Source organism: Zalophus californianus, chromosome 4 (genome assembly GCF_009762305.2).
Source record: "Zalophus californianus isolate mZalCal1 chromosome 4, mZalCal1.pri.v2, whole genome shotgun sequence".
In the NCBI taxonomy this organism is placed as follows: Eukaryota; Metazoa; Chordata; class Mammalia; order Carnivora; family Otariidae; genus Zalophus; species Zalophus californianus.
The window spans coordinates 8092467-8161394 of NC_045598.1; the positions used below are offsets into that span (position 1 = coordinate 8092467).

Below are 68928 nucleotides of genomic sequence, written 5' to 3' on the forward strand. Positions count from 1 at the left end.
CCAAGGAGTTCCAGGCAGAGATTTGAGGAGGGCATCCCCCAGCAGAGGGAACAGTAGGGGTAAAAATTGTGGAGCAGGGAACGAGTTTGGTGTGTTTAAGGAACTGAAAGCTCAGAGGGACTGGCGCCAGTGACAAGGGGCCGAGTGGTTGGGCACGAGGTGGAAGGGCAGGAAGGGACCAGAGCCAGAGTGCAGACTGAGATTTTATCTTCAGAATGAAGGGAAACCCTAGAGAATTCTGAGCAAGGCAGGAACAGGCTCTCCCTTACGTTTTAAATGAATCTTTTTTGGCCTCTAAGAAAGTAGCTATTGAAAAATGACTGTAGGCAAGAGCCTGCACTTCTCAGGAAGAAGTTTTCTTTTGGGGAGTTCAGGAAAAAATCTGGAGACAGAAGCTGGAAAGAAAGACTGATAACAGCAGGAGAAATAGGAAGATAGGAGCAGTGAGAAAGCTCCTTCCTCCTGGTGGGAATGACATGGGTTTCAACCACTTTGGGAACCTGGTCGAATCTACTCACACACACACGTCCATCCTCTGACCTGCAGCAATCCATTCCACTCCAACAGAAATGCAAGCACATGGGCACCCAATCCATGCACAAGGGTGTTCACCACAGCATTTTATGTCCCGAAACTGGGAACTGTTCAAATGCTCATCAGCAGCCAAGCGGAGTGGTCTCTTCACCCAGTAGGGCTCCTGTAAGGTGATGGAGATGTGGGGGTACACCACGGATGAACCTCAGAAACACTTTGCTAAGTGAAAGAAACCCAAAACAGAAGGATACACGCTCATTGGTTACATGTAGCAGAAGTTCCAAAATAAACAAAACTAGCCCTTGGGTTTGGAAATCTGGACAGGTGGTGACCTTCAGGGAGGAAAGCAAGAGTATTGAACGGTTGGGAAGAACCCAAGAAGGGCTTCCAAGGAGCGATGTTCTATTCCTTGTCCTGGGGCGGTGGTCCTAAGAGGGTTCTCCTTGAAACAATGAATCGAGCCGCACCACAGAGCTGAAGAGAAAAAACTGTGAAATCCTTAGAAGTGGATCCCCCAAAGCATGCAAGGTTTTCTTCAGCAGAAAACTGGGTGTTGTCTAGTGCCCCCTTCAGGATTATTTTATTCTATGCACTCTTCATCATCTGAGCTGTTTTTATTACAACGCTCTGAGTTGTTTTAAAAAAAAAAAAAAAGACAACTCTTCACGTTGTTGACCTTTGGGAATTATGCAGATGATTCTTGTCCCCGAAAAATACAGCACGGTGTCCAGAGGAGTTGCAGTTGGCTACGACCTATGGATGTTGACCAATGGTTTATCTACAAAGCTGATCCATTCCGGCATTCTTGGCTGCCTTCAACGCCCTGGTAACATGGTACTGGCTCCTTAACCCTGAATGAATTAGATAAAATCCTTGACACACGTTCATTTCATATGTGTAGGAAAGTCATGCTGATACCCTTTTAAAAACTTTTCTCCTTTCACAAAATCTGTGTTTTCCTGTGTGAGTGTTAGACTTCCATTAAAAAAAAAAAAAAAGGTCAGGGGCACCTAGGTGGCTCAGTCGTAAGCGTCTGCCTTCAGCTCAGGTCATGATCCCAGGGTCCCTGGGAATCAAGTCCCGCATCGGGCTCCTTGCTCAGTGGGGAGCCTGCTTCTCCCTCTGCCTGCCCCCCCAAATAAATTAATAAAATCTTTAAAAAAAGTTAAATTCAAAAGAGCAGGAAAGGCCACCCTGGTTCTGCGTGAGGCTGCTATCCTCAGGCCCTTCAGTACCTGGGTGGGACAGAGCCAGGCCAACTGCCGAGAGTGGGTTGGCAAAGAATGACTGGAGGATGTCCCCAGCCTGGAATCTGAGCCAAAGCCTGCAGCCTGAGCGCCTGAGAATCCGAGGCTGGGGCTGCTTGCAGCCTAATTTCATTCACGGAACTCAAAAGTAAGTGCGAAGGTCCCTCTCCTGGAAGGTGGGCTGGCCCCCTCGGCTCCTCCTCTGGCTGCTCGGCTGGCTGGAGGATGCTGAGCCTGCTGGGGCCTCCCTCGGGTTTTCCCAGCAGTGGGAAGCGCTATTATTATTTGATTAATTCACAAAACAAAGACCTGGCTGGGGCAATCGGGCTTGAAGTAAGGTTTCTCCGAGGGCGAGTAAATCTGAAACAGACAAATCTGGAGCAGAGAAATAAACCAGGGAAGGAGAAGTGGCTGTCCCTGACATTAGCACCCTCCTCGCTGGGGGAAATTCACATGCCCTGAATTTGAATTTCACATTCAAATTCGGGGAATGTGAAAGCCTTCACATTCAGGAAAGCTGCGCAAAATCCACCTTGCGAGAGGCCAGGGGCTCTGGAGAAGTGGCAGACGCGACCCCTCCTTCCGTAGCTTTTCCGGTGCTCCTCCTGGAGCTTCTGACCCCGGTGAAGATTAACACGTGGTTGGGAGAAAGATGTGGGTTTGGGGTTTTGCCCCCTCATTTCTGCGACCCGGCTGAGGTGGCCCCGTGAACTTGCCCCGTCCCAGCCTTGGTGTGGGATGACACTCCATCCCAAAGCTGAGCCCCCTTGTTGGGCATGCTTGAGGAGTGGGTGGGACCCAGGAACTGCGGGAAGAGGAGAGGGGGACCGGACCCAGGCTACCTCTGAGCTGGAGAAGATAGGCAACAATTCTGTTACAAAGAAAAATGAGATTTTCTCTGTACCCTCACAATTCAGTAGCTTGTGACACAACCCCATCATTTGAAAACTCCTTGAAATCAAGCATCTCTTGGTCAGCTTGCACCCTCATTTTGTGTTAAGAACCCCTCCAAGAAACACAAAGAGTGTTCAGTTTCCTCCGTGTTCTGGAGAACTCGAGATCCGGGAGGCAGGTGCACCCGACAAAGCCCTCCCCTCCCCGAGGCAACCCCAGACCCAGTCCAGCCTCACACGTTTAGGCCCCTCTTTCCACTATGAAAAAGGAGGCCACAGACCCCAAATGGAATCATTTGTGTGAGGCCTCGTGGCAAGCAAAGCCAGACTCAATGCCTCACCTGATTCCAGGCGCAACCTTCCTCAGAAGTGCGACCTTCAACTAGCCAGCCCAGAATTTCCTGGCCAGCCCTCGGAAATGACCCACAGACCCTCCATTCCCCTCAGGACCTGGGCCTTGCCTAAGTGTGTTCCCTGCTGATGATTTCCTCTTTTCTGTCCCTTCTCGGCCTTAAAAGCCTTTCTGTTCCTTCCGTTCTACGGAGCTCCCTTCCATTTGCTAGATTGGTGCTGCAGATTCATGAATCTCTGCATGAAGCCAATTTGATCTTCAGATTTACGCGGATGAATTTTATTGTATTTTTTTAAAGATTGTATTTATTTATTTGACAGAGAGAGACAGCGAGAGAGGGAACATGAGCAGGGGGAGTGGGAGAGGGGAGAAGCAGGCTCCCCACTGAGCAGGGAGCCCGATGTGGGGTTCGATCCCAGGACCCTGGGATCATGACCCGAGCCGAAGGCAGACACTAACGACTGAGGCCACCCAGGCGCCAGGATTTTGGTTTTTTAATGTCACTTAGATGTGAGGTTTCAGGCTTCCAATGGAAAATACTTGGCCTCTGCTCCAAGGCGTGTGGGGGAGGTTTAGCGTTCCCCTGGCTTTTCCCGACTGCCACAGTGACCAGGTAAGGCCTTTCTGGATGGCTTAAGTAAGGGACCCTTAGCAGACAACTGCTGGGTCCCCCACAACCTGGGGCTCGGCCGCTCTTTCCTGCCCTGGACGAATGTATCCAGAAGCAGAACCAAGAGCACAAATGAAAAGGTCAGCCTCTTTCCTTCCCCTTCAGCGCAGGTCTCAAGGGGCACTGTGGTGCCAGAAAGCACAGGTGGATGCCACCATCTCTCAACCCACCCCCCACGGCCCCTTTCTCTGGTGAGATTAGCTGCTGTAGCCCTGGAGCTCCAAGTAAGAACGGATGCTCAGGAGGATGACAAGAGACCAATGCCCTGGAAAAGCAAGGCCCCCACCTCAGCTTGAAGGAAAAGGTTCTGTAGGGAGGAGAAAAAAATTTCCTCCACTTCTTAGGGTCTCTGGCGACACTAGGGTCTGCAAATCAACCCGACAAAGACAGATTATAGGAGAAAAACACACACATTAATTTAACATGAGTTTTATAAGATGTGGGAGCCTTCATAAGGAAATGAAGACCCGAAGAAATGGTTAAACCTGAGTGTTTTCGTGCTAGTTTGATGCTCAGGGTAGCAAACTGGGGGAGATCTAGCAAGGCCCGTGCACTTGGATCCCTCCCAGGGTCCCTCTGTCTTGGGATAAGGATGCTTCTTTCCTCCATGTCTAGGGAAGGTCTCCCACGAAGGTCCTGTGACTTGCTTCAGGGGAAGGTGGGGAAGGCCACCTGCACCTGCCGGGTTCTCAAACTCCTTCAGCTTACAATATTCAATATACCAAAGTGCCACATTTTTAGGGGAGTGTGTCCTGAGCTCTGTCAGCTGCCTCCAGGCCAGATGAAGAAGCTCAGAAGCCATGTTTTAACTTGAGAAACAGTCATGTGCTCTTGACCCAACTTCCCAGAAACCTCCCCGGGGCCCCTCCCGGTGGAGTCCAGGGGGTTGCTGAGAGCAGGCCACACCAGCGGGGTGAGGCCTGGAGGGTTTCTGAGAGAATGAATGGAGAACTTCTGAATGAAGCAGCCGAGGAGAGAGACATCACGAACAGAGGAGGGAAATGAACTGACTTGAGTTTTTAAAGGGTCACTGTGGCTGCTGGGTTGAGAATGGCTGGGAAGGGGGTGAGGGAAGAGGTGAGGAGACCAGCTGAGAGCCTGCTACCACCATCCATCCAGGAGACAGGTGTCTCCTGCACACATGTGGCCCTTCCTGCCTTCTAGTCGTGCCTTGTGCAGTCTGCATTCTGCTCTCCCACCCACCCCTCCTCGCACGTGGCAAGACTCAGCAGAGTGAGCATCCTTGGAGCTTTCCTGGACTAACAATTCATGCCTGGATCTTCTTGTGGGATAGTTTTGAGCATGTGGTGCTTTAGTTCCACGAAGCAAGGCTGCCAACAAGACTGGAAAGAAGAACCAGACCAGAAGTTGGGAGACACATCCTGGCCCCAGTTCTGCTGCTGCTGAGCTTGGGCAAATCGCCTCATGTGTCTACGCTTATCTTTCCACACCTGTTGTTACGGGCTGAGCTGCAGCCTTCCAAAATGCATAGGTTGGGGTCTTGATCCTCAGTACCTCAGAATGTGACCTTATTTGGAGGTAGGGTCTTTATGGAGGTAATTGGGCCCTAAGCTAGTCTGACTGGTGTCCTTATAAGAGGAGTTAGGACCTAAATATATGCAAAGGGAAGACCACATGAAGACAGAGAAGACAACCACCCACAAACCCAGGAGAGGGGCCTCAGAAGACACCAACCCTGCGGACACCTTGATCTTGGACTTCCAACCTCCAGACCGTGAGACCATAAATTTCTGTTGTTTAAGCCACCTGGTCTGTGGTTCTCTGTTACAGTCCTTTGAACTCACAACCCTGAGATCAAGAGTCATATGCTCTACAGACTGAGCCAGCCAGACGCCGTGGATCTCTTTTTTAAAACGAGCCAGAACATTTTCCCAGCTACATCAAAACTAGGAGGTCGTGGGATAATATCCTTTTTTTTAAATTGGGTCTCTCTCCTTACCCAGAGTTTCATTATGATAATTTTTAAATATACAGAAAAATCAGATGTGTGTAATGAACCGTCATATGTATCCTTGCTCCCTAGATTCTAGATTCCTGTTTTGTATGTACCTATGCCTTCTCTCCCTGCCCCCAAAGTCTTGCCATCATTGAAAAGTCAAGGAATGTCCAACCCCAGCAGGGTCCTGGGCACACTGTAGCTTTCAATAAACACTTCCTGAATTAATACAATAACGGCAGGGCAGAAATAGTAGGGAGTAGCACAGTATAGTGGACGTTTATTTGACAAATGTTCGCTGAACACCTATTATGTGCCAGGCCCTGTTCTGGGTGCTGGGGTCACAGCCGTGAACAGGAACTGTCTTCTCGGCCCTCACGGAGGTGACATTCTAGAGTGGAAGGAGAGGGGAACAATCCATAGACACATGACGTAAGTAAATTATGTAATATTGCTAGTCGGTCAATCCCAGCTACTTATTGAGCAGCAATTTTGTGCCAGGAGCTGCCCCAGAGGGGAGCAAGGCCATCCTCCTCTGTTTCGGTGACAGTCCAAGTCAGCCGCTCTGTTAGTCTTGGAGGATGCCACAACCTCGGTGACTTAAAACAAGATCTATTCTCACCGTTCTGGAAGTCAAGAGTCCAAACTGAAGCCTTCTCTGAAGGCCCTGAGGAAGGATTCTTCCTTGCTTCTAGCTTGTAGGGGCTGCCAACACCCCTTGGTGTTCCTCGGCCTGTAGCTGCGTCTCTGCCTTTGTCTTCACACACTGTTCTCCCCATGCGTCTCTGGTCCAAATTTCCCTCTTGTAAAAACACCAGTTATCAAAACGATCAGAACCCACCGTAATCCAGGATGACCTCATTTTGCCTTGACGACATCTGCCAACATCTATTTCCAAATACGGTCCCGTTCACAAGTACCAGGGGTCTGAACGTACCTTTTTGAGAGACACAAGTCAACCCACAATAGCCACCGTCTTGCTTTGTTTGCTTAGTGCGCAAGATTATGGCAGAATTTAAAGGTCAGGACTATGTCAACTATATTTCAATTAAAAACAAAGTCAGGAATATATCTATTCTTGGAACTAACTAACCAACTAACATCATTTTTGGATCCATTTTTGGTTTTGGTTTTGTTTTTAAAGTAGGCTCCAACACCCAACCTGGGGTTTGAACGCACAACCCTGAGGTCGAGAGTCACATAGTCTACTGACTGAGCCAGCCAGACGCCCTGGATGTCCTTTTTTAAATGAGCCAGAAGAACATTATCCTAGCTACATCACAAATTGGGGGATCTTGGGATAATATCTTTTTTAAAAATTGGATCTCTCCCCTTACCCAGAATTTCCTTATGATAATTTTTAAACACACAGAAAAGTCAGATTTGTATAGTGAACCCTTATATGTATCCCTGCTCCCTAGATTCTACTTAGATTGTTGATCTATTGCTCCATCTGTGTTGGATTGTCTCTCCTTTTAACTCATCTCTCTGTTCATCAACATTCTTTAATCCTACGTTGCTGCAGATTTATAATGAGCCACCTGAGCAGACTCGGGGTTGGAAGTCAGGAACCAGCGTGCCGCGTGGAGCCTGGGCGTTGGCAGGGTCTGTCCACACGTAGGTGACGTTCAGCAGAAGCAAACAAAGGCAGAACCCACAGCTGCTTACACCTTCCCGGGGACTGGAAGGCCCAGAAGTCCGCACACAGGAATGCCAAGGCCAAGTACACAACTCCGCAGGAGACGCTACGGAGATGACCCTGAGTGCTTGTGGAAGCCTTAAAAAGAGCAGAGGAGACAGGAATTGAAAAGCAGATTTTCTTGCCTATTTTGACAACCTAAACCCCATTCCTCCCCCCCACACACACACACCCCTCCACACACAGTTGCACACTCCTACACACACCCCTCCACACACCCTGACACATAGGCCTTCACACGCACCCTTGACACACACAAACACACAGGAAGGGCTCCTGTCTTGGATATTCTTAGAGAACGCAGTTTCACTCAGATCTTTCCAGTTGGGCTCAAATTTCCTTTTTCCATTTGGGAAAAATCACACTTTCAAAACTGCTTTTGCTCAATAGATTAGAAGCACCAGGGACTGGCTGACTTGCAGTCCCTGCACGGTTTCACCACGGTTTTATTTATTAACACCCTCCCTCTCTTGCAAATGAGAAATTGTGAAATCCTTTTTAAACTGAGGGCTCTTCTACTTACTGAGCCGGTTTTTCAAAAAAGCAGAAACCACTGACCTACTGACGGTTTCTTTTGATATTTAGAGGTCAAAGATTAATAAAATATACTGAACTCCCATTGCCAAGCTTCCAAGGCATTTTAAATGTGCCCATCTCGGTGAGATCTGGCACCATCATTACCACTTTATAGATGTGGAAACCAACGTTTAACCAAACAACGATCAGACTGGCTGAAAAGCTCCCCGATGAATCAATTACAAAACACACACAGCCTGGGAACCAAGAAATGAATGGTCAACTAGTTGTGATATAGAAATACGACTTTCTTCTTTACTCTATGAGGAGTGATTTAATCCATTCTAGGCAACAGTTCCTTCTCTTCCTGGAACAGAAAGCAAATCTTTGACTCCCTTGCCTCCAAGAGAGGAGCCCTGCTCTAGCATGCCTCCAGAGCCAGACACGGTTCTAAGACCCAGAGCATCTCATTTGGGGATCCTTACCCAGGGTCCACCCCGAGGCCTGAATGGAATCTGGGGGTCCTTGAATTTGGATGGGGAAAACAATTACATCTTTATTTCCACTAACTTCTTTTTTTTTTTAAAGAAATTTATTTATTTATTCGACAGGGAGAGAGAGCGTACAAGCAGGGGAGTGGCAGGGAGAGGGAGAAGCCGACTCCCCACTGAGCACAGAGCCCAACGTGAGGTTCCATCCCAGGACCCTGGGATCATGACCTGAGCCGAAGGCAGACGCTAAACTGACTGAGCCACCCAGGCGCCCCTATTTCCATTAACTTCTAACTGGACAGAAATCCCAGATATTGTTGTACTACAGGACTATCGTCCGGGAGCTTTCCAGAAATCCTTTACATGCATCATTACTTTTGATTTAAAGTAGTGAATTGACCCACTGACATTTAATTCCTAAGAAAGCGGTGTTTATTACATCATGCAGCATACATTTGTTTGATAGTTTAATAAGTGAGTTTTGATATAATTCTTTTCTGTAAAGCACCTCTTTTTATTATTTTTACATGTGGTAAAAAACCACATAATATAAAATGGACTCTCCTAACCATTTTTAAGTGTCCAGTTCGATGGCATTAAACACGGTCTCACGGTTGGGCAACCACCACCACCAACCACCTCCAGAGCTCTTTCCATCTTGCAAAACTGAACCTCTGCCCCCGCTAAACACTAACTCCCCATTCTCCTCTCGCCCCAGCCCCTGGCAACCACTGTCCAACTTCCCTTCTCTATGAATTTGATTCTTCAAGGGACCTTTTAGGAGTGGAATCATACAGCATTTGTTGTTTTGCGGCTGGTTCACGTCACTTGGTATAAAGTCCTCAAGGTTCGTTCACGTTGTAGCAGGTGACAAAACTTCTTTTTTCAGGCTAATACTCCATTGTTGTGTACAGACAACATTCTGTTTATTCATGCACCTGCCGATGAACACTTGGATTGGATTGGATTCAGGATCATGATCTGAGCCAAAGGCAGACGCTTAACCGGACCGAACCACCCAAGCGTCCCGATGACATGCTTTCTAAAACGTTATTCAGAGAAGGGGTCCACAGGCTTCACCAACCACCAGAGGGATGCATGTGTAACACACAAAAGGTGAAGAAGCCGGGTGAGACAGACCTTAGAAAGATGGGCTCAGAGAATTTAAAACACTTGCCCGAGGTCACCCAGCTGGGCTTCAAGCCCAGCTCAGTCAGGCTCCAGAGCCCACCTGTATGGTACGACTTCCCTTTCACTGAGATGACTTAGACTCTGATTTTAATGGACATTCGGTGCCATTCCAGATAGGCCCTGAAAGGAACGAAGACATCTCATAACCCAGCAGCGACACCCAAATGTGAGTTTCTGTTAAAACTTTTTTTTCTGCCTTGTTTAGAAAATATGCTAGTTAGATTTCAAGAAGCAAATTAACAGTCAAGAGCCCAGATTCTAGAAATATTCAAATTCACTAGAGATCAGAGAAATGCAAATTATAACCACATTAGGAGAGAGCATTTTACACTCATCAGAATGGCAAAAATTAAGAAGGTGGAGATGAGAGGGTAGAGTGTTGACAACACTATGCAGACAGGAAGGAGATCGAGATGCTAAGAATCCAGGAGCCACAACTGGTCAGGGGTGGAGCTCACACCCTCCACCCCTGGCATTTCTGAGCTGGTCTTCTCTGGCAAAAGGAGATGGCATTACCTACTTCACAAGATTGTCATGAGGGTTCCAACCACTGTTAACACCAGGTGCTGGGAAGGACACCTGAGTCCAGGAAGGGCTCCATGAACACAGCACCGGCTACTGGAAGTTCCCAGCAGGCAAAGATTTTTCTCTGCTCCTTTGCTGTATCCCCAGTGCCCAGGATAATTGAGCCCTCTGTAAGTCAAGTGCTCGATTAATATTTGTTGAATAAATGATGCGTTTGTGAATGGTATGCAGAGAGGAACATCTCAGCACTGCTTGATGGAATGTTCAAATAGTGAAAAAATGGAAAAAGCTTGGAAATGGTGACAACACAGAAGGAAGAAAGGTTAAATGTGTGTCCACTGCCTGAGTCACGTGTCCCACTTAGACGTGGCTCAGAGAGGTTCTTCTTCTGGTTCACGACAGGTAAACCAGGAGCAAGCCAGACATTTGTAGGGGAATGAGCGATTAAAACAAGGGAGTCACACAATAGAACATTGCAGTAGTTAGATGCGGTCACCCAGGGGCACCTGAGTGGCTCAGTCAGTTGAGCATCGGACTCTTGATTTTGGCTCAGGTCATGATCTCTGGCTGGTGAGACTGAGCCCCGACTCAGGGTCCGCACTCAGTGCAGAATCTGCTTGAGATTCTCTCCCTCTCCCTCTGCCCCTCCTCCAGCCCCACTCCACACACTCTCTCTCTCAAATAAGTAGATAAATCTTTTTTTAAAATTTTATTTATTTTATTTTTGAGAGAAAGAGAGCATGAGGGGGTGGGGGGAGGGAGAAGCAGACTCCCCACTGAGCAAGGAGCCCGACCCTGGGCTTGATCCCAGGACCCCAGGATCACTACCTGAGCCAAAGGCAGATACTTAACCAACTGAGCCACCCAGGCACCCCAATAAATAAACCTTTTAAAAAGGGGGGCACCTGGGTGGCTCAGTCGGTTAAGCGTCTGCCTTTGGCTTGGGTCATGATCTCAGGGTCCTGGAATCGAGTCCCACATCGGACTCCCTGCTCGGCAGGAAGTCTGCTTCTCCCTCTCCCTCTGCCCCGCCCCCTGGCTTGTGCTCGCTCTCTCTGTCTCCCTCTCTCTCTCAAATAAATAAATAAAATCTAAAAAAAAAAAAAGAAAGAAAAAAAGAAAAGTCCAGATAGTATGCGGCACCTCTATGGCTCAGTCAGTTAAGCATCTGACTCTTGGCTTCAGCTCAGGTCATGATCCCGTGGTTGTGGGATCAAGCCCCACGTCAGGCTCCATGCTGAGCATGAGTCTGCTTCAGATTCTCTCTCCCTTCCCCTCTGCTCCTCCCCGCCCCTCGCTCACACTCTCTCTAAAACAAATTAAAAAATAGGGCGCCTGGGTGGCTCAGATGATTAAGCGTCTGCCTTCAGCTCAGGTCATGATCCCAGGGTCCTGGGATCGAGTCCCGCATCAGGCTCCCTGCTCCTTGGGAGCCTGCTTCTCCCTCTGCTTCTCTCTCTCTCTCTGTCTCTCATGAATAAATAAATAAAATCATTAAAAAATAATAATAAAATAAAATAAAATAAAAAATTTTTAAAAAGCCAGATAATAAATATTCTAGGCTTCTCGGACCATAGGGTCTCTGTTGCAGGCTTAGATGATATGCAAATGAATGGGGGCTGTTCCAACGAAACCATGGACATTGAAATTTGAATTAAATATAATTTGCATTTGTCACAAAATATTATTCTTCTTTGGATCTTTTTTCTCCCCAACCATTTAAAAATCTTCGACTGCACAGAAACCATACAACTTCATTGAAGCGAAACTGCTGTGGCCCAAATTTGTCCCTCATTTGTTGAGCCCTGTTTTAGATGTGTATCCATAACATGACAAATTCTAAAAACACAACAAACAAAGCCGGTGATCTCAGGCAGGATGACAGTCAGAGAGAGATGACCACACATCCTAGTTTTCCAGGGACAGACCGATAGTTTACCCCAAGTTGTCCCAGGAATTAATAGCCTCTCCTTTCACTCTCAAAAGTCCCAGACGGGGTGATGAATTATATGCACCCCTCTACCCAGTAAAACCATCATTCTTTTTATATAAATTAAAAACATATGTTCACTACTGTGCCCTAACATCTAGAGCAGGGCTTAGCAATTATTTTTCCTGTAAAGGGCCAGATAGTAAATATTTTAAGCCCTGTACCATAAAGCCCACGCAGCGTGAGAACAATATATAAATGGATGAATATAACCGTGTACCACTAAACCTACCGACGGACACAGAAATTTGAATTTCACATATCACAAAATATTCTTCTTTTGATTTTGTTTCAGCTAATTAACTACGTAAAAACCATTTTTAGCTTGTGTGTTGTACAAAATCTGGCAATGGGCTGTAGTTGGTTGACCCTTGGTCAGGAATAACGCCCAGCACCTGGTAGGCATGGCATGCATGTCTGGTTTTGCTGAGTACATTCACTGAACAACCGTGCATGTTTCGCAAGGACAGGGCAAACTGAAGGACAAATAGCAAATACCTGAGTGAGGGTCCTGGGGGAAGATGGGAGGGGATAAGGATTAGGAATAAATGGGGAAAATAGTGAAATAAGAGAGACTTTGCTCAAACGGAAGAAGATGGTGGATATGATATGCAAGGGGTGGTAAACTCAACACCACTTCCAAGGCCCAGAAAGAAAAAGACAAAGACAAGAGACAAAGAAAGGAATGCCCTGAAGCTGAATAGCCTCGATTTGAAATCCGGGTGCTACCCTCACTATCTGGGGATCTTGAGTAAGTTGAGCCTCTCAAAGGTTCTTTGCACAATGCAACTAAATACAGTACCTACTTCATAGAACCATTGTGAGGACTACATAAACCCATCCATGTAAAGTGCTTGGAAGTGTCTGGCACTTAATAAATGGTCAATAAATGTTATGATGTTGTGGTTGTTTTCCATAAAGAATAGAGAAAAATGTGTTCGGGGAGGGGGTGGGCAAAATGGGTGAAGGGGAGCGGGAGGTACAGGCTTCCAGTGATGGAATGAATAAGTCATGGGGATAAAAGCCACAGCACAGGGAATATAGTCAATGGTATTTTAGTGGTGTTGCACGGTGACAGATGGTAGCTACAATTATGAGCAGAGCATAATGTGGAGTTGTCGAATCTCTATGTTGTACACCTGAAACTAACGTAACATTGTGTGTCATCTATACGCAAATAAAAGCAATTGTTCCCCAGGATTCCAAATAAGGTGATTGATTAGAGGTGATTAAGAGGACAGGTTCTGGAGCCAAGAACCCCAGCTCTGCCGTGCACTGGCTGTGTGACCTTGGCCAAGTTACATGACCTCTTTGTGCTTCCCAGTTTCCTCAGCTGGCAAGTGCTAACAATAGTAGTGCTTGCCTGACAGGTTTGAGGTAAGAATTATTCAAAACAGAGCCTAGCATATAAGTACTCAAATAAATTAGTATGTTATCACTCTGGACCCACAATTTCTGCCCCAGGAGAAGTAATAAAAGGAGTCAGAACAAAAACCCCCTGTGAAATACTCCAAAAGGTCCCAGGAGGTGGGCTGTGGACTCTGAGCAAAAATTCTGTTGAGAAAACCTCTAACATGAAAGACAAGACCAAAGTAAACAAACAGAAAATAATTACCCTGATGAAACAGACATAATGTTGTGTGCACAAAAACAGCAAGGAAATTATCATTAATATCCTCAGAGAGTTAAATAAAAATATTACTTCTGTGCAAAAGGAACAGTTGCTATAATTGAGGAGAAATCAACAAATAAGAAAGATCTCTGGGAAAATAAAAATATAGATGCTAAAATTTTTTAAAAAGCCAATAGAAGGATTGAAGGTAAAGTTGGAGAAGTTCCACAGAAAGGACAATGAAAAGGAAAATTTGCACAACAGAAGAAAAAAGATTTTTTTTTTTTTTAAATGGTGGGTCATTGCAGCAACAGCTAGCTAATCAAAATTTCAGAAAGAGAGAACCAAGAAACCAGTAGGGAAGTAGTTGTTAATGTAATACTACGACAGATTTTTCCAGAACCGAAGAACAAGAATATCTAGAATGAAAAGATCACCATATGCCTGGGACAATAAACAAAAAAAGATCTCCAGGAAAACAAAGTCATCATCTTGAATTTCAGGCTATGAGTGATAAGGAGAAGGTTATGTATGTTTCCAGAAAGAACATGCAGATTATATGAATGACCAAGAGTGCAATAGACTGCTCAAAAGCAACAAGAGAAGCTAGAGGGTGGTGGGAAAATGTCTTCAAAATGTTGAGAAAAAATAATTTGCAACCTAAAATTCTATATGCAACCAGACTATCAGTCAGGTGTGATCATTGAATAAAGCCATTTTCAAGCATATGGATGTCCCAGGATGACAGCTGACAGATTTGACTGCAAGGAAAACTGAGAGGTTCGTACAGCTTTTTGAGGGTGTAGGGAGGTTTGGATGTTCAAGAACAAAACAAGTGGAAAAAACAAGGCGATTATTAACTCCAGAAAAAAGAAAACGTTGCACAAGAAAGAATACTTCTTGGCTCAGTATTGAATAAAATTTATTTAGTTATAATAATGAAAACATTGAATGTGTACTTTAAACTAAAAATTGTGATATATTATGAGGATGGAGGGAATGATACAAGAGTGTTTGTGAGATGAAAACCTTCACTGATCATAATAAGAAATCAACATATAATCTCTAAAATGAATGAATCAAAATTTTGCAGACTAGATTTATTATTTAAATATATATAAGTATATATATGGCGAGAACAAGGGACTACAGTTTTTTGTTACTGGTATTTTTGCACTAATTGGCTGTTTACAAAAATTAATTTTAAAAATCTAAGACCCAGGCCAAACAGGGAAGCATATCCTAACTTTGGCAGGTTCTAAGGCACTTAAATTAAAAGAAAGTAAATTGTGATGAAATAAAAATACCTTGCCTTGATACTATGTGTTTTTGCCTTTCAAAAATGCTTGTGATAACCACAGTAGCAATGAGTACACATAATGCCCAAATTCTAGTTTCTAAACAAATGTCTTTTCTGCGTAAAAGTAATCAGAACTCTTTAGAGGAATGGCTGATTCCAGGGCTGGTGCAGGGACGGTATAAGGTGAACTTTTTGTGCCAGAAAGCAAGAACAGGCTCAGAGGCTAATAGGGACACATTAAAAGGACCCAAAGCTAGTTTAAAGGGCTCCCCAGGCCACCATTAGGACAATTTGATCATTAAAAACACTAATGACTGTAACCTATTGTAAATCATTGAATAAATAAAATCCGAGAGTGCGTAGTGGCTGTCAAAAAAGAGAGAAAGAGGGAGAGAGGCACCCGGATGGCTCAGTCATTAAGCATCTGCCTTCGGCTCAGGTCATGATCCCAGGGCCCTGGGATCGAGTTCCACATTGGGCTCCTTGCTCAGCAGGGAGCCTGCTTCTCCCTCTGCCTGCCGCTCACCCCTGCTTGTGCGCTTACTCTCTCTCTCTCTGACAAATAAATAAATAAATAATCTTTAAAGACATTTTGGGGCTCAATTGTGGAAATTTGAATATGGACTGGATATGAGCTGATATTAGGAAATAATTGTTAATTATTGGGTGTGATAACAGCATTGTGGTTATGTAGAAGACCGTCCTTGTTTTTACAAGACGCGTGTTGAAGCATTCAGGGGGTGAAATGTCATAACGACTGTAATTCCGAAATGGTCCAGCAAAAAATGGTCCAGCAAAAAATGGCCAGCTAGATAAACAAAGAGTACAAAATAGTAACAGTCATTGCATGTGGGTAGTGGCTGAGCTGACGTTCGTTCTATCTTTGCTTCAATTATTTCCATAGTTGGAGATTTTTTTAAATAAAAAGCTTAAAAATTGTTGAAGAAATAGCAGAACTAGAAAATCATTTTGCAACCAGTCTAATAATAACTAAGTAGGCAAGAGTCATCAATGGATCCTAAAACCATTGGGTGAAAATTTGAAGACAGGATATTTGGGATGGTCTCAGTGTATCTACCCATAGATTATTAGTTCCAAAAGGGGAACACTGGTAATTTTACAGTGAGAAGAACAGAAGACCCCACCTTAACCAGGGGCTTAAGGTGCCATCACCAGTAACGGGGCCACCAGACACCCTGTGTCTCCTAATGTGCCACACACAGAGGACACATTGCTTCTGTGCTTTTGGGTCCAAACATTTATAACCTGTATTATGCTAAATTCCTGAATTTGATAGTAATGCTGTGGCTTCATTTATATATTTTATTATTATTAACAGTGCTGTGATATATGCATATTACTTTATATGTCTATGAAGAGAAGGAATGATAAAGCAAATGTGACACATTTTACCGCTTGGCAAATACGGGCAAAAATTACACAAGAGTTCTTTCTACTATTCTTACAACTTTATTTTAAGTTTTAAATTATTTTGGAGGAGCACCTGGGCTGGCTCAGTCTGTGGAGTATGCAACTCTTGATCTCCGGATTGTAAGTTTGAGCCCCCATGTTGGGTATAGAGATTACATATATACATATATAAATTAAAAAAAAATAAATTATTTCACAGTAAAAAATTTTAGAAAAATCTAAGTTAGACCTAGACCAGTTGCAGAGGCAGCTTCTAATTTTGGTGGGACCCAAAAACTCAGGGACTAAGAGAAAAGTAAATCTTGATAAAGTTACTTTTATTTAAATACTTTTATTATCTTGATATTTCTTTTAGTGTGCAAGAATGCATTTAGAACTCCATCCTGTACACTTTCTCAAGCTGGCAGAGCTGGGAATCTAAGGAAGGGAAGGGGAGGTGAAGAGGTGTGGCCTAGCGAGTAGGGTGAGAACTGGGGTCTGTTCCCAGACACTCTGGTTCCCTGCCCAGTGTCCTTTCTTTCCAGTTGAGACTCCTCATCCTTATACTGGAAGTCCAATATATTGGAAGCACCCCAAAGAGCTATTGGGGAACCCCTTGGTCCCCCAGCATCTGCCTAGCACTGACACCTGTGTGCTTTATGTCTCCTGGGATTGTCTTCTAATTAATTCTCTGTCCCTAGACTCTAGACCACTCCATGCCCACTGTGACTGGCCTTCATTTTTCTTGTGTCTCTTTACACTGTAGTTTTAGCACAGTGCTGGATGAGGTGTGAGAGTACCGTCTATCCTTTCCGATCCATTGTCTTCAGAAAGCATTTAATAAATGCTCAGAAGAGAGGAGATGGTTAAGAGCAGATAAATGTGTGGCCTTCTAACAATCCTCGGGCTTAATGTGTACAGGCTATGAACAAACAAGCAAACAAACCAGGAGAACTTACAAAACACATTTCAGACAAGTAGAACATTTGACAATCGTGACTGTAGGGCTGAAATCCAGAGATGAGCTCCAGTTAGAGCAGGAGGACTCTGCTGTTCAGCCTCCCTCCGGCCTTTATCGTTGATTCTCTTCCCGAAGGAGTGTTTGTTCTCTTCGAGACCGTATTTGCTGGTCGTCTCAACTGGCCTGAAAACTTCTGGGGGAAGGGACAGCTTTTGTGGTTTTGTCCCTGTTTGATTTTTCTCCAGTTTCTGCATACCCTGCTCCTCCCACCTATGGCTGGCATCCAAGGCCCACAGAGCTGCCCACACTAAATGCCTCCGTCTCAATCATGGCACAGAGAGTGGCCCAGGGAGGAGGATGGAACACAGCTTCAGGGATTGATAGACCTGGGAGAGGAATTTATGGGCTGGGTGACGCATTTGGGCAAGTGTTTGACCTCAGGCAAGTCACACGGCCTCTGAGCCCCAGTTTCTTCTGCAAAATGGAGAGAAAATAAAACTAACTTCTCCCTGCAAAATGGCCAAGTGGATTAGTTCAGATGACTCGGGCCTCCAAGCTCATCCAGTGCTTCAAAATGGGCCATGGGGGGCATGTGCCCAACTCTGCTGTCCTCTGTGTACAGGGCCGCCCTTGGAGGGAGGTAAAGGTTACTCCATCTGTCTTCTTCCATTCCCTCTTCACCTATCTCTGCAAATCGATTTAGGAGTAATCTGGTTAATATAAACAGCACCCATCTGGACTTGCCGGTCTTAATATTTATTCCCTAGGAGGCTGTAAGGAGGAGGCAGTAGAGCTCCTCCTCTCCAGTGCCAGACTGCCTGGGTTCAAATCCCGGCTCCACCACTGACTGGCCCTGTGAGCTTGGGCAAGGCGTATCCTAATACGCAGTATTATTATTAGAGGCCTGGAGCTGGAATATGTTAGCATTAGGGTTAGGGTTCAAATCCCAGGTCCACCATTTACTACCTGGGTGACCTCATGCAAGATACTTAACCTCTGTGTGCCTCAGTTTCCTCCTCACCTGTACATGCGAATTGTATCAATAGTACCTTCCACACACGAGACCATCGGGGCAGATAGTAGGCGCTATCATTTGCTTATTTAAACAAAGTCATCTTTCCAGGTGTGGAGGTTGGCTCCGGGAGGAAGGAGAGGATGCACCCGGCTGGCTTTTTAAACAAAAGGTGCTTGGCTCCCCCGCGCTCTCAAGCCTCGGGAAAGTCAGGAAGACCCGGGACCCGCCTCCCCGCCCCCGTTTGGCCCCGCCCCGCCCCGCCCCGCCCCCACCTCACCTGGTCCCGCCCCGCCCCTCCTAGCCCTGCCCCTGCGCTAGTCTCGCGCACTTTCAGAGTGCGCGAGCTCGGGCCGGGACCCGGGGCCGACGGTTGGTCGGGCGAAGCCATCTGTTACGCTACGTGGGGAGAGCCAACAGCCTAGGCGTCCTTATTTTTTCAACTTTTAGCTTTTCTGGTCCGGGTTGCTGGTCTTATTGTAGCCCTTAAATCCGTCCCGTTTGCTCAGCCTCCCAGCAGGGAGCTCTGTCTCTCTGGGGAGAAGGCCGTTGTGCCTCCGTGCGGCGTCCTTCCCCTCCTGACGCGGACCGGTGGGCGAGGACGACGGCCGGCGGGGGGAGGAGGCGGCCCTAGCGCCATTTTGTGGGAGCGAAGCGGTAGCTGGGCTGCTCTTGGATCCCTCGCTGCTTCGGTTTCCCTGTCGGGCTTCCTAGCAGCGGCCTAGCGGGTGAGTCGCGGACGCTTCTCACTGAGGACGCCCTAGGCGTCCCGGCTCCCGCGTTGCGCGGCCCGAGGCGGACGCAGCGGGTTCCGCCTCCGCCCCGGGAAGGGAGCCGTGGGGCTGGGCCTGCCTCGTCCTGCCCGAGCGGGCTCGCGCGGGCGCGTCGTGAGGGAACTTGGCGCCGGGTGGCAGCCGGCGCCGAGGCAGGGACGCTTGGCCCGCGGGGCCGTGCAGCCCGAGGCGGAGCTTTGGCCTGGCCTCCGGGCCCGGCCCGGGCCATGGCCCTGGGCCCTCCGGCACTTGGCACGCCGGGGGACCCCGCCAGCCTAGGCCCCGGGTCCCCGCGTCTTCACCTCGGGTTGCGCTTAAAAATTCCTCCCTCGGCCGCCACGCACTGGCTTCTGGGAGGTAGCGGCCCGCGTCGGGAAGGATCTGTAGTCGCTGTCCTTGGTCAACTTTGGAGAGCCCCCCCCCCCGGAAGTCCCACAATGAGGAACAGGGAGGAACTTTTTTCCTGCTCTCTTCACCTGGCTCACTGCTTCTGTTCCTCCTCAAGACACAGCTTCTGCATCGCGTTCGTAGGGAAATGTGCTCTCATTCCCACACACGTTTCAGCTTAGGTTCTCCTCGGCCCCCGAGATGATTGACTTCTTTCCAGTAGCATATATCACGGTTGTAATAAATGAGTGGCTTGTTTGCTATCATCTCTGCGTCCCCTCCCCCCGCGCCCCTTGTAGCCAGCCTGCCCACTGGGACTGACGGGTTGCAGCATCTGATGCCTGTTTATGGCAGGAATGAACTAACAAGGCACTATCCTTGCCGTTATCTCATTTCAGTGATAACCAACATCTATAAGAACCCAAACCCGAAAGTTTTTCTAGAAGTCCTAGAACATTGACATGGTAGTGTTTATTAATCAGGTGGTTTTTAAAGAAACAGTTACTTTGACATGAGTGTTCGTTATTAATATTTCTTTTTCCTTTAAGAAAAATAAGAAAAGATGTCTGAATATATTCGGGTAACCGAAGATGAGAATGACGAGCCCATTGAAATACCATCAGAAGACGATGGGACAGTGCTGCTGTCCACAGTTACAGCCCAGTTTCCCGGGGCATGTGGACTGCGCTACAGGAATCCAGTGTCCCAGTGTATGAGAGGTGTCCGGCTGGTAGAAGGAATTCTGCATGCCCCTGATGCTGGCTGGGGAAATCTGGTATATGTTGTCAACTATCCCAAAGGTTTGTTGCCATTTGCTCTTGCAACGCTAAAGTATAGTCGTGTTTGTGTCTCCTAAGTTGGATTATGGCCTCATTTCACGGCGTCTCCTATAACACAATATTCTTTAAACGTTACTAATAGACTAGTTTGGAACGCCAGTACTCTAAATTAGTAAAAATTGGAAATACAGAACATTTTTTAAAGAAAAAAACTATGTACTTAATTATTTGAACAAGTATTGCCAACTTAATGCCAAATTTAAGGAACAGCTAAGAATGTTTTGCAATGATCAGTCTGTGGTAAATAGATTCTTTTTATTTTATTTAAAGATTTTATTTATTTATTTGAGAGGGAGAGAATGAGAGACAGAAAGCACAAGAGGGAAGAGGGTCAGAGGGAGAAGCAGACTCCCTGCCGAGCAGGGAGCCCGATGCGGGACTCGATCCCGGGACTCCAGGATCATGACCTGAGCCGAAGGCAGTCGCTTAACCAACTGAGCCACCCAGGCGCCCCAATAGATTCTTTTTTTTTTTTTTAATTTTTTTTTCGATTTTATTTATTTGAGAGAGAGAGACAGAGATAGTGAGAGAGCACAAGTGGGGAGGAGAGGAAGAAGCAGGCTCCGCACAGAGCAGGGAGCCCGATGCGGGACTCGATCCCAGGACCCCGGGATCATGACCTGAGCCGAAGGCAGACGCTTAACCGACTGAGCCACCCAGGCGCCCCAATAGATTCTTTTTAAAGTGCCCGATATTTTGTTCTGGTTTCTTATATCATTCATTCATTTAATCTGATTTTTCCATCCTTAAATGATTATCAGTTGCAGTAATCCAAATCTTGAATTAGTGCAATTATAATTTGGGGTTTTGGTCTTACTCTCACTGCCACCTATCCCTGATGTTCTAAATCTTAAAAAAGGAAACATGAAGTTTGTGGAGGAAACAGGTACATTTTAGCAATAAGAATTTGCTTTAGTTGATACATGTTTGTTACTTTTATTATAACTCGATGTTGCAACAAAGTATTGTAGTTGGTTAGTATGCAAGACATTGACTTAAACTTTGAGAACATTTTTAACAGCATCAACTTGGTTTTTCTTTAGTATGCTGTTACCCAAATCTAAAATGTCATTTAGATGATGATATGTCGATATAGGTTCATCAGTTGTAACAAATGTACCATCTTAGGTGGGGCAGGAATACCATGATAATGGGGGAAGCTATGCACCTGTAGAGGTAAAAAGGGGGTTTGGGAAATCTCTGCCTTCCTTTCCATTTTGCTGGGGACCTAAAACTGCTCTAAAAAATAAAGCCTAGGGGCGCCTGGGTGGCTCAGTCAGTTGGGCGTCTGCCTTCAGCTTGGGTTGTGATCTCGGGGTCCTGGGATTGAGCCCCACATCAGGCTCTCTGCTCAGTTGGGTGTCTGCTTCTCCCTCTCCCTCTGTGTGCGCTCTCTCTCAAAAAATAAATGATAAATCTTTAAAATAAAAAATAAAAGTCTATTTTTTAAAATGTCATTTAGTTCCTCCTCTTCCCTTCCAAATACTGTTTTTTAAAAATAACCCAAGACTTTCTTTTTAATTACAAAATCAACATGAGTTCATGGTTGAAAGTTTAGAAAAGAAAGAAAAAGAAAATTGAAATCACCCTTAAATCCACAGCTGGAGGTAAAAGTTTGATCCGCTTTTTGGTATATAACTTTTAAGTTATGGGCTTTAAAATAATTAAGCAAATCTATTTAATAGGCACAAAGATAGTACAGCACGGTCTTTTAGCCTGGTTTTTTTTTTTCCTTACTGTGTTTTTAAAGTCGAAGTGAAGTAGAATTATTTTTGTTTTGTTGTGCCTTTTGAGAGGGGAGAACAAACCATCATAATCTTGAGATCTCACAAAACCACAGGTGGGAGTCCCTGCCTTTGCACCAGCAAAGCCCCTCAGCCACTTCCTCAATCCCTCTGTCTGTCTTTGAGAGCTGACCTCTCTCGTTGCCAAAAGTTTTTAGTATCTTATTCTTAGAATCTTTTTGCTTATCGTTGTTAAATGTAGGGGCTAATGTGCTTTAAGACATGTGAAGTGAGGAGTTCTGAAAGGTTTCTGCTCATTTTCTTTAGATAACAAAAGAAAAATGGATGAGACAGATGCTTCATCAGCAGTGAAAGTGAAAAGAGCTGTCCAGAAAACGTCTGATTTAATAGTGTTGGGTCTTCCATGGAAAACGACTGAACAGGATCTAAAAGAATATTTTAGTACCTTTGGAGAAGTTCTTATGGTTCAGGTAAACTTTGATTTCATATAACGATTTCTGTCTTCCCATAAATGAACATCCAGAATTCCTGTAGTTCGGTAACCCTGCCCTTCATGCTCAGCAGACAGTGTTTTTAATATTTATTACATGCATGCATAGGGGATGCTGAAAAGAAATTTGGGTTGGGGTGCCTGGCGGGCTCAATGGGTAGAGTACACAACTCTTGATCTCAGAGTCGTGAGTTCAAGCCCTCTGTTGGGCCTAGAACCTACTTAAACAAAAACAAAATTTGGGTTGTACTGTTTCTCTTTATGCATATAACCTATGTTTTTGCCTTTCACGTTATAAAATTCTACATAAAAGCTTAAGGGAAGGTGGTGCCAGTCTATTTCTTTCTCTTTTCCTTTTTTTTAAGATTTTGTTTATTTGAGAGAGCGTGAGCGCCAAGAGCAGGGGTAGGGGCAAAGGGAGAGGGAGAAGCAGACTCCCCACTGAGCAGGGAGCCCAGTGCAGGGCTTGATCCCAGGACCCTGAGATCATAACCTGGGCCAAAGTCAGACACTTAACTGATTGAGCCACCTAGGCGCTCCATAGCCTATTTCTTTGTAACTTATATTGCTGGGAGATTTTAAAACACTTATTTTTAAAGGTGGGGGGGCATTTGGCTGGCTCAGTCGGGATCATGTGACTCTTGATCTCAGGGTTGTGAGTTGGAACCCCACATTGGGTGTAGAGATTACTAAAATAGCTCAAAAGAAAAACACTGGGGGCTCCTGGGTGGCTCAGTCGTTAGGTGTCTGCCTTAGGCTCAGGTCATGATCACAGGATCCTGGGATTGGGCCCCGCATCTGGCTCCCTGCTCGGCGGGAAGCCTGCTTCTCCCTCTCCCACTCCCCCTGCTTGTGTTCCCTCTCTCGCTGTGTCTCTCTCTGTCAAATAAATAAAATCTTAAAAAAAAAAAAAGAGGAATAACTTGGTTTAAGTTTTAATTAAGCAGTTCCATCGAAGTAAAGCCCTTCAAATTACTAAGGAACTGATTTGGGTGTGTGTGTTTCTAGTATATTTCATTGGTTTTTTTTTTCCCCCCCTCTAGGTCAAGAAAGATATTAAAACTGGCCATTCAAAGGGGTTTGGCTTTGTTCGTTTTACGGAATATGAAACCCAGGTTAAAGTAATGTCACAGCGACATATGATAGATGGACGGTGGTGTGACTGTAAACTTCCTAATTCTAAGGTACTTTGCTCTTTTTTCCTGTGCTTTGGGAATTTTTGCTGACAGACTTCCTTAGAAGACACTGTGAAATAATGCATAAAATGCACTCTTAAAAGGTGGTGGCTGGTGAATTCCTGAAACCCTTTGCCTTGTTAAAGCCTCAGGACCTTCATGCGTGCTGAATATTTTGTTTGAAATCTTTAGTTTATTACCTCTCTGAACTAAAAGTTTATTTGTTTTATTCTGCTCTCTTGTTATTTCTAGTGAGTGGAGAGTTTCTTACATAGTTACAGGTTTAAAACACAAGGACAATGAGAATACATTAATCTTGTCACGAAGGCCTGACTGGTTCCAAGCAAGCAAGACTGACTTGGAGAGTTAGCCTCTTTGCCAGGGTGTTTCTATCGTTGACTTTCCTTAATCCAAATACACAGTCTTTTTTTTTTTTTTTTAAGATTTTATTTATTTATTTGATAGAGACACAGCAAGAGAGGGAACACAAGCAGGGGGAGCGGGAGAGGGAGAAGCAGGCCTTCCGCTGAGCAGGGAGCCCGATGCGGGGCTCAGTCCTAGGACCCTGGGATCCTGACCTGAGGCAAAGGCAGACGCTTAATGACTGAGCCACCCAGGTGCCCCCAAATACACAGTCTTGAACTTTAAACTTTAAAATGTGGGAGCGCCTGGCAGGGTCAGTTGGTAGAGCGTGTGACTCTTGATCTCGGATTTGTGAGTTCAGGCCCCATGCTGGGTGTAGCAAGAACTTAGATCTTTAAAAAAGAAATAAAATGTTATTCTTCACTGAAGTCTTAAAGAGCAGTGCTAATGCAGAAAACTAAGAAGGTACCTCCTTTTTAATGACTAACATAAAAGGCAGGTAACTTTTGTTACATCCACTATCATAATGCTCTTTTCATGGCTTGTAAAATATTCTCCTTTTTCTTTTCTTTCCATTCGCCCAGCAAAGCCCAGACGAGCCTCTGAGAAGCAGGAAGGTGTTCGTCGGGCGCTGTACAGAGGACATGACCGCCGACGAGCTGCGTCAGTTCTTCTGCCAATATGGAGAAGTGGTAGATGTCTTCATTCCCAAACCGTTCCGGGCCTTTGCCTTTGTTACCTTTGCAGATGATCAGGTATTTTTCTCTTGAATAATTTTGTCCCAGCTCTATTAGGTAATTTGTCTTGAACCTCTCCCACCCAGCTAATTGCCATCCTTAGCTAAGCTTTCTGACCTTGTGAGCTGTGGGATATATGGGTCTAGATAGTTGTGATAATCCCTTGAGATATTTTTTCAGTATGTGGCACTGACCTGGGAGTGTTCTATGTGTTGAAAATAAGCTGACAAATCCCTGCTGCCTTACTAGAGCTAAAGGCGATTTTATGGGTTTAAATGAAATGAGCATTCATTGCTTGTTTTTCCTCCAGCTTAGACAGTGGCTTGAAATCTTTAAGTGTTATTGCTACTTTGATATGTGAGTCAGTGGTTTAATCTCCTTTATTTGCACCCCTTATTTCTTATAGGTTGCCCAGTCTCTTTGTGGAGAGGACTTGATCATTAAAGGAATCAGCGTACATATATCCAATGCTGAACCTAAGCACAATAGCAATAGACAGTTAGAAAGAAGTGGAAGATTTGGTGGTAATCCAGGTGGCTTTGGGAATCAGGGTGGGTTTGGTAACAGTCGAGGGGGTGGAGCTGGCTTGGGAAACAATCAGGGTAGTAATATGGGCGGAGGGATGAACTTTGGCGCCTTTAGCATCAATCCAGCGATGATGGCTGCAGCCCAGGCAGCGCTGCAGAGCAGCTGGGGCATGATGGGCATGTTAGCCAGTCAGCAGAACCAGTCGGGCCCATCAGGTAACAACCAAAGCCAAGGCAACATGCAGAGGGAGCCAAATCAGGCCTTTGGTTCTGGAAATAACTCCTATAGCGGTTCTAATTCAGGTGCAGCAATTGGTTGGGGATCCGCATCAAATGCAGGGTCTGGCAGCGGTTTTAATGGAGGATTTGGCTCAAGCATGGATTCTAAATCTTCTGGCTGGGGGATGTAGACAGTGGGGTTGGTAGAGACTGGTGGGAATTCAAATTTTTCTAAACACATGGTAAGTATATTGTAAAATACATATGTACTAAGAATTTTCAAAATTGGTTTGTTCAGTGTGGAGTATATTCAGCAGTATTTTTGACATTTTTCTTTAGAAAAAGAGGAAAAGCTAAAGGAATTTTATAAGTTTTGTTACATAAAGGGTTGAAATATTGAGTGTTTGAAAGTGAACTGCTGTTTGCCTGATGGGTAAAAACCAACACACTACAATTGATATCAAAAGGTTTCTCCTGTAATCTTTTATCCCTGGACTTGTCAAATGAATTCTTTGCATGTTCAAATGGAAACCATTGATTAGAACTACATTCTTTTCTCCTTGTTTTAATTTGAACCCCACCATATGGATTTCTCCCTTAGGAAAATCTCCTTTTTGGAGATCATGGTGTCACAGTGTTTGGTTCTTTTGTTTTTGTTTTTGTTTTTGTTTTTAACACTTGTCTCCCTTCACATGCAAAAGTACAATATGAAGCCTTCATTTAATCTCTGCAGTTCATCTCATTTCAAATGTTTATGGAAGAAGCACTTCATTGAAAGTAGTGCTGTAAATGTTCTGCCATAGGAATACTTCTGTCTGCACGCTTTCTCATTCAAGGACTCGTCAGCACGCTGCACAGGCCGCGTCTTTGACGGTGGGTGTCCCATTTTTATCCGCTACTCTTTATTTCATGGAGTCGTATCAACGCTATGAACGCAAGGCTGTGATATGGAACCAGAAGGCTGTTTGAACTTTTGAAACCTTGTGTGGGATTGATGGTGGTGCCGAGGCATGAAAGGCTAGTATGAGCGAGAAAAGGAGAGAGCGCGTGCAGAGACTTGGTGGTGCATAATGGATATTTTTTAACTTGGCGAGATGTGTCTCTCAATCCTGTGGCTTTGGTGAGAGAGTGTGCAGAGAGCAATGATAGCAAATAATGTACGAATGTTTTTTGCATTCAAAGGACATCCACATCTGTTGGAAGACTTGAAGTGAGTTTTGTTCTTAGGTAACCCGCGTCAGCTGAATGTGTTAAGTGAAACGATACTTGTACCCCCCCCACCCCTCCGTCAACTGCTGTGAATGCTGTATGGTGTGTGCTCTCTTCTGTTACTGACCTGTAAGTGTGCTCATGTGAACTGAAGCTGGTGGCTTGAGAACATGGACTGAGCTTGTGGCGTGCTTTGCAGGAGTACTTGGAAGCAGAGTTCACCAGTGAGCTCGGGGTGTCGCAAAGAAGGGTGGAGGTTCCTATGTCTGTTAGCCACCCATGAGAATGCTGTCTGATGCAGTTCTGTGTCCTGTGCTTGGATGCTTTTTATAAGAGTTGTCAATGTTGGAAATTCTTAAATAAAACTGATTTAAATAATATGTGTCTTTGTTTTGCAGCCCTGAATGCAAAGAATTCATAGCAGTTAATTCCCCTTTTTTGACCCTTTTGCGATGGAACTTTCATAAAGTTTCTTGGCAATAGTTTATTTTGCTTCAAATAAACTTATTTGAAAAGTTGTCTCAAGTCAAATGGATTCATCACCTGTCATGCATTGACACCTGATACCCAGACTTAATTGCTATTTGTTCTTGCATTGTCCAAAGTGAAAGTTTTTTTTTTCTTTTTAAATCTAGTTTTTAATAAGTCTGGGTGACCACACCTAAAATGGTAAGCAGTACCCTCCAGCTTTTTATTAGTGCCTCTGTGCATTTGGGTGATGTTCTATTTACATGGCTTGTATAAATATCCATTGGGAATCATGCCTTCTAAAAATATTCTTATTTGAGGGAGTGGGAAAAACAATGTTAATTATTTTCAAATGCTTTGTAGCAAAGCATAGCAGTCGAAAAGAAGGGAATATCAGCACCTTTCTAGTTCGGGATTGAAAAGTGGAATTAATTGCAGTAGGGATAAAGTAGAAGAAACCACAAATTATCTTGTGCCTGAATCCATTACAAAGCCTGATAGCTTTAAGAACTAGCAGGGTGGGTTGTCTGTCTGGAAGTGTTAAGTGAAATGGGCTTTGTCCTCCGCAAGTGGGGGTTGAATAAAATCGTTTACAAACTCAGATTAGACTCTCACGACGCATTGTGAAGTATGTAAAAGCAATAATCTATTGATTCTCTGTTGTACTTTTTATGTAACTACTGTGAGGGTTGAGCTTGTTTTCTGATGGAAGAATGAACAGTTTTTGTGTTGGTAGCTTTACCTGATGCCCTTATCTGATTAGATTATGATAAATAGGTTTGTCATTTTGCAAGTTACGTGTTTTAACTTTTAGAAATGAAGTCGTCCTTTAGACTTGTGATCGCCACGTTGTTTCGTTATTCAGTTTCCTCTGTAAAAGGATCTTGCGTTGTTTTAATTTTTTTTCTGCATCTAAGTTGCATGATTTCCAAACCCTGTACCATCTGAATTTTGCATTTTAGCACTTGCACTATTACTCAGCAGCAGTAACATGGTAACACTTAAAATGGTATTCGGGGACCTCCAAAGACTAAACTGACAAGCCTCCAAGGAGCCCGGGGTAAGTTCACTTGTCAATGGCATGGTTTTAATCCCTTATTTACACTTGTTGTAAATCTAGTTACCCGTCTTAGAAGGCTTTCAGTGTGGAGCAGCCTTCTGTTAACATGTTTGTGATACCAGTAGCTGTGGGTATTTAATTCTACCCTAAAAAAAAAGAAAAAATGAAGTCTAGAAGTAAACTATTTGGCAAAGATTTTGTTTTTAAAAGTCTATTTGGTCATCTCAATGCATTCATTCTCAAAACTTTTTTGAACCAGTTGAATAAAAAATTTGTTGCCACCACAGTTTAGTGTCTGGAGTCTTACTGGAAAAATACAATTTCTTTTTTATATGTGACAAAGGTGATGGAAAGTTACCTTTAAAAAGTGAGTCTCAAGAAGTTCCCTTTTAATGTGCACAAGAGAAATTGGGCCAAAACTCACAATGAATTTTTACATGAGTGATAATTATTTGGCTAGAATGAAACCCTTTGTTAAATGTTAACCTATTAAAACTTTTTAAGGAGGAACAGCCAACAAAAATGACATGAGATTTTTAAGGTTGAGTCGGCTTAAATTGTGTCCTTAGGAAAAAGAAGATGTATGTGATAATTAGAATAATTTGTTGTTGAGTACTAGGTGAGTAGCTCTTAATTGTGTATGAGTTCTATACTTTACTCAGCTATTGTATGATTTGTGATCCGTTGTTCGTTAAGTGTGCCCAAGTATTTCCATGTTCGTTGTAAGAAGAAAACACTATAGATTTATCTATAATAACACCACTGAATTCTAATGTATTTCTTCTTAAGGAAATGGCACATTCGATTCAGCGTTTTTCTGTATGTGAACATTATTTAGGCTATTTCCAAGTGCCAGGAACATCCTCACAGCTAAAATAAATTCTTAACATCGGAATTACTAGGTCAAAGACTATGCATGCTTTCAAGGCTTTTCAAATATATTGCCAAATTGGCCTTTAGAAAATGTGTGTTGTCTTTGACAATGTGAAATAGTGCTATTCCATGTTTTTTGTCTGCCAATTTGGTAAGTGAAAAATTAGATCTCACCAATTTGTGGTATTGGTTTTTAGACATGGGAGTCAGTCAATACCTAAGCCAAAGTATCGATGGGTCTGGTTTATTTACAAAAAATCATGATTCAGTGTTATCCCTGAGCCAATATTGCTATAATATATAAAGCTGTGTTAGAGATCAGTAAGAACAAGCCCCGACATGGTGGAAACGTAGTCAGAGAACATGAACAGGCAATTCGTAGAAATGTAGATAACCAGTACAAAATATACTGGATTTTGTAAGTAATTAAATGCAGATTTAACCAGCGAGTTCCTATTGGATTGGCAAAAGTGATCCCACCTAATGGTCCGTGTCCCCTTGAATCAGAGAGTAAGAGGCGAAAAACCTGGCGAAGGAGAAGCGCCCGGAATGGCAGTCTGACCCATGGTGTGGCAGTGGTTTGGGGGTTAGAGCGACAACTGCTGTGTTCGTGTCTCTCAGGCCACATGGCTGCTAAGACCTTTTACAGGAATTTTTAAAATTAAGGAATCACTGAAGACCTACAAATTAAAAATTGTTAATTATGTTCTTGATCCAGGGAATATAGTTAATAACTTTGGTGTAGACTCCATACTGATTTGCTTCCCCACAATTAATGGAACCCCAGGACACTATTCCTCCCACAAACCATCTCTGTGTCTCATTACCTAGAAACACCAATGCCCCCCCCGTCCCCTTTACAACTGTCCTTGCCCCCACCTTCTAAGCCAGCACAAAACATGTTCTCCGTTACCCCTCCCCCTGGATAGGAGTGCTTCTCATACGCAGCAGTACATTTCTGATGGTCGACAATGGTATGTCAACAAACATTAGATTTCTGGCAAGAAAACCCCTCTGGGTTAATCCCCATCCAGATGCGGTTCCAATGTCATTTGTCCTCATGAAGGATTCAGCTTCCTTTCCTGGCAAACAGGCAGGTTGTTATTGATTACAACTCTGTTCTTCAATTTAATCAGTGCTATGTCGTTATCAAAACCAGCATCGTGAGTATAACCTTCATGTATAAAAATGGCCTCGGCCCAGGCTTGTGTGTAATGAGCTGACAGTCTCTTCAGGGTACCCATTCTGATGTCTAAGGAGGAGGCAGCTGCTTTCTGCACGTATACAGCGTGAGCAGCTATTAGGATCCAGCTGTCCTGCAGGAGTGCACCTGCTGCTGTAGCTTGGCCTAATAACAGGACTTGCCAGGGGAAATCACCAAGCTTTGCCTTCTGCCCTCCATATATACGACTTCCTATGGTACGAGTTGATATTCCAGAAACTGGGGAAAGAAGCAGATAGAGCCTTTATAGAAACCGGGCGGTGGTTTTTCCCACAGTTATTACCACTTTGGAATTGTGTCTGATGTCATCCAAAAGTTACCTCGGGTTGATTGGGTGCCCACCTAAACAGGTGAGGCTGCTTTAAAACACAGTTCAAAGACCCGATAAAACCTCTTGGTAAAAATGAGGTGAGTGAAAATTAACTTTTAGAACTAATTTGTTTTGCTAAAATAATTTGGTCTACACAATTGGGAAAATTAATAGGGCAAACAGGAATTGTCTGAGCTGATGTACTGGGTGATGTGATTAGAAAGTGAAAGGAAATGACCTTTTCATTGCTTGTTTTCCTACTTGTAAAATGGGTTATTTACCATGTAGTTCTGGGAAAGCAGGAACTAAGGTCACTATCCCCAGGATTTGCAAAATTCGTTTCACCTTTGAACATACAAATGTTTTAAAAATCAGAATGTTGCAGTTGTAGCCAGGAACCTTCAGGTTCAGAAATTATTTTTGGTCTAGTTGATGCTTCCAAACTAAATTTACTGTGTATGGCTAACTGAATCTGCTCATTAATGTAGCAACTACGTTTCCTGTTGTGTCAGAATACTGGCATTAACACTTATAAATGTTGTTTCAGCTAAGATATTTTTTTAAAACAATTTAAGCCAAATAACAAAGGAGTAATGAATATATTACCACCTTATTTTTTTTAATCACTGTACCCAACTTTATCTTCAGAGCCAATTCTGGTAAAAAAAAATTTTTGAGTACTATTAAAAAGCAAATTGCATTAATGTTTAAAAACTAGATGTCATTTAAAACAATTGCTTAGGGAAATAATGAAGTTATTAGCTTTGGGGTTTTAATAGTTACACAGAGAAAAGTAACTCCGCAGCAGAACTCGTGTTTATAAATGTAAAAATGGTTCAAGATAATTTTTAAAATCAATTATTTATGCTTGCCTAGTTATAAGGTCAGAAATAATCAAGTGACTGATGAAGTCAGCACCTAACAACTTCTCTGTCCGGAAAGGGGGGGTTCGATGAGAACGTATTATTTGGAGATAACAACTTGGTGTAAGAGCCAAGTGCTGAAGTTCCATTTCTGCCCACCACAGCTAAAGCTCTGCTGATGTCTCCCACCCAGTTCTACTTCCATCAGTTAACGAATCTCTTGTATAAATGTATCCATTACCAGGCTCACAGACTGGGAGTGATGTTTCTCCTTTGGAGCTCGTCCAGAATCCATCAGCCTCACACACATTTACCTGCAAATCATTGGAAAAGCAAAAATGTTTAACTGCATGTATAAGGTGGTTGTCATTTGCTTGAATACCCCCTTGAAAAATGTTGATTCTTGAGCATCAGTGGGAAATAGAGGTGTCTGAATAACCATTTTACATGATTTCATAAATAGGAGGTCTCTGCATTAACCATGTTTTGCTTGCAAAGTGGAAACCTTTTAGATGTGTAACTTGAATATGTATCAAGATCTCAAGTGCTTAATGATAAGGTTTTGACTTGTTAAATTAAACCATTTGGAATATATTGTGTGTTTGTAGTAGTCATTTACTAGATATCTGTTTTCAGATTCCTGCAAATTGACATTAAAGTCACTTCAGCTGTAATATTTCACTTAGTGGGTGGAAGAAGTGCCTTTTAATCTTTTGTGTAGTCTTAGCCAAAAATGTCGGCTCAAGTTTATTTTCAGATCGTGATGGCTTTGGTTCAAATATCACGCACCCCCAACTTTGAAGAGTTGGCTTCCCATCATCAGGTGTCATTGTGTAGAAGATCTCATTACAGCGGTACTGAATCACCGCTTTGTACGTGGTCACTTCAGGGCCTGTGGTGTACTCCACTTGGCCGCTGGGTAGGTCATCAGGAGGGCCACAGTCAACTACTAGTGAACACGGGAGGAGGAGGCCAGTGAGAAGACTGACAGGTGGTTGTGCTCGGGGTGCTGGAGCTCGGAGCCATATTCATCACCCCACCCCACCCCACCCCCCGTGCGGTGGACATCCTCCATCTCTCTGAAGAGGGAATCGCCTTAGTGTGATTTTAAAGACAACCTCTCCTCCCTGTTCTGAACTAAATGGCTAGAGTGAGGTGAGGCCCCTGGGGTAGGAGCCCTTTGATTCATAAAGGAAGGGAGTTTGAAACCACTTGGACTCCTTAGCGCCCTGACTTTTTAAGATTTTACTTATTTGACAGCACAAGCCAGGGGGAGAGGGAGAAGCAGGCTTCCCGCGGAGCAGGGAACCCGACGCGGGACTCAATCCCAGGACCCTGGGATCGTGACCTGAACCGAAGGCAGACGCTTCACCGAGTCATCCAGGTGCCGGGCGCCCTGACTTCTAACCTCCAGGTCTGCTGCAAGCAGCCACACGGAGGGAAGACCTGGGCCAGCCTGCATGGTCCTGCCCGGGCTGGATCCCGGGAAAATGGTCCTTGGTTTGCAGTTCGGTCGGCCTTAAAGGTCAAAGAACAATACAAAGAAGGACTTGGCTGCTTCTTAGGTTCCTTTTCATAAATGTGTAGGGGACCCGGAAGTCATAATACCTTGACTTTGCATTAAAATGCACACCTGTGGGGACATAACTAATGTGAAATAACTGCCCAGTTTAGGATCCCAAGTGACTGCAGTCTAGAAGTCTGGTTCCCACAGTAGAGCTAAAATCGATGGATTTCTCCCTGGATATTTTAAAAGGTTACGTTTAAGTAGTTTTCCGCAACTTTATAGCTGTGTGCCTGGTTCTGTGCCAAGTGCTGTCCACTTCTCTGTAGAGATGCCCACACCCAACTCACTTAAGTGGCCCGGCTGGGGTTCATATCCAGACCTCTCCTAGCTCTACTGCTTTTGAACTAAGGATAGACAGTCTCATTGGTGGGAATGTAAATTTATGAAATGAAAATATTTAAATTCCCTAGGAATTCTGTAGAAACGTTTGCATGAAGTATGCACAAATATATTTACAGGGGCGTTCACTACGGCAGTGTATGTAATAGTGAAAATCTGGGAGCACTGCGGTGGGGGCGCCGTGCTGTCGTTAACAGGGATGAGTGAGCGGCTCTGCTAATACTTGGATTGATGTGGAAAGAGATCCCCACGACATGGAGGGAAAGAGCACAGTGCGATCAGACTTAGTATCCCATTTTGGTTAAAAAGTATATAATAGCAGGGGCGCCTGGGTGACTCACTGGGTGAAGCGACTGCCTTCAGCTCCGGTCATGATCCTGGGGTCCTGGGATCGAGTCCTGCATTGGGGGGGGGGCTCCCTGCTCAGCCAGAGGCCTGCTTCTCCCTCTGCCCCTCCCCCTGCTTGTGCTCTTGGTGTCTGTTAAATGAATAAATGTTTTTAAATCCTAAAAAAATGTAATTTTTAAAAAGTATATAATAGTGAAATCCGTTCGTGTATACAGCATAGGAATGGAGGAATGGGCCCTAAACCCTCAGCAGTAGTTTGGGGATTTGGGCAAGAGAGGTTCTCACTGTGTTTTTGTAAATTTATTTTTTCTAATTAACATGTATTTTATAATTGAAAAAATATTTAAAATAAGACGGACAAAATGGTAACGTACCCCCTCACCCCAGCTTGGTGTGTGTGTGTACGCACGTGTGAGAGATGTGTGTGATTGGAGGGATGTGATAACAGTGGGGTTGGGGGAATTGAAAGGTCTCATTTTCTCTTTCCCGTCCTCAATGAATATTTTACACTTGGAAAAATATTTTTAAAGATCATGCTTTTCCAAAGGAAATACTTTTCCTGGTAGCTTGGTTCCGTTTGAACCTGTAAGTGCCCAGAGACGCTGGGGAAGAGAAGCAAATTTGAAATTCAGTCCCTGATAAGGAGACCGTTTCAGAAAACAACAGAAGCAGTGATCAAAGCAGGCAAAGCAGCAGAAGCCGTCCCAGAACCCATGGTCACGTGGCCTTACTGCTGCACTTGGGCATCGGCTGGTCCCAAGATCCAACTTTCTGACAGACCGCAGCAAATGATTTCAGGGGCAAATCACCCTAAAGAAGAATTCAGCAAATATTACTTACCTTGTTTATATCATGATGCCACACCCCAAGGCTGTGCTCCTACAGCGGTTCCTCTTTTGGGGGGGGGGGATTCGGGAGGTGCCTGGAGTGGGGTGCCACACCCACATGACTGGACACACCCCAATAGCTCTGCGGGGTTTGTCCCCTACGGGATAGATCTCCTCTTTCAAGATGTATTTGGCACTGTACGAATCAAATGTGGGCCTCTGCAGCAGTTTATGAATATTTCTTGCTTTCCCCTTAAATCCAAGAACACATCAGATCTCACAAGTTCCTGCTGATTTCCCACCAGTTCTTTATATAAAGTGCCCAAGGGGGTGTGGTCGGAATCTGGGGAAGACCAACCTGCTCCAACACAGAGCGAGTGTGCCTGGATTTTTCTAGCCTGTGGCCATTAGCTGCAGGACAGTTATTAAAAATACTTTGATAAGCTTCACACGTGTATTCTCAGTTTTTACTGCTAGTATTGTTTATGGAGAAACATTTTTCTAAAGATTATGAAAGATCACTTTGGCAGAAGAAGCCTTTATGCTTAAGTGATTTTTTTATTTTTATTTTTTTTGGATCAGAAACAGAAGAGGTTTGCAGTCCAAGGAGCTGTGGGAAAGAGCCTTCCCCAGGGAACTTTGCAAGGTGGGAAAAGTGCCTTTTTGGGGGGCGGGGGGAGGAGGATTTGTCCCTCCACGGGACTGGATTGAATAGCTAGCTATCATTTCAATGTTATTACTTTTTACCACTGGGATTCAGTGACAATTCTGAAGAAGGTTAATCCCTTACCTGTGCCCCTAAAGCAACACAGTAAGCATTTTAAAAAATTACCCTCCCTTTCCCTTAACAGAGGTCACTATTTATAACTTTGCAGAATATACTGTTTCCCAGGGCCCTTTAATTTTTTGTGGGCCCAGGAGTGGAGGCCAGTTAAGGTCATCACGTGACTAGGGGCGGGGCCTCATTTAACGCAAGGCTGCCTCGCAGAGCAGGTGGAAGGAGGATGGCAAACTCATCCTTCCCTTGTTTCAGCCGCTTTACAAGAGCTGCTGTGATGTGTGAACGGAGAAGAGTCCACTTTAATCACCAGCTTTCAATCAAAAGCCTTTTTAAAGCTCTTTGTATAAAGGCACAATTCCTAAGAATAAAAAATTCTCCAGAGCCATCTCTCTTCTCAGCCGAGTTTTCTTTGATTTGTATTGTATAGGCAAAAGAAACCAGCATGCTGACCACAGCTATTTTCCCACTTTCGCACATGTATGCGTATCAGACCGATCGCGATCCTGCTGCACTTACGGTTTTTGTATTAACTTACTTGGAGAAGCTCATAACCGGTCTCGCAAAAGACGGCGAAGCGATCCTTCAGGATGTACTCGGGTTGCACCGGCGCGATATGGCCATTAGGTGGCGCCACCGGACCAGGGCAGGGATGAGCTGTTGGGGGTGGGGCGGAGAGGGAGGCCGGGCTCAGTGAGGGGTTTTGACGCGGTCTCCAGCGCGCCGCTCTGAATTTAGCCATTTAAAGGTCTTGATTTATACATGGATCCCTTAACACAAAAAGAGCTCGCCGCAAGTGGGGTAGAGTCCGTCAGATTTAAAACCTCAAAGGCAAGATTACACTGGACCGCTTATTGCGCAAATGAGGAATTGCAGCAGTGCCTGGGCCTCAGCCAAGGCTGCCAGACAGGCCGGCACGCGGGGAGCCGGTGCGGTCTCCACACTCTCAGGGCAGCGTCTGCTCCGCGCCAGGAGCCTGAGCCACGCGGCCCAAAACCAAGCCACGGTGTCGGTTGGAGGAAAAGAGCTAGACCGCATTCCCAGCAGTTACTTTCAACTCCGTGTGCCTCAGTTTCCTCAGCTGTGAGATGGGAGGGGAGAATAGTCACTCACCCTCCAGGGTTGTCGTGAAGGCCAGATGTAAAGCACCTGGGCTGGTGCTTGGCTGAGCTTGGGCAAGAGTGGGTGCATGTGACCCCCCCCCACAACAGCCCTGTGGCACAGCCTTCACTGCTGGGGGAAACCTGGGGTCCAGATCCTCTCCGGCACCCAGGAAGCCTCCTGCTTCCCCTTGAAAGCACGTGCCCACCGTGTGCAGGCCTCCAGGGAGACTGTCCTTCACTCTTGCCCCCAAACCCCGGCCTGTTGTCACCCCAAGCCTTCAGCCCACCCCCACCGCTACCCCTCGGCCTGTGCCAGTCTTCTGCTGAGTCACCTTCTCCCTCCAGCCACTGGGTTCTGTGTCCCAGGGCAGCTCTCAGTCCCCTGCAGGCCCCAAGTCCCCACCTCCAGGGACAGCACTGGCCGGCATCCGGCTGGCACCTTCCCTCCCTCACACAAGCCTCAAGGCTCTGTCCTGGCCCTTCCCCCACCAGCCTGGCAGACCTGACTCCCTCTTTGAGTCGCTCTGAAACCAGCACTTCAGTTGTAGTTTTATTACTTTGACCTACAGGAAAATGAAAGACTCTCAGAAATGAACAGGAGACAAACGAATTGTTCTCAGAGTGCTGGGCTCCCTCCGCCCAACCAGTCTCGCCCCTTCCCACATTTCCAACAGAGGTGGCCCAAGGGTTAATCTTTTTTAATCCAATTTTCTAATTTAAAAACTACCCCAATCCCTTTAATCCAATTATCACTTCCTCTATGCCACACCCCGCACCCAAAGCTTTCCCTGCATTAGCCCATGAATTGACACCTTTTGAAGGAGATGTTGTCCTTAATTGGAATAATTGGGACATTAAGGCTCAGAAAAGTTATATGAGAGGTTCAGTGTCACATAGCCAGGAAACAGGTTTGTGCCTGGACACAAACCTAGGCAGTCTGACACCCAAACCTGAGCTCTGAGCTTCCTGGATGGGTGGTTGGTTAGAAAGAAGGATGGATGGATGGATGGATGGATGGATGGATGGATGGATGGATGGAAGGAAGGAAGGAAGGATGGATGGATGGAAGAAGGATGGAAGGAAGGATGGATGGATGGATGGAAGGAAGGAAGAAGGATGGATGGATGGATGGATGGAATGATGGATGGAAGGAAGGAAGGATGGAAGGAAGGAAGGATGGATGGATGGAAGGATGGATGGAAGGAATGATGGATGGAAGGAATGATGGATGGAAGGAAGGAAGGAAGGATGGATGGATGGATGGAAGGACGGATGGAAGGAATGATGGATGGAAGGAAGGAAGGATGGATGGATGGATGGAAGGATGGATGGAAGGATGGATGGAAGGAATGATGGATGGAAGGAATGATGGATGGAAGGAAGGAAGGATGGATGGATGGATGGAAGGATGGATGGAAGGATGGATGGATGGAAGGATGGATGGAAGGATGGATGGATGGATGGATGGAAGGATGGATGGATGGATGGATGGAAGGATGGATGGATGGAAGGATGGATGGAAGGATGGATGGATGGATGGATGGAAGGATGGATGGATGGAAGGATGGATGGAAGGATGGATGGATGGATGGATGGAAGGATGGATGGATGGATGGATGGAAGGATGGATGGATGGAAGGATGGATGGAAGGATGGATGGAAGGAAGGAAGGATGGTTGAAAGGAAGGAAGGATGGTTGAAAGGAAGGAAGGATGGATGGAAGGAAAGAGGGATGGATGGATGAATGTATGGTTGGAAGGAAGGATGGATGGATGGAAGGAAGGAGGGAGCCAAGGAAGGAGAGAAGTTGGGAGAGATGCAAGGTCACCAGGAGAAGGTGATCTTGCCTAGAACAATCTTTTCTTTTGCTTATTATCTTTCTTGCCCTACCTTCTTTCCTATGAAAACCCTCCATTTTGTACAGCTCCCTTCAGAGCTCCCCTCCACCTGGTAGATGGGATGCTGCCCAATTCACAAATCATTTAATAAAGCCAGTTAAGCCTTCAAATTTACTCAGTGGAATTTGGTTTTTTGTTTTTGATGGATGGATATGAAGGTTGGCAGAATATGGCACTACAGAATATGTTTCTTTGGCATAAGGATTATTTTGAGCTGATTATTTTCAGAAATAGCAGACACAGGAGAAGGTCTAAAACAGAGTAAAAGTATCCTTTTGTAAGGGAACTTTATATTCACACAAGAAATGTCCATTAAGAGTGTCTCCCTCTCTGTCCCAGGAGAAAGACGACTAAATCACTAGAAACTCGTCCCTGGGGAAGGCAGGGTCTTACATCTGTATAACAAACCTTACTTTTGTTTACCGTACTTTTCCCAGTCATGGGCACCTCCCCATAACTGGCTTCCCCCACACCCTCCTCTCTTTTGTCTTTAGCTGAAGATGGTACTGACACCTTGAGTTCTAAGTCCCCATTGTCCCGTGGGTAATCTCCCACGTATGCGTGAGACATACACCTTAACAAACGTGTTTGTTTTCTTCTTGTTCATCTGTTTCTTGGTCCCAGCCAAGAATTTAGGAGGGCAGAGGGAACATTGTTTTTTCCTCTCCTACAGATGGAAGGAGGGCCGGTTGAGTGGATGGGTGGTTGCAAGAATGGAGGGAGAGAAGGAAGAGAGAGGAGAGGGATAGGTGGGTGGGTGGGTGGGTGGGTGAGTGGGTGGCATTTCCCCTTAGGAACCACTGTCTCACAGACCACCCTCACTCAAACCTGGTTTGTCTTCTGATGGAGTTCAGGATGCACTACCCCAAAATACGGCCCCTGGCCATGTTGAATATTTTAAGCTGAAGGAGTTTGAGAAAACAGAAGCAGGGAGATCCCTCGGACCTCCGCCCCCTCCCTCACCCTTCTTCCCCGTCACAGTCAGAAGACCCTCACGTACCGTCACGTGACAGTTGCCCTCCCTATACCAGGAGGGAAGAAGCATCCTTATCTCCAAAGACAAAGGGAACCAAGAAGAATCCAAATAAAGAGGCCTTGCTAAGTTTCCCCCATTTACAACACTTGCCTTAACCTGTCATTTTTCCCCATGACTGTCTCCTCTTCTGCAACCCCCCCCCCACAGAAATACGCAAGCCTAAGTGTTCCTCTGGGTCTTTCCTGCCTTGCAAAGTCTCCCATGCCACGTAGACCTTATATTGCATAAGTGTGGATGTTTTTCTCCTGTTGATCTGTCTTTGTCAGTTTACTTTTCAGACCCAGCCAGGAACCCTAGAGGGCCGAGGAAAACTTTCTACTCCCCTGCACTCCCCAGGCCTAGTCAGGAAGAGTTCCATCCTATGTAGCTCCTCGACACTCCGGGAAGAGCTTGCTGCTGGGATCCAAGACCCACTTGCCCTCACCTGTGCTGGTGTAGTGGATCTTCCAGCCTGTGTGGTCCCCCGACTGATCAGTGACAAAGGTGATGGTCACAGCATTGCTTTTAGTTTCAATCCTAGGGGGCAACGTTGTCCCACAAAATGGGCCATATTCCTCTTTGTTGGTTTGAATCTGAAAGCAGAAGGGGCCCTGTCACCTCTGGACCCGCCAGAGCCAGAGGAGGTGTAGATCCAGGGGGCCGGACCTTGAGGGTGTCGTAGGGGCACTGGGTGTCCGAGTGTGTCTCCACATCGAAGGACCCCACAAAGTCCAGGGATGCCGAACCCCTCCTCCAGCTGGATGCCATAGGTGCAACTTGAGAGTTTGGGGTATGGCTGCGGGTATTCAGGGCTGCTGAGAACCCCCGACCGGTCGGTGAAGACCTGACCTGAACACAGGGCTGAGAGAGGATGGCCACAGGGCTGTGAGCGGGTGCCAGCAGCCTGATTCCGCCCCCCTGGCTGCCCTCACTGCCCTCTGGCTCAGTCAGATTGAACACCCCACCACAAGGGTGAAGGAACAATCTAGAGTTTCTTGGGCTTCCTGGATTTGGCTGAAACAGGTGGCACTCAGATGTATATCCTCCAGGACCCCCCCCCACACCCCCAGGGGCTCCTGGGCCTGGGGAGTCCTGGGCCCAAGTCACAACTCTGGGGGTGACAAAGTGAGCGAGGTTAGACTCTGCTGAAGGGGAAGGAGACGAGGGTGTCCTTTATCCACACCTGACCCCAGCAACTCCCAAATTCATCCACCCCGGGGCTCCCACCTGCACCCAGCTGGGACCAGTCCAGCCTTCCCTGGGTCCCCACGGGGAACAGAGGGGCCTCCCCTTGTCCACTTTGCCTCTCACCCAGGGTCTGGGCACTGCCCTGGGGGTTAGTTGAGGGAAGTTCAAGTTCACACTGATCAAAAGCATGTCTGGTGCCCTCTTTCCCCACTGGGCCAGCTGGTCATGCACTTGCAGAGTGAGCTTCTTTCTGCACCAGCCATGGGAGGCATCTGCCCAACCCCACCCCAGGCTGCAGAAGGCGTCTGAGCTGGGAGCCTTCCAGAAGTGAGGAGTCCCAGCACGGCCTGCCTTCCTCCATGGGCCTGCTCCCCACAGGGCAGAGGGAACAGCCCCTGGATGCGGGCGACCAGCCTGCCCATCGATGGCTATCTCCCTGGGCCTTTCTGCTCTGGGTCAGGCTCCCCCAGCCCAGCACACCTGGGGCATGAGTCATCCCCTGAACAGGAGCTGGTCCAAGGATGCTCCCAGCTCAGCCGCTGGGGACCCAGTGGGGGAGTAGAGAGATATTGGTTTCCCTGTGTGAACTCAAGCAAGCCCTCATCCCTCTCTGGGCCTCAGTGCCCCATCTTCAGAATGGATTGGGGGATGCTGGGCAAGGCTTTCTGGCAGAGGGGCCGGTGGCCCCATGGAGGGGGTTCCCACCAGCTAGGGTTCATCCAGGCTGTGATGAGGGGAGGGAGAGAGGGGGGGGCCAGAGTGCACACAACTGCCCTCTCCCCACCGTGCCACCCAAGAGACACGAAGCAGTAGGTGGAGCCGGAAGCAGGTTTATTGTTAGGTCCACGGAGGGATGCATGGGGTGGATGAGGGGCTGCAGGTAGCAGCAATCTCGGCCCGACCCAGACCGGAGCGAGAGGTGAGGCTAGGGGCTCTGCTCTGGAAGAGAGAACAGAGAGACAGGGAGAGACACTGGGGGAGAGACCCCGAGCCGGGGAAGGCAGGGGCAGCACTGAGGCTTGGGGCTGCCCCCTCCCTAGGGCACCCCCGGGTTTCCCATCTGGGCACCTGGCAGGAGCTCGGAGGGTGCGGGCAGTAGAGGCCAAAGGGGTCGGCCTGCTGGGGAGCCAGCCGCCTTGGGCACGCCCTGCCCCGACTGGGAAGTTTTGTGCAGGGAAGCCTGTGTGAGCCGGGCCTCTGTTCCCCACTCCTCCAACCTGGGAGCCCGAGGAGGGCCAGGTGGCTGCAGCAGGGGCCTGGAGCCCAGACACGGTAGGTACATAGGGGGGGCCCAACACATATGATCCAAGGGGCGGGCTGAAGACCCATGAGAGGGAGCCAAGGATGGAACGGAGGAGGGGGAGGGATTCCGGATTATGAATGGATGGACAGATGGCAGGAGGGGACCAAAGATCAAAGATGGCAGGAGGGGAGAGCCTGCCAGGAGGAGTACCCAGTAGGCCAAGGTCAGTGGTCCCTCCAGACCCCTGGGCAGAGCACTTATGGCTTTGAGGAGCTGGCTGTATTCTGGGCCAAGGTGGGGGCTGGGCCGGGCACAGTGACTGCCCCATACCTTCCCCAGCCCCGGCGCACCTGAGCGGGTGCGGCTCACCTGAGCAGGTGTGCTTGTTCCTGTGGAGGACGTAGCCCCTGCGGCAGGAGCAATAGAAGCCACCCAGGTGGTTGTGGCAGTGGTGGTCACAGGGAGGTGCCTGTCCCGGGGGCACCTGGCACTCATCGATGTCTGGGGGAGGGGCGGGTCAGGCAGGTGGTCAGAGGGGAGGAGACGAGGTGGTACTGGGGCCCGGGAGCAGACTCAGCCTCATGGCTGACCCAAGAGGTGTCTCCTCATGTCTGGGAGTGGCTGATGCCCGGCCAAGCATCGAACAGGCTGAGGCTCACTATAACCTTCTCAGAACACTTGGAGGTAGATGTCAGTACCCCCCTTTTTTCAAACGAGTGATGGCTTAAGTGTCCTGCTCAAAGTCATGCAGCTAATGGGCAACCAGCAGGAGCAACCAGCCGTCGAGCCCAGCGAGCGGGGCTATGACCCAGGTTCCAGCAAGCCCTGCTGCAGCCTCCTGAGGAGCACAGAGAGGTGGAGCCACTTGCCCGAGGTCACACAGCTGGTCCCCGCAGGAGCCCCTATCTGAAATCAAGTGTTCGGCTGGAAGCCCACGCACAGGGAGCACAGGCTGGGTGTCCTCAGCGGGGCTCAGGCCGGTGGGGCTGCACTTCCCACCCAGAGGTGGGGTCACTGGGCCCTAGCCTCATGGGGGAGCGGGGGGGGGGTGGTGGCGCTAGGAGCACGTCCCTGGCTCAGCACGTCCCAGCTCAGCACCCCGCACACCATGGGGCTCAGCCGGAGGGCAGGGGTCACGGCTGTTGCTGATATTTGCCCTGGGGCTGGTGTTGGACGGAGGGCTGGACTCCTCACCCGCTGGTTTGCGCCCGCTGGTTTGGCAGGAGCCCAGCTTCAGGGAGGTGAGGGGACCGAAGGGAGAGCTGGCCTGGCCTAAGAAAGAGTCACCCCCGCGGGCCGATGGGCCATCTCGCGTCCCTCCGCCCGACCCCAGCCTCCTCTCGCCTCACCCTCTGCTGCGTAGAAGGCCTCAAAGCCCGTGAACGGCTTCTCGTTGGAGTAGTCGGAGCGGAAGGTGACGTCCAGGCTGGAGGCCGGCGAGTAGAAGGTGTCATTGCCGGGGGCGCGCTCCGTGTCCGTGGTCTCCTGCCCGCACAGCGTGGCCAGCACCTTGCTCCCTGAGCTCAGCTGTAGGGTTGGAGTCACGGGGAGGGAGGGCGAGACGCAAGGCCCGCACTCGCTCCCTCCCTCCCTGCCCCCGGGGGTCCCTGCCCCCCAGCCCTCCAGAGGGTCGGGGTCGTGCCCCCTCCCCGCTATCGGCACCTTGACATAGTCGTACTCGCAGAGGTAGGAGAGCTCCAGGTGGAAGTGGGTGAAGTAGAGGCGCAGGCGGTAGCCGGGGGGTGCCGTCAGGGTCCAGCGCTGCTCCCGGTTGTTGGCATACTCCCCGGGGAAGCCAGGCGATGCCAGGCGCCCAAACACGGGCTCAGGCCACTGTGGGCCGGGGAGTGTGGCTGCTGAGCCCCACAGCAAGCCCAGGAAGACCAGCAGCCTGAGGGCGGCGGCGGGGGGCGGCGGGTGAGGAGCCCTGTTCTGACCCCTCGCCCCTGCCGGGGAGACGGTGGGGGGCTCCCAATCACCTCATTGTGCACCCGTCCAGCTGACCAGGCCCGGTCTGGAGCCGCACGGCGTCTCACCTTTGGTCTGTTTGTCCAATGCCTGGCCCTGCCCCCAGCCTCCCTGACCCTGGGATTCTGGGAGTTGACCCCATGACTCCGGATTGCCCCGAGTGTCAGGTAAGGCGGGGAGGTCGCTCCGGGAGCCAGGAGCTGGACCTGAACAACACTTAGCCCCGGAATAAATCCTGGCTCCGTCCCTTACCCTTAACTTCCGTGTTCCCTCCCTCAGTGTGTAACTTCCAAGGCCAGCCGGGGTGTGGGGGTGCCTCCATGACAATGATCAAGACAATGATGGCTTCTGGGGAGACTTGGGGATGCATCTATTTTTGCTCCCTCCCTCCTGCATCTACTTTTTCCCTACGCAAGATGGGAAAGAGAATTTTTAAAAACACACGTGTGCATGAGGATGGGGGATATGGGAGAGGAGGCAGCCTCACCATTTTGAAAGCTGGAAACACAGACGGACAGGTGAAAACTGCCCTCTAGAAAGCAACTCTAAGTCCCGCTGAGCAGGGAGGGACAGCCAGAAAACAGAGCGCTGAGCAGACAGACTGAATGTTGACAGCCCCAGCCTTCCTCCTGATTCAACTCCTAGAACCAGGCAGCCCCCCGGGGCAGGCTTCTCCCTTGTTGCTGGACAAGTGTGGCCAGTCCAGGAGGAAAGGCCTGAGGACACTGACTTGGAAGGTTCTCCCAGGAAATGGCTCAGCCACGTCCCCCGGGGTGAAAACTCAGCGGACAAACCCCAGTCATGTGCTCAGAGCTTCCAAATAACTTTTTAGTCCCCGCTCTTACATATGAGCAGAACATTCAAGGAAAACCTCAGACATAAGAGAGAGTCTTCCAAATCAGCCAACCAACCAAAGAGTACAGAAACAAAGCAGGGAGAAGAAAATGCCCCAAACCAAAGTGAAATAATCATTAACATCTTCAGAGGGAAAAGAGAAGCAAAAATAAGAAGCAAGAACAGGAAAGTACTTAAAAAGAACATTCAGGGCGCCTGGGTGGCTCAGTTGGTTAAGCAGCTGCCTTCGGCTCAAGTCATGATCCCAGGGTCCTGGAATCGAGTCCTGCATCAGGCTCCCTGCTCAGCGAGGAGCTTGCTTTTCCCTCTCCCTCTGTCTGCCGTGCTCCCTCTCTCTCTGACAAATAAATAAAATCTTAAAAAAAAAAATAAAAAGGGGGCGCCTGGGTGGCTCAGTCGTTAGGCGTCTGCCTTCGGCTCAGGTCATGATCCCAGGGTCCTGGGATCGAGTCCCGCACCGGGCTCCCTGCTCCGCGGGGAGCCTGCTTCTCCCTCTCCCACTCCCCCTGCTTGTGTTCCCTCTCTCGCTGTCTCTCTCTCCGTCAAATAAATAAATAAATAAATCTTTAAAAAAATTTAAAAAAGAAAAGAAAAAACATTCAGAGAACAAAGAATGGTTTTGGGAAATAAAAAGTGGGATAGAAATGAAAAGCTCAATCAATTATTTGGAAGATAAGATGGAAGAAATCTTCCAGAAAATAGAGCCGGAAAGAAATGAAAAACAGTAAAGATGAGAACATGAACAGATTTGTACCGTATGTCAAAGACTGAAGAAGAGGAATTCCAGACAGAGATAAAGGAAATAGAGGAGAGGAAATTATAAAGAAAAGAATGCAAAGAAATGTCCCCAAACAGAACATGAGTTTGTTGACTGAAAGTGTCCCCAGTGCCCAGAACAACAGATGAAAATAGAAGTTTACACATCATATCTCAAAAGGCTCAAGAGAAAAATGATTTTTTCTACAAACTGAGGAGAGAGAAAACAGAACAATCCGCATACAAAATATCAGGAAAAGAATTACTTTAGAGTTCCCCAAACAACACCAGAAACTAGAAGCCAGCCTCCAAGATGGCCTTTAAAGATTCCCGCTTTGGGGTCCTCACACCCTTGTATGCAGTCTCCTCTCAAATGGAGTAAGGCTTGTGGGTGGGATATGGCTGAAGCGGTGTGTTACTTTGGGACTTGGCCATATAAGACCCTGCCACTTCCATCTGTCTCTCTGGGATCCGTTGCTCTGGGAAGCCAGCCGCCATGTTGTGAGGACACTCAGCGTCCCTATGGAGAGGTCCGCATGGGGAAGAACTGAGGCCTCCTAGCAACCACTGGTGTGATTTGCTGGTCGCGTGAGGGAACCACCTGGGAAGCGAATCCTCTAGCTCCAGTTAAGGTCAGGTGATTGCAGCCCTGGCCTACAGCTTTACTGCAACCTACGAATGACTCTAGGCTGGATCAACTAGCTAAGCCACTTCCCAAATCCTGACCCACAGAAAAGACATCACTCTGCTATGTTTGGGCGAATCTTCAACACAGCAATAGACAATCTAAAAAAATGGAAAAGAGCAAATGCCAAAATGCTAAAGGAAGACGATTTCCAACATAGAATTCTATACCCATCCAAATTCTATACCCACCAATTAAGCACGAAGATGGAACAAAGATGGGTGTCAGAGTTGTAAAACTTTGCATCCCCTGTCCCCTTCCTCAGAAAGTTACTATAGAATATGGTTCACCCAGACAAGGGAGTAAACCAAGAAACGAAGGTATGGAAGTCCAAGAAACAAGACTTCTGATGGGGAGTTCCACTGGGGGTAGTCAGAATGCTCAGGACAGAACACTCGTAGAGTCTAGAGATTTAAAAAAACTTTTTCCGTAGTTTTTGTTTCTTAAATGAGAGTGTTATATACTTTCTGGTATAAATCATAATGGAGAAATGTATATTATGTAGATTAATATTTCCTATTAGTGAAATCTCCAATTCAGTGTGATCGTGAGTTAACTATGAGTTATAATGTGCTGGATACTAGGATCTCATAACCAAAAAATTGATTAGCATTCTGTCCAGATCCTCATGACATATATTGAGTCCAGAGATCTTAAAAAGAAAAAAAAAAAAAAAAGCTTTCAAGATTTGGTAAAAAGTTCGAGGCTAAACTGGTGTGATGAATTTATTACAAATTAAGCAAATGCGAAACACCTCCAGGGACAAGCAGCAGCTGGACGGGGGATAGTCTCGACTCCCGGCTGAGAGCGGTGTTTACAGAGATGTGACGGCGTCAACACTGAACATGGCCCTGACCGAGGTGATCATTTCGTTGTTGAGAGTGCAGTTGGGTCAGGGAAGGAAAGAACTAAATCCTCAGCTTCCCTAGTGGCAAGTCAACAGATTATGACTGAAACCGACAAGCTAAAACGCGGTAATACAAGAGGATAGAGACGTGCAGGTCAATACCAGAACCACCAGCTGGGAGAGGTACACGTGGCTGGCTCTGCGGGAAGCCAAGTGGCTGAGGAGGGCCGCCATTTTCCTTCTAATGATCCACCTGCAACTACTGGAATCCTTAAACCGGGGCAGCGCTAGTTGTGATAAATAACTTCCAAACTCTAGGCAGGGGGGCGCCTGGCTGTCCCAGTAGGTAGAGCACGCGACTCTTGATCTTGGGGTCGTGAGTTGGAGCCCCGTGTTGGGCATAAAGCTTACTTAAAATAACAACACAAAACCCAGAAAGGTCTAGACAGGATCAATTTTATCCTCGATGCCACAGGCGGGGCCTGTTCATGACCCTCTCCGGGATTTCTGGGGCCTCGGGGCTCGGGTCACGCCTGCTCCGAATGCCCCGCTTCTGCTTCAGGCCATCAGTCCGTGTCTCCATCCTGTCTGTCTAGATGTGGGGTCCAGCGCTAGTCCTTTTAACATGCTAAACTTAACTTTACTAAAAGTTGGGGAAGTGGAAGGATTTACACAGAGACAGCCTCAACGTCCAGGTCAGGCATCCTTGTTTCCCCAACGACCCCACTCTTTCAACAACTTGGGGCCTCCTCTTCCCTTCCTGTGCCCCGACGGGCAGTCCTGATTCCCACTAAGCTGCACAAGCACTGCATGACCAACGCTGCTTAACGGAGCGTGTCACAGGTGAGGACCAGCGCTCCCAGAGACTTGACAGACAAGGCAAGCAAGCCAGGAGCTGTGAGCGGCTCAACGCCACAGTCAATGGGGACGCAGTTGAGATTCAGACTCAGGCCCAGAGCCCCTGCCAGCAGCATTCCTGGGGTCACCCTGGGGATGGACCTTCCTGGAGCTTGGTAAGATGAGCTGGAGGAGAAGAGTGGACGTCTGGTGATGTCCCTGTTGGGGCCCAAGGATGCTTGGGCTGAGCTGCAGAGGAGGCACGCAGGGCAGGTCGAGTGGAGTGGCTCTCCGAAGGCCGGCTGTCTGGTGTCCTCCACCGTGTGCTTACTAGGTGTGTGGCCTTGGGCATGTCATCTACCTTCCTCACGAGCAGCTATAAGGTTTAAGGAAGGAGACCTGGGTTGGGTAAGGGCCTCATAAGTAGCCACCACGTCTTCCTTTAACGGACACTCTGCCGTGTGGCCCACACATCATGACCCCACCTTGTCTCCCTAGGAGTGGGGAGACCTGGGGAAACAATGTTCACCCCCAAGCCTGGGTGTAAGATTCTTCTAGAGTTGGGGGGTGGTGGAATGAAGTTAACTTGCAATTACACGCCAGAAGGTGCTCCAAGTCCAGTGAGGGGCTGGGGGTGGGGTGTGTGGAGCCCAGAGCGGGCAAGTGACCTCCCTGATGCCACTCAAGAAGTGGGCTGGGCAGCTGGAGGCTTGTTCCCCACCCCCATGATGACTGCAGTTCCAGGCGCCCTGGAAACTATCAGGTCCAAGGTAGCTGCGCAGGGCAGGTGCAGGTCGGGGCTGTTCTAGCACCCCACCTCCCTACCGGGGCCACTCCCTTGTCCCCTTCCTGCCAAGTCTTCCAGATCAGCCCATCCTCTGGCAGTGCTTCTGTTCATGGTGGAGAAAGGGGTTGGTGAGGTCAGCTTTTCTAGAGAACAGGGCCCTTTCCTGCAGACCCTGAGGCAGGAGTGGGCTGGAGGCCCCCTTCCCCAACCTGCACCCCGTTATGGTGGCTCTTCTCCTCCCAGGAGGGCCTCAGTCCTGGTTGTTGGGAAGGGTGAGGTGCCTGGGGCAGAGGATGGAGGTTCAGGACCTTGGAGAGGGGACAGTCCTGTGCCCAGGGAGTCCTGGTACAGCCACCCACACACACCTGCTTTCCCAACCTCTCAACACTTGGGGGGTACTTCTGAGAATTTACCAGAGCACGCTCCTGGGTTGGCAGGCAGGATTTGAACCTAAGTCTGAATCCTGAGCCAAGTCAGGGCACCTGATGTGCTTAAAACAGGCCCAAGTAACTGGACCCCAACCACGCACCAGCCAGCCACCTCTGGAGTCCCATCCAGCATCGCCCTGAACCCCCAGGATGGGACCTGACAACCCTGTGAGTGACCTGAATTCTTCTGAGACAACAAAGCCCCTGAGTGACCCCACACCATGATCTTCTCAACCCCACAGCCCTTGCCCCAGGGGTCTGTCACCTCCACCCTCTGTGGGGCTTGGTGAAGCAATGACTACGGCAGTGTCTTGGTACGGATTTGGGTCCGGTCTGGTAACTGTTGTGTCCCCCGGTGCCAGAGGTCAAGGGGCCAGTCCCAGGTGACACAGAAGGGCCAGGTCTGCCTATTCACTGACACGTGGCGGATACCTGGAGGCCAGACGCTGAGGTCAGCTCCAAGCCCAATACACAGGAACGCCCAACACTGGCTGATGTGGCACCTGCCTGGGCCCATTCAAGGTCTGGGGACACACGATTCGGAATTTGTTATAAATACACGTGTTTGGTGAGTGAGGGCGACAGAAGGTGGAGAAGGTGCTGTACACAGCTGGTAGAGGCTTGGAGGCTGGACGCCACATCGACAGAGAGACAGTCCGCCCAGCAGGGCAGCCCGGGCAGCATTCTGGGGCCTGTAACACTTGCTTGGTGGGCACACCGGCGGGGCGGGGGGTGGGGGGGTCTCGTCCAGGGCTTGTCGCGCCCAGGCGCCCTGGAGGCTCCCTGGCCTGAGGTCCTGGGCGGCGTGGGCAGGGGCGCCTGGGCTCAGCTCACATCATTCAGGGCCTGGTGGGGACAGAAGGCCTCGTCAGGAGGATGCTGGGTCACGTGGGGGCTCGGGAGGCCCCGAGTTCCCTTGGTTGTGGCCCCGGCCGGCAGGCGGCTCACCTTGCGCGCAAACTCGGGCAGGACAAAGGCGGCCTGGTGCACATCTGAGTTGTAGTACTTCAGCTGCATCTGCTCCACCTGCTTCTGTGTCAGAGGCTGCACGGGCTTCCGGAAGTCGGTGCTCTGGGGACAGGGGAGGCGGGCATCAGGGGAGGCGGGCATCAGGGAAGTGCTTTCAGTGCCCGCCTGCCCCCCCTTCCGGCCCCCAGGAGGGCACGCAGCTCACGGGATTTTTGCTGCACAGCATGAAGCCTATCTGGCCGCTGGGGTAGGTGGGGATGGTGCAGTACGCATAGGCCACCACGGGGAAGAGCGACTTGCAGAACTGCCGCATCTGCTTGATGAGGTCCAGGTGCAGCCACTGACACTCGCCTGTGCGGGGAGAAGAGGGGTATCAGCCCCAGCAGGCAGGCCGGCCAGCCGCCCCCACGCCTACTCCCATGCTGGAAGCCTGCCCCGCCTGCCCACCCCTTGCAGTCCCCCACGCTGGCCTGCTCACCCTGGCAGCAGAGGACGCCATTGTCCTTGAGGGCCGTCTTCATGAGCTGGTAATAGGACTCCTTGAAGAGACTCTCTGCAGGGCCTGCAGCGGCGGCACAAGGGACAGTGAACACTCTGGCTGAGGCCTCCCAACCCGGCTCTGCGGGGGAGCAAGCACCGCTGCTGCCCCACTACAGATCCACACAGCTGCCAAGGGGGCCAGGCCAGGATTTGAACCCCGGTCTGTGGATCCAGAAACCAACCACAAAGACGGTGCTTTTGAGGAGCACAGGGATCCACTGTCCCAGTATCTGAGGGGGCTCCATGTTTCCCTCCCATTCCTTGGTGGGGGTTCCTCACTGCCACTGTGTCAGGGGACTCTGCACCCTGGGCCTTGGGTTGAGACTAGGTCCCACCCCTCGCCCCGATGCTGGCCTGTTAAAAGCAGAGAGGAGACTGAAGAGGAAGGTGGGGCCTCCGTGGGCCAAGGCCAGAGCCCTGCTCTCCTCCAGGTCCCCAGTCAACTCGTACTTTGGGCAGCAGCATCCTCTCCCTCCTCTGCTGAGCCAGGTCTGGGGTGGGGAGGGGAGCGACCAAGAAGGGCAAGGTGCAGCCTCACTCTGGACCCCTCTGTCCTCCGTTCTGCAAATCAGCTGTGGGCCCAGCGGGAAGGCTGGCCTCTGGACGGTGGCTGCCCGGGGACCCTAGGCCCACGCCTCGCTTACCCATGGGGTCTGAGGAGTCAGTGATGATAACATCGAAGGCATCCTGGTTCTGTTTCATGAACTCAAAACCATCGCCCACGTGTAGGGTCAGTTTGGAGCTGGAGTAGCCCACGGCCATGCCCGGCAGGAACTTCTTAGAGACCTGGATGACGTCCTGGGGAGGGAGGAGGGACCCGGCTGGGCCGTAGGGGTTGAGGGCCCTCCAGCCCTCCAGCCCTCCCTCTAATACTCTGGTCACTTGGGCAAGCCATTCGTTTTGTGGAAACCCGGTACTCTGCTGCCTCGCCTTCCGTCATGGAGGGCTGGCTCCTGCCTGCTCCTCAGCCCACACCTCATCATCCCCGGACCAAACCGTCCCATCCGAGTGACTTTCTTGCTGGGTCAGAGGAAGGGGAGTCCAGCCTCCACCAAGAGGACTTCCCCTGCCTCCACATGGCCAGCTGCTTCTCATCCAGGCCTCAGCTGAAACCCATCTCCTTGAGGCAAGCACTGGCCAGCCTTCACCCAAGCTCTGAGCCTGCTTTTTCCTTTCATGCCCTGCGCCTGCCGTGCCTTCATCAGGGCTTCTCCTCACTAGAATATCAACTTTAAGGGGGGGCAGGGACTGGACCTGTCCGTTCACCACTCTTCCACCAGCAACTAGATCATTGGCTGCCACGTAAAAGATGCTCATTAAAAACGTGCCGAGCATCAAGTGTAGACACACAAGTAGTTGCAATGCTCCTGGGTCTTGCCTGGGACTTGACTTAAAAACCAGCTTAGTCTTACTAAGAACCAGCATCTTGGCACATCCACTATGTGCCAGGCCCTTTGCTACCCAGTTTTCCTACCGAATCCACCCAACACGTTTTTGAGATGCACAAAGAGGCCAAGCAACGGTGAGTGACTCGCCCAAGGGTATATACAGCCAATTCAGGGCGGAACTGGGATTCGAACCCAGAGCCCGGCGCTGCACTCACCTCATCGATCTCACACTGGACCACAGACTCCACGGAGGAATGCTTCAACACCTCCCGCAGGACACCTCCGTCCCCACCCCCGATGATCAGCACCTAGGAGGGGCAGGATCATTCAGAAGTACAGCCCGGAGCCTGAGCACTGGCCCCGTCAAAGAGGCTCCAGCAGGACTCAGGGGGCCAGGGCCCGCATGGGGCAGATGCACTCACACACCACCATCCCAACAGGGTAGGTTTCTCAACTCCTCAGATGCACAGACAGACCTCATTACTTCATTTGCTACTCTCAGAAATGCTTTCCCGCCTCAGGAACCTGTCACGAGGTGTCCCCTTTTCCTGGAAACTCCTCCCGGCTGCTCCTTCTTATGAAGCAGGCCTCAGCCAGAACTGTTTGCTCCTCAGAGGCTGTGGCAGCCCCCACCCCTTGGGCCACTCGCCCCACTTACTTCCCTGGTTCTTGCTAGCACTTTCTGACAACCATTTAGGAAGCACCTGGGCTGAGCATGGGCACAGCTGGAGCCTCCTGCACTGTTCTGCGGGGCACTGAGCAGTGGGCTTCCTATCTCTGGGCTCGGGGCTGAACCCTGGCTGGAGCGGTGATACCTTGCGTGGGTTTGGGTGGCTGCAGAGGGGCAGGTTGGCTATCATCTCCTGGTAGGAGAACTCGTCCCTCTCCGTGCACTGGATGACGCCGTCCAACACCAGCACGTTGCCGTAGCTCTTACTGAAGGCAGGAGTGACAGTCAGGGACCTGGGTCCCCTGGAGTGGGGGCAGTGCGCTCCCACTCGCCCCGGGTGAGAAGAATCTCCCCCAGCCTGCCAAGGGGTCCAGGGGTGAGTGCTGGGGGTGACACGTGGCGAGGATGGGCAGGCAGGCCCGCCGGGTGGGGGGGTGGGGGTGGACTCAGGGTCCCGGCTCTGACGTGTCCGGGGCTGACACGTGGAGCTCGGCGCGTGGGGCCGGCGCAGACTCCGGCTCCCTCCCCGCCCAAGAAGACCGCCCGAAACGCCGGCCCCCTGCCCAGGGAGACGGGATGTAGGGTGCGGAGGGGGTCTCGGGAGGGGAGGGGCCTAGTTCCCCAGAACTTCTGACAGTTTTGCAGGGGTGGGGCGGGGGCAGAGACGGCCCGGCGCGGGGGAGGGCGTCCGGAGGTAAAGGGCGCAAGACAGGGGTCCGGCAGGAAGAGGGGCGGCCGGGGCCGAGACCGGGGCAGGAGGAGCCCCGGCTGCCTCTGGGGAGGCGGGCAGCGGGCGGTCTGGGCTGAGGGCCGCCTCACGCTCGGGGGCGCGGGCCCGGGCCGAAGGTGGTACCTGCGGAAGACAAGGATATCCTGGTACCGCGAGCGCTGATGGTGTAGCAGCTGCTCCACCTGCAGCGACAGGGCCTGGCCGGGCCACAGGCTGCACGTCTCGCGGAACCAGCCCTCGTGGATGTCAGCGGGGCCGAAGGCGGCGGGGCCGTCGGGGCCGGGCTCCATGGCGGGCGGGCGGGCGGGCGGCGCGGGGCGCGGGCCCGGGACTGCAGGCCGCGCGGAGCCGCAGCACAACGGGACCAGCTCCGCCCGCCGCCGAGCCGCAACCTAACGCGGCCGGCGGGGCGGGGCCCACTGGTGGGGGCGGGACCCAACCCCACCAATGGAGACGCGAGCGCGGGCGCGCGGCGACCCCCGAGGCCCCGCCCCCGCCGGCAGTCAGAGCGCGCTTATTGGCCGCCGGTCCAGAGCGCGGTGCCCAGTGGCTGCGGCGGACCGTCTGTCGGCGGCAGCAGGGTAGTGCGGCTCGCTCCGAGGGGCCACGTGGGGGCCGGGGCCGGGCTGCCGGGCCCGGGTTCCGGCTCGGGGCGGGCCGGGTCGGCGGAGGGGATCCGGCTCCGTCCCTGTGCCCCGCGTTGGCCGGGCGGAACAGCCCCCGGGGCCCTGCCCCGTTTCTGGGGGCCGGGAGGCGCCGAGGGCCGCAGAGAGGTAGCGAGGGGGCTGCTCGGCGCGGACTTTCCGAGCGCTGGGACAAGCGGGCCGCCAGCTGGAGCCTTCGGGCTGCAGAACCCGGAGCAGGGGGCTACACTGTCGGGCGCAGAGTTACGTTGTTGCGCCGGGACGGTGGGGTAGAATGTTATCTCTCGCCGCGTCCCCAAATGTGGCTCCTGGTTGGACTTGAACGGAGCGTGTGGCTCGTCGGGGGCTCACTGAGGGTTTTTATTTACTTGAAAAGGACCAGCACAGCTCCCTGACTTTAGGGAGATCTTGCCATTTTCTTTCGATTCTCCGATCCGTGAGCCGTGCGGCTGCTAGATAAGGAGTTCTTTTCTAAGCGAGTTTCTAAATTTACCAGCAGTGCCCCGGAAGAGGCCAACACATGCATATTCAGCACCAAATAAGACTGGCACGCGGTTTTTTTTTTTTTTTTTAAACAAACGGCTTTGCTCTTTGAAGGGTGGGCGGGGACGTGCTGTTTTTAGAAAAATGTCAAGGAAATTCTCTGAATCACATTAAGCATGCTAATTACCAAATATTAAATGCTAATTGCTCTACACGCATAGTTCTTCGCATGCCAGGGAAGGGAGATGAAACTGGTATAAGCTACTGGGGACATGACAGGGATGTTTTTTGACTGACGTTCTGCAGCCTCCACTTGGAGGTGGGAAGCATATTCTCTGTAACCTCAGATGAATAACAGACTAGTGTTTATCAGTGCAAGCCTCAAGGCTTACAGCAACAATGTGTCTTGGTTGATTTTAAGCTCCTTTTCGAGGGAAGGTGAGCCAAGACAATAGAAGAATTGCTCGGAGATGTCTCATAGGGAGCTGCTGCGAGACCCGAGGTCATTCAGGTAAGATACAGGCCACCCCTCTGTCCAGCTACTGCAGGCTTGCCTGGGTTCAGCCCTGTACTTCCTCCACCAAGACATTTACACCTCTGAGCTGTGATTGCCTGTTCACTTGTGTCCCCTGAACCAGACTGTAAGCTCCATGAGACTAGGGATGGTGTCCGTAGCCGGCTGAGTTGACGCTGGAGGCTCGGGCGCTGGTCCAGGCACCTCATAGTCAGCTGTCTTGGCCGCCTTCCAGGGATTGCACAGCCGAGACCAGACAGGGGCCCTGGCATTCCAGGGGCACTGCAAGGTGGGGGTGGGGGCAGTGGAAGATCAAGTCCATCCATCCCATTCCTCCCACAAGCTGAACAAGGCTGCTCCAGCACGTATATCCTCAGCGGAGAAGGACCATAAATGACACCCCTTGCCCTCCCGTAGAGGAGGTGAAACCACAGTTTTGGCCTCAATACCAACAGTGAATGGGATTTCTGGGATGGGGTGTATAAGCAGTAGCTCAGACCTTCCCAGTCCAAAGAAAACAAAGGCCCTGATTAAAGTGCAGGCAGAAAAGTCCCTAGATGTCCAGGGCCATGATCCCATAAATGTCACTCAGCTTCGGATCACAAGGAGCAAAGGCGGTGGGTCAGCCAGAAGTAGCTAGCTAGCACAACACTGCCCGGTTACATTCACAACGGATGCGGAGCATCAGGGTGCAGAAAACCAAGGTACAGGATGAAACGTTTCCTTGAATTCAGACCCACGCGCATTTAAGATTCAGTGGGAAAGCATTACTGTCTAGTGGGTCAACTATCCCACCCTGTTAAGGTGTCGATGATTTATCCACCGGGAGAGGGGAGAGGCGGGCGAGGGCCTGCTGTCCAAGGCAGAGGCTGCGGTGTGTGTCTGTCACTGAGAGACATTCAGCAGTTCGCACCTGAGTCTTGTTGCAGGCACTGTGTTCAGCCGGGCAGATGGTGCCGGCCGTGAGAGAATGAATTTGGCCACGGCGTGGGATTACTTGGTTGAAAATGTTTCTGGCAAGCTGACTAAGGTACCACCAACGGCACTGTGCCTCCCGGAGCAAAGAGCCCTTCTCCTCATCAATTCTCTCTCCACCCCCAAGCCCGCCGGCCCTGCCACACCCGCTCGCGGGGCACAGCAGCTGTCCTCCACGGCCATTCGGACTGACACACGGCCCTTGGGACACTCACCCATCCTCCCAGGGCCCTGGGGATCCAAGTGCTCCCCCCATGGCCTTAAACTCCAGCGAACGGAACTACAGCTGTGCCCCAAACATCCCCAAGGCTCTCATCTCCATCCCGTGGCTCGTAGTCCTGGACTTCTGGTTTTGGGGACCAGTAAAATTTCAAAAACACATTTGGGGACTGACATCCGTTTGCCAACTCTTTCTTTTGCAAGGAAGGACGTTTACAAAGACCTCAACTAGTACTGTCTACGGTCCCCATCTTTTTATAAAACAAACACAAAACATTGCCACAAAGACAAAACTAGTAAGGGTCATTTCCAAGTAAAGGACCAAGGAATCATCTTATTTCTCTAAGAAACTTAATGTACTGTTTTTGTTCCCATGGTGAGCCCGCCTGGCCCACTGCGCAAGGCCTGGGGCGCACTGCCCTGCTTATCCAGTGGTTCTCAGACTTCAGCCGACAGGGGAATCATCTGGAGAGCTTGCTGCGCCCAGCTTCCCAGGCCACTGGCCCTCCCTCCTGATTGGCAGGTATGGGGTGGAGCCCGGGGTTCTGCTCCCTGCAGGTCTCTGGCAGAAGTCCACACTTTGGAGCAGCACTAATTACAAGGTTCTCTGGATTTTCTCCCCTACTCTTCAAGGTCCACACCAAATGTACCCTTCATGAAGCCTCCTCAGGCCATCCTCAGTAGAAAATCATTTCTCGCTCTTAAAAATTCCCATCTGTCCACCTTTTTTTTTTTTTTTTTTTTTAAGCAGAGACTCCACCATGTTGGGGCAGACTACTTATTGTGCCTCTGTGTCTGCTCTTTCCCAGCTCTGTACCAGAACCTTGGACTTTTGGGGGCCTGTGGACACTGAAATGGCTTTCTCAGTAGCCTCTGCTGTGGCATGTGACTATGTGCTGGCCGGTGGGAAGTGGACACAGGCCGTTATCTTTTTCAAGGGAGACTGGGTGTGCATCTCTTCCCTCCCTTCCAACTGAATGGAATGCAGATGTGATGGACGGAGCCGGGCCGGTTGCCCAGCCCGTGAGGTGGAAGCCCTGGGTTCCAGTCGAGGGTGGGAGACCCACAAGTAAGGGCCAGACTGAGAACTGCCAGTTGCTGCACTAAGCTCCGGACTAACTGGGACTGAAGAGAGAGAGGAAAAAACCTCTGTTTTGCTAAGTCACCGAGAGTCTGGCTTTTCTGTCAGTTGCAACCATTCTAGTCCCAACTAGTCCAAACTTCAGCCCATCTGGGGCCTGGGCTGTTCTCTGCTGTTCTGCCTGACTAACTGCTCTCCGGCAGCGATGTCTGGGCTCATGGCCCCTCAGGGTACTGCACACAGCCAGCCCTCCCAATAATCTGTGAGAAAAAAAACTAAGAAAATAGGCTCCTTAAGTATCTGTGAAAACAAAAATAATGGTATTTTGTGCTTTCTGGATTTAATAGCCCATCCCAGGACTAAAATCATATGGAATTCTGAAGAAATTCATTGCTACATTATTAATACAAAAATGGAAATCTAAACGTTCAAAAATGGTGAGCTAGAAGGAATTTTGGAATGAGAAAAAATAAAAACTTTATAAGTGTGAAAAACTGTAGAAACATAAGCCCAAGTTTGGAAATGAACAGACATGTGGTACAAAGCCTTGATACCAAGGTGTGAAAGTTTCTCTCCGTGTGGAAGGATTACAGATGTAATTTTTCTCGTTTCCTCATTCTATCAGTGAACGTGCTATTACTTTCCCAATTGGGGAAAACGATGTTAAAAAGAAACAAAAGGGAGCGAGACAGGAAGAGGGAGGAGACCTGGCCTCTGGAGGCCACGCTGGCTCTGAAGCTGCACCAGCACACCTTCCCGAGGGCGTCTGTACCATACGGCTTCACTGACATGACCTAAGGGCGGGGGAAGGAGGTAACATGCCCACAGACCCCCCTGAAAATGCAGAGTCAGTGCTCCGTGCCTCGTGGAGGCCGCCCTTTTCTGAGTCACAGGAGGCTCTCCTGCATTTCCTCTCAGGGGTGATTGTAGATATCTCCAGAAATCGCAGCGTCCCCCAGGGTGCACCTACCCACAGACAGCCGAAGCTGGGGATCCGAACAGGGTGGGATCTGTCTTCTCCTGCCAGAACTGAGGTGGCAGCAAAGGAAAAGTCAGGAATCTGCTTTCTTCCAATAAGAATTATTTTTAATGGTTTAAAAATCAGTCTGTACAAAACCAGCACCACCATTTGGTGCTTCCAGTCCACCGGGGAATTCCAAGGGTCTCTTCCCCCACTATCTCTTTGGCCAGCTGTGCCTGAAACCCCTGCAGAGAGAGACAGTGTGAAAACAGAAGAGTTACTTCTCCCAGTTTGGCTGGAGGTTTGCTCTCAGCCGGTTTACAAAATGCTGCAGACCTCAGTGACGCACAACTGGGGAGGCATGGTTCGTTCGGGGCTCCTGGAGAACTGAGCTTGGCAGCAGCATGTCCCTCACACTCCGGCAGTCAACAGGGGGCTGGGGAAGTGCTTTGGGGCCCCATGAGGGTGGCTGTGCTCATCAAGATCTAAAGGCAGATTCCCTCCTCATTAGGCCACACCCTAGGGGTGAGTCCTCTGACTTCAGGCTCTGCCCTGGGGATGAGGGTTTCATGTTTTTAACGAAAATATTTTTAATGACGACCCACATTTACTTCCTGATTTTTTTCCTCTCTCACTCCTCAGAAATGGGAAAATCTGGGAAAACTTCAAGTCTATTTGCTTGGAGGTGACCCCGGGAAGCTATATGGTTGGTTAACAGGCGGTGAGGGACGGGAATCTTGAGTCCTGGGGTGCAGGGACTGTCAGGTGGATGGCACTTGGCAAGGCCCTTCCCTCCTATCTCACCTGCCCGACCGACAGAGAGGGATCTGGGCAAGAGAGGCTCTCTGAGGCTTTCCAGCTAGGCCCTGTGGGCCCTGTGAGCCCGTATGCCAGCCTCCCCCACATACCTGTCTGACTTTCCGGTTGGAAAGGACATACTTTTGTTTCCCACCAACTGTTTCAGTTTTTTGGGTGCAACGCATTTCTGAAAAGATAAAAAGCCATTTCAGCCGAGGGACAACCTGACCACAGGACACACACGGGAAACAACACAGGGGCCCAGCTGGCCCGTCCAAGACTCCAGCGCCACCAGTGTGACTGGTTGTCTTGCAAATGGACCTTTCTGGGTGCTTCTGAAGGCGAGGCCGTCCGGACGAGCTCCCAAAGGAACAGGAGGGCTCCACACAGGCCTCAGCCTCCGCATGCCAAACTTGCGGTCACGTTTGGCCCCGCCTGGCAGCAACGCCCACAGGGGCAGATGCAGGCTTGTGTGGGCGCCTGAGGGAGTGTTTGTGGCCTATAGCTGTAATTCCCATGGCAGCTAACAGCAAACACCCCTTCAAACCACACGCCAGCCTTCACAAGCTCTTTAAAAGTTCCTTTTTATTGCTGGAAGAGCTGGTAGGTATTGTCTGTACTTGGGGAGAGATGAGGTGAGGGAAAGGATGTGCAGAGGAAGAGGATTCCTAGCCAGGCTGTCTTCCCAGCAAAGGGAGAGGGAAAAAAAAAGCACCACGAGCAGGCGAGAATTTTCAAGACGATTTTTCTTTTTTTTTTTTTTTTAACGGTATCTTGTATCTTGTTTTTCGAATTTGGAATCAAAGCCTGGTTGACATATACGATCCCGTTAGTTTTCCACATCAAGTACATTTCTTACCTTGCTGGGCTGGGTCTGCTGATTTGGATCAAACTGGGAAGAAGGTTTTGGTTTCCTGTCTCCTGGAAGGTGAGAGAAGAGAGATGCCGGTGAGCGTGTCCGTGAGTTAATATACCCAACGGGCTGACCGCGGGGCTGGCGCACGACGTTCAGGAAGGGTGGGCTGTCAGCTCACCGCCCCCTGCAGGAGGCGGCACTTAGGCTGACATCAATTCATGTGTTGTGTTCCCAGCAGGGGAGGGCAGCCTGAACACCAGGCTCATTTCTCACAGATCTATTCTCAGCTCAGGGGCAGGTGGCTAAAGCACTAGCTCCTCTTACACCAAGGACATCCAGTGTGGTCTGTGTGTGCCTGTCAGGAGGTGCCACTGGCAGTCACTTGGGCCCTGGGGTGACGATCCTGCCCTGTCTTCCCTCTCTTCAAAGGGTTGTGTTGCCAAGGAGGCTGCCCTCCTGTCAGGAGGGCCGCCTGCAGCCCCTCCGAGGCAGATTGGACTCTCACCGGCTAAGGGGCCAGAGAGCAGCCCCCAGGCGTCAGGTTTCTTCGTAAACTCCTTGCCGTGTTTGTGTGTCTGTCTGAGAAAATGTGTTTCTGGGCACGAGCTACTGTGAGGAAAGATGGAGCCGCTATTAGAATGGATGCCATCTTGCGCCACGACCAGCGAGGCCACGGCAAGGTAGCTGCAGCCCAGGAGGGTGGGGGTGGGCGGTGCCTTCCGTCCCCACACCGCAGGTCCCCTGCATGGCTCTCAGAATGCTTGGGTGAGAGCCCTGTCTTTCTCGGGCCTCATCGGTGCCCAGGTCATGCTTTCTTTCCTCTACGGCTTCCTCCCTCCTAACAGGGCCAGACATTCCTTAAAGGGCACCAGTGCTGGCCTCACCGGCAAAAGCCTTGAAATCCGACTTGCTGTAGTCATAAGGGGTGAAATCCTTTTCTGGCGGATCTGGGTCTTTTGGCTTCTTGGAAGTTTTGAGTCGCTTCTTTTCTTGTTTCTGCTCTGTGGTCCTCGGGTCACTTGTGGTTCGCTCTCTCTTCTTGGCGGCACTTTCCAGCTGTAAGGTGAACACACCGTGGGAAGGACGCATGGGAGTGGATGCGACAGCCAGGCCTGCGAGCCTCCAGGCCTGCTGTGCTGGCACCTACGGGCTTGGGGACAGGGAGAGAAGTGTGGGCGGCTGTGAGTCTGGGTGGGGCTAGCTGCAGGTGGGACACGTTCCTCGGTGGAGAGGGACATCAGGTCGTTTACGAAAGGCACAACAGGCTTGGATATCCATAAGCTTTAGTACCTTGTCTACTACTAGACTCAGGAGTACGGGCTGCTTACCATAAATTCATCACAAAAAATCATGTAAGAGGAATCACAATATAAACGTTTTTGAGGGGAAATGCAGGCACTAATTGACAAGCAAAATGAACTAGAAAGATGTAGAAGCATTTAACTTGAAGCCCAGGACAAGCCCTCCTGCTATCCAGTGAAAATCCTGACCATGACCAGGGGCAGCTCATTTTTCAAAAGAGAAAGCAGAAGGGCCAGCACGTACGGCAGCCTGCTGTCGGACAGACACGGCCTGTTCCGCTGTCGCTTTGTACTCTTCCTTGACCTGGTCCCGAGCAGCTGCAAGAGAGCACGGTCTGTGGAGCTGCTGTCTCCAGCAGCCAAGCCTCCCTCTGCATCTGGCTGCATCGACCGCTGTGGCTGCCACAGCCGGGGCGCCCTCCCTGCCCCTCGTCTCCTGCGCTGGCCCCCCGCCCCTCACGGATGGCCGCCTTGCAGCTCAGGCCCGGATGCTCTTCCTATACTCTGTCTGAAAGCCCACCTGCCCCTCCCCCGAGAACCCAAGCCGCCAGCCGCCAGCCTATGTGATGCCTCTCTGAGGTCTCAGAGGGGCCGCAATCAAAACACGTCAAGGACCAGAACAAAGCCACTTCCCCAACTGGCTCCTCATGCACTCTCACTCTGTTGCTGGCCACCCTGCCTTTCTCGTCGCCCAGGACCAGCCCTTCTGGCACCCACGGCCCCCCTCTTCCTCTTACGTGCCACACACACAGCTCATCATCACGTGCTGTCGGGTCACCCCAGGGTACCCCGGCTCCGGGCCACTTCTCCCCACCCCTGCTACCACGCTGGTCGAGCCAACAGCCCCTCACCTGGCCTCCCACCCTTGCCCTCTTGGCTGGACTCTCCACAGTCTCGGAGTGAGCTTTTCTGGTCAGTGCAGGCCACTGCTCTGCTCAGACCCTCCACAGCTTCCCGGCCCACTAGGAGCACAAGCCACGTCCTTATATAACGGTCCTGCTCTCCCCGTCAGCCACACTGGCCTCCCAGCCACTCTCTGCTCATGCCCAGTGAGCAACGGCCTGGGGCCTTGGACTCGCTGGGCCACCAGCATGGACCACTCTTCCCCTAGAAGCAGCCAGTCTTTGCTCAATGTCACATTTATCCAACTGCCTTCTCTAAACACCGTAGAGAAGTAGCCACCCCCCCACCCCAGCACTTCCTACCCCTCTCCCTGCCATCGGAAGGAACGTACATTTATGGGTACACTGTCCGCTACCCCCCAGGAAAAGGCACGCTCCACAGGGCAGGGGCTGTGCTTTGTTCTCAGTTGTATCAACACTTTGTTGAACAAACAAAAGGATACATGAGGCCTGTTCTTTGACAGACACCCCGACAGGCTGAGTTACAAGGCAGTGAGGGCTACCTGTTTGCTCTGCTGCCTTCCCCTTGGCAGTTTCTTTAGATTCCTTGTGCACCTGCACCTGGCTTGCCAGCTTCCAGCGGTTGCTGATCTACAATGAAAACAAAACAAAAACACTCCAAAACTCAGCCACCTAGCAATGCTTTATTTTTTTAATGAGGGGATGACGGCCATGCTAACCTAGTCACTACACACATTTTAGTCATGAATTCCAAATCTGATGACACAAAAAATAAAATCTCTCACTGGCTTTATTTATAAAATACTCATCAAGAAGGACAAAGTGCAACTGGATTCCAGGCACGGGGCCGGATGCCTTCCTGTCCGCCATCTCACTCAATCCCTTCCATAATCCCGGAACAAAGGCATCCTCATCACCCCCACTTTGAGATGGGAAACAGGCTCAGAGAAACTAAATAATCTGGGGGGACACGGTTAGCAAATGGTGGAGCTGGGTTTCAAGGCAGGACTTCTCGAGTCTGGTCTGCTGTTATACGATACCACATCTGCTTGTGGCGTTAGAACATATCTCACCGGTATTAGACAGAAGCACAGTAAGGGATGTGTGGCTGAATGGGCCATAACCCATAGGGGAGTAAGGAAAGAAGCCCAAAAAATCCCCGACTCCTCATTTCTAAAGACAGCAGGCTAACCACTAGCGACAGGGCGGAGGCCCATCAGGCTTTCTGGCCTGACCGTTGCTGCCTAATGAAAGAGCAGGGGGCGGGGGGCGCGGGTGGGCAGAGGGAGCCAAGCCCCTGTCTGATCAGAGCAGGTCCTTCCTGCAGGAAGGAAGAAGGCTTTTTAACAATTAACACGCTGGCTCCCAGGAACATCTCATGGGGCTCCAGGGAAGGTGTTTCCTTATGCTTATCCATAATGCTGTTAAAAACAAACAATAGAAGACAGAATTGTTTTAAAATTTAAGCTGTCACCTCTGAGAGCCTTAAAGTAGTATTCACATATAAAAATGCATCAAGCTGAACACCTAACACCTGGGCACTTTACTATGTACAAACTAAACTTCAAGTAAAAACCAAACACAAAGACCAAAGACCTGTTTCTTAAAAGGTCTGCAAAGGCTTCTAAAAATCAGAATAAAGTTCTGGCCCCCTCTCTCTAGAAACAATGCTTATATATACTTATATATAAAGCATTTTTTGTATTCATCTTCAGGGGGCTCAAGATAGGCTTAAGACAAAAACCTCGTTCAGATCATTAAGAAGCCCCCTTTTCTTAGAAAATCACTCCTGGAAAGGGTGACAAATCCACTTACTTCGTAGATTTTTGACGATGGATCAAACTTTGCTGCCTGAGAAATGTGAGCGCGGTGTTCGAGTGAAGGCAGGAACTGGAGGGATGGAAGGAAACGGTTGTTTAACTGTGCTCAGGACCTGCACGGGGGTTTTCTGGTGGGGTTCATTGTGGGAGGCCTAATTCAGAGCGTCCACCTGGCCACAGCTCACTGGCACTTGAGCGAGGCATTCTTGCTGGTTTCACCTGAGAAGACCCCAACTCTGTCTCCACCCAGACACCAGACAGCGGACACATGCTGGGTTCAGAGACTCCCTCTCTCCAAAGACTGTCAGCTACTTTTCTGGGCAAGAGGCCCCTACGAGCTGCAGAAAGCTCTGCCTATTCTGTTAGCCCTGAACACACACAATGCTTACTTACCATCTTAAATGGATTTTCGAAGGACTCCATTATGTTCTGGGCTTTCTTCTGTGCAACTGTTAATGGGCTCTTTCTACTTTCTTCGGCACTAGGTTCCTGCAGGGACAGAAAGTGAGCAACTTATCCCATAAACATTCTATGGCATTACGATGCAAGCAACGGAATAATCTTGGGTGGCTCAGTCGTTATGCGTCTGCCTTCGGCTCAGCTCATGATCCCAGGGTCCTGGGATCGAGCTCCACATCGGGCTCCCTGCTCAGCGGGGAGTCTGCTTCTCCCTCCACCTGCCGCTCCCCCTGCTCGCATTCTCACTCTGACACATAAATAAAATCTTTAAAAAAAAAAAAGTAAGAATACCAGCTAACTTTTAGGTCTCTCACATGTACGAGGCAGTCACAGCCTGTGATATAGCACAGGAGAGCATTGTAACACACATTTATTGAACCAATTAGTTCTCACTGTGTCCTTACAACTTACGAGGTATGTGGTATTATTCTCACCATCTTACAGATGAGGAAACTGAGGCACAGAGCGGTTAAGTCTTCCAGAGCCTGACAGTGAACAGGGGCAGAATGAGGACTAACTCCCAGGTCCGTCTCGCTCTAGAATGTGAGGTTGTAACCAGACACTTACAAATCAAGAATTATAAACTGTTGTGGGCAATCAGTACAATTAAGCGACAAGGTGCTGCTTCCGACTGAGTTCAGAATGTCTGCTATCCTTCTGCTTCCTCCATGGTGACAGTCCTGCCACACAGAGCACGGGGACGCCACTGCCTCCGTTAAGACGAAGCACGGCGCTTCCGGGCTCACGTGGCCCAAAGTTCATGCTCCTATTTTTAGCTGCCTGTTCACCGTGATGGCTCAATTAAGCTCCCAGACTTCTCCGCTCACAAATTACTGAAGCAAGACCCAATCTAAATTTGTGACGATGTGAAAAAGAACGTTAACTCGGGGCACCTGGGTGGCTCAGTCAGTTAATCGTCTACCCTCGGCTCAGGTCATGATCCCAGCGTCCTGGGATCGAGCCCTGCTTCGGGCTCCCTGCTCAGCGGGAAGCCTGCTTCTCCCTTCCACTCTGTTTGTGTTCCCTCTCTCGCTGTGTCTCTCTCTGTCAAATAAATAAAATCTTTAAAAAAAAAAAAAGGTTAACTCCCAGGAAGTACATTTTACAGGTGGCACTGCGCCTTCCTGGCTTTGGGCCCGCACTCTGGCGTGACGGACTGGCTGTGACCCGTGATCCTGGAAGCTCTGGGCGCACCCAGCTGATTCCCATGTGACACCTGCTAAGCTGGAGATGCGTCTTTATCCAAGCGGATCGTATGCCTCTTTCTCTTTCTTTCCAGAAATTATGATTTTTCCTTTACCACATCTATTGTTTGCACTATTCAGAGTTTTCTCTGTGTATTTTCCTTTCATGCTGGCCATTTCAGCGCCTACCCTTCTTGACCAACAACTGCACCCTTGTCCTGCTTTTGCAAAGAGCCTGTAGTTCAAGCCCGGGGAAGAAATGAGACACCTGCTGGGTAGGACAGACCAGGATAAGCTCTGTCACAACTCAATGCATAGTCCAGGAATACAGCTGGGTCCCCGCTGGCCACACGTGGTCCCGGACTGGCCAGAGTCACTGCCTGCCACGACTCAGCCCCTCTTTGGGATGTGAAACAAATTCCTACCCATGTACTAGTGCCTTCCTATCTCGCTCATCACTTTCCCTAATCAGCCACAGTGTAGAGAAATGCTCTTCAAAGCCTCCTCTTTTCCAGCCCGAGCACATGCAGATGGTGCTGGCGCATGTCGCAGAGGGATACCGTCCCTACGGATGAGCTGAGCACTCAGCCCGCCACTTCTGGGAGTCGGGATGGGCTGCGCCTCCCCTGCAGATGGAGGGGGTAAGGTCCTGCTTCTCAATCACCGTGGTGCACACCGTCCTCCCTGCTAGGCACTAGTGAGTGTCCAGATGTCAAGCCTTCCTCGGGGATGTCTCCGCACGGCTTCCGAGAGAATCCCCCACCCACCTCTCACGGACTGGCTTGCAGATCTGTCTCCACGCCTGTCCCCATGGCTACTGGGTTTTACTTCTGGCATTAGTCTCCAAAGTCGATGCAGCACTCCAGGCAGACAGCCTGTTTGATAAACCCAGTAACTCCTTATGGGTCTACGCACCACCCGCCCAGCGTTTCCTAGCACTCACGTTAAATAGCGTGATGACAGCAGTGGCAATAAGGCATCTGGTATCTGGCAGGGCTTCTTCTTCTCTTTGGTCGGGGAAGAGGCTTGCTTGTTTCTGCACTGGCACAGGCCCTAAGGGGATGGAAGTCAGGTCAAAGCCTTGTGGAGAGTGTGCAAGCCAGTTTCCAGAACGTTCCAGAGACCTCTACATTACCGTTGTTTGGGATGACAGGGTAGCCATCTGAAGAGGCGTGGGAGCAGTCATGGGGTCCAAAAAGCACATTCTCCAATCTCTGCAGCAGAAAGAAATCAACAGGCCTCAGGAAGGATTTGCAAGCATGCGGTAGCTTTCTGCCGCAGCGCCGGGGGCTGCCTCTGACAGGGAGGTGTCTTCTGCACCGGCTCTGACTGGTGTCCTCCCCCAGATAAGAGACGTCAGATACAGCACTCTACCTCAGGACCAGGCAGCGGGCCGCTCTTCTTCACGCTGGTTGCAACTTCAGACTGAGGAGGAAAAATAAAGAGCTTCTGAGGAAAGGTGCCTAAACTCGGTGACCGCACGTGTTTCCCTCAGCACAGACTGGGTCCCTTCACTAGATGTGTTCTACAAGAGCCCAGAGATGTTCTTTTGTCCTTCATCCCTTACAGTGCCTAGCACTACAATCACATAGTGCTCAATAATTCCTTGTTGAATGAAAGAATGAAACCCTTTATCACGATAAGGCACAGTGGAGAAGACTTCTAAGAGCTTAAAGAGATCGTCCTCTAGAAACCAGGGTTTCTCTTTCTACTTGGCCAAACTGTAGAACTAACAAAAGATTTTATTTTTTTCCAAAGATTTTATTGATTTGAGAGAGAGAGAGTGAAAGAGCACGAGGTGGGGGAAGGTCAGAGGGAGAAGCAGACACCCCGCCGAGCAGGGAGCCCGATGCGGGACTCGATCCCGGGACTCCAGGATCGTGACCTGAGCCGAAGGCAGTCACTTAACCAACTGAGCCACCCAGGCGCCCCAAAAGATTCTTTTTAAAGAAATTTTAACATGAAGACTGAAAATGTGTCTATCCTCAGTCTCTTATCAACCTAAAGGAACTGATTTTACATCTTTCTGGATCCATAATCTTTCAAAAAATTGCAATATGATTTACCATATACCGATACTACTAGTGAGGCAAAGCAAAAACTCCCCCCAAATTGAAATTCAAATTCAAATTGAATTGGGGGGCTCAGTCAGTTAAGCACCCGACTCCTGATTTCAGCTCAGGTCATGGTCTCAGGGTCTTGAGATTGAGCCCCACGTTGGACTCCATGCTCAGCGCAGAGTTTGCTTGAGATTCTTTTTCCGTCTCCCTCTGCCCCTCTCCCCTGATGGCGTGCACCCATGCGTCCTCTAATATAAAAAATAAGTAAGTGAAATCTTTAAAAAAAAAGAGGAGCTTTAGCTTTTGATAATCATAAAGAAGACATGTTGGGGCACACGGGTGGCTCAGTGGGTTAAGCGTTTGCCTTCAGCTCAGGTCATGATCTCAGGGTCCTGGGATTGAGCCCTGAGTTGGGCTCCCTGCTCAGTGGGGAGTCTTGCTCCTCCTTCTCCCTTTGCCCCTCCCCCATCTCTCTCTAATAAATAAATAAATAAAATCTTAAAAAAAGGGGCGCCTGGGTGGCTCAGTTGTTAAGTGTCTGCCTTCGGCTCAGGTCATGATCCCAGGGTCCTGGGATCGAGTCCCGCAGCGAGCTCCCTGCTTGGCGAGAAGCCTGCTTCTCCCTCTCCCACTCCCCCTGCTTGTGTTCCCTCTCTCGCTGTCAGATAAATAAAATCTTAAAAAAAAAAAAAAAAAAAAAAAAAGACCTGTCTACTGGCTTTCCTAACCCCTATTATTTTCTTGGGATTTTTAGAATGGAGACCAGACCGTGTACGGAGGAGACCACAGGTGCCAGCAGACAGAGGGGTCTGCTGAGCTGGAACCTTTAGCAGCAAAGCTTCTTACCTTGAGCAGGGGCATCTCCCGAGCCTGCTGGATTAAGAGATGCATCTCATTGATCTGCTGCCGTACAAGAGGTGGTACAGGGTTACAGCAAGCTATGATGCCCTGAGGTTCCCTGAAGACAAGAAAAAACACAACTCATCACTTAGGGACACAGCCCTCCCCACCGAGGCCTGCAGACGAGAACAGGGAGCTACCACTAAGGTGAAGACCTGGGAAACACATTCCCAGTAGGGCAGTCTGGGCCGGCTGCATCTACGCGTGTTCTTTGTGGCACCAACCTTTGAGCAGGCACCTTTCTTGCACTCGCCTCCAGCTCACCGGGAGAGCTGGGGAGGAGCCCCACAGCTTTGCTGAGCCACAGTACTGCAACAGGCTCAATGGAAGATAATGAAATTTGATTCTTTGCTTATTTTTCAATTAACATCAGAAAGCGTTCAAAATCATCAGGTGCCTTGGTTTGGAACAAATTACAGCTGCG

At 49.4% G+C, this 68928-nt stretch overlaps 4 protein-coding genes across 13 annotated transcripts in view; 1 reads left to right on the forward strand and 3 right to left on the reverse strand.

The window, feature by feature from the left end:
• Positions 1–18778: 18778 nt before the first annotated feature.
• Positions 18779–32218, forward strand: LOC113929735 (TAR DNA binding protein). Of its 7 annotated transcripts, none has more exons than XR_003522317.2 (8): positions 18779–19088; positions 20069–20320; positions 22411–22574; positions 23638–23778; positions 24717–24887; positions 25276–26488; positions 28255–28352; positions 31865–32218. XR_003522317.2 is itself a non-coding variant. In XM_027606845.2 (6 exons), the coding sequence occupies exons 2-6, from the start codon at positions 20083–20085 to the stop codon at positions 25804–25806; spliced, it is 1245 nt and encodes a 414-aa protein (XP_027462646.1). In that variant the 5' UTR covers positions 18779–19088; positions 20069–20082; the 3' UTR covers positions 25807–28638. The 7 variants fall into 7 exon arrangements, 1 of the variants encoding a protein (XP_027462646.1); XR_003522314.2 differs by lacking the exon at positions 31865–32218 and adding an exon at positions 27460–27493 and having other exon boundaries at positions 28255–28638; XR_003522308.2 differs by lacking the exon at positions 31865–32218 and having other exon boundaries at positions 25276–27493; positions 28255–28638.
• MASP2 (mannan binding lectin serine peptidase 2) lies at positions 28782–43975 on the reverse strand. The gene is given in 15 exon segments (XM_027606878.2): positions 28782–30075; positions 30077–30197; positions 30200–30319; positions 30322–30666; positions 31862–31930; positions 32429–32569; positions 34606–34684; positions 36018–36136; positions 39941–40088; positions 40162–40231; positions 40233–40356; positions 42296–42427; positions 43276–43453; positions 43589–43817; positions 43906–43975. Coding segments are annotated over 15 exon segments (2043 nt in total). The 5' UTR covers positions 43911–43975; the 3' UTR covers positions 28782–29912.
• Positions 43976–46900: 2925 nt separating this feature from the next.
• On the reverse strand, positions 46901–53703 carry SRM (spermidine synthase). Of its 2 annotated transcripts, XR_003517548.2 has the most exons (9): positions 53510–53703; positions 52802–52922; positions 52202–52294; positions 51243–51396; positions 50537–50620; positions 50264–50409; positions 50038–50160; positions 49522–49935; positions 46901–48250 (listed from the first exon to the last, which is right to left on the reverse strand). XR_003517548.2 is itself a non-coding variant. In XM_027580484.2 (8 exons), exons 1-8 carry the CDS (start codon positions 53674–53676, stop codon positions 49915–49917), a joined length of 909 nt encoding a protein of 302 aa, XP_027436285.1. In that variant the 5' UTR covers positions 53677–53703; the 3' UTR covers positions 46901–49914. The 2 variants fall into 2 exon arrangements, 1 of the variants encoding a protein (XP_027436285.1); XM_027580484.2 differs by having other exon boundaries at positions 46901–49935.
• A 4667-nt stretch (positions 53704–58370) lies between these two features.
• Positions 58371–68928, reverse strand: part of EXOSC10 (exosome component 10) — a 20612-nt gene continuing 10054 nt past the window's right edge. The window contains exons 14-25 of one of the 3 annotated variants that reach the window (XM_027567595.1): positions 68451–68562; positions 66919–66969; positions 66680–66758; positions 66488–66597; positions 64295–64390; positions 63897–63971; positions 62624–62711; positions 61463–61536; positions 60802–60973; positions 59921–59982; positions 59172–59248; positions 58371–58508 (exon numbers count right to left, since the gene is read on the reverse strand). In XM_027567595.1, the coding sequence (XP_027423396.1) occupies positions 58478–58508; positions 59172–59248; positions 59921–59982; positions 60802–60973; positions 61463–61536; positions 62624–62711; positions 63897–63971; positions 64295–64390; positions 66488–66597; positions 66680–66758; positions 66919–66969; positions 68451–68562 (1027 nt within the window). In that variant the 3' untranslated portion in view covers positions 58371–58477. The other 2 variants (XM_027567605.1, XM_027567614.2) reach the window with 2 other exon arrangements.

What these genes read in the sequence shown, in the direction of transcription:
- LOC113929735 (XM_027606845.2), top strand. Translation starts at nt 20,083, where the DNA reads ATGTCTGAATATATTCGGGTAACCGAAGATGAGAATGACGAGCCCATT. An exon ending in GAGAAGTTCTTATGGTTCAG is followed by an intron (nt 22,575 to 23,637) that starts GTAAACTTTGAT and finishes CCCCCCCTCTAG; the next exon opens with GTCAAGAAAGATATTAAAAC. An exon ending in GTAAACTTCCTAATTCTAAG is followed by an intron (nt 23,779 to 24,716) that starts GTACTTTGCTCT and finishes CCATTCGCCCAG; the next exon opens with CAAAGCCCAGACGAGCCTCT.
- SRM (XM_027580484.2), bottom strand. Translation starts at nt 53,676, where the DNA reads ATGGAGCCCGGCCCCGACGGCCCCGCCGCCTTCGGCCCCGCTGACATC. An exon ending in TGGCGTCCTCTGCTGCCAGG is followed by an intron (nt 50,410 to 50,536) that starts GTGAGCAGGCCA and finishes CTCCCCGCACAG; the next exon opens with GCGAGTGTCAGTGGCTGCAC. An exon ending in TGCTGTGCAGCAAAAATCCC is followed by an intron (nt 50,161 to 50,263) that starts GTGAGCTGCGTG and finishes CCCTGTCCCCAG; the next exon opens with AGCACCGACTTCCGGAAGCC.